Source organism: Rutidosis leptorrhynchoides, chromosome 3 (assembly GCF_046630445.1).
Source record: "Rutidosis leptorrhynchoides isolate AG116_Rl617_1_P2 chromosome 3, CSIRO_AGI_Rlap_v1, whole genome shotgun sequence".
In the NCBI taxonomy this organism is placed as follows: Eukaryota; Viridiplantae; Streptophyta; class Magnoliopsida; order Asterales; family Asteraceae; genus Rutidosis; species Rutidosis leptorrhynchoides.
The window spans coordinates 582,903,922-582,976,010 of NC_092335.1; the positions used below are offsets into that span (position 1 = coordinate 582,903,922).

The window sequence follows — 72,089 nt, forward strand, 5'->3', positions numbered from 1 at the left end:
TAGGCCCAATAGATCTATCTTTAGGATTCGCGTCAATTAGGATGTTTGTTCCCTGATTCTTAGATTACCAGACTTAATAAAAAGGGGAATAATCGATTTCGATAATTCAACCATAGAATGTAGTTTCACGTACTTGTGTCTATTTTGTAAATCATTTATAAAACCTGTATGTATTCTCATCCCAAAAATATTAGATTTTAAAAGTGGGACTATAACTCACCTTCACAGATTTTTACTTCGTCGGGAAGTAAGACTTGGCCACTGGTTGATTCACGAACCTATAACAATATATATATATATATATATATATATATATATATATATATATATATATATATATATATATATATATATATATATATATATATATATATATATCAAAGTATGTTTAAAATATATTTACAACACTTTTAATATATTTTGATGTTTTAAGTTTATTAAGTCATCTGTCCTCGTTAGTAACCTACAACTAGTTGTCCACAGTTAGATGTACAGAAATAAATCGATAATATTATCTTGAATCAATCCACAACCCAGTGTATACGTATCTCAGTATTGATCACAACTCAAACTATATATATTTTGGAATCAACCTCAACCCTGTATAGCTAACTCCAACATTCACATATAGAGTGTCTATGGTTGTTCCGAAATATATATAGATGTGTCGACATGATAGGTCGAAACATTGTATACGTGTCTATGGTATCTCAATATTACATAATATACAATACAAGTTGATTAAGCTATGGTTGGAATAGATTTGTTACCAATTTTCACGTAGCTAAAATGAGAAAAATTATCCAATCTTGTTTTACCCATAACTTCTTCATTTTAAATCCGTTTTGAGTGAATCAAATTGCTATGGTTTCATATTGAACTCTATTTTATGAATCTAAACAGAAAAATTATAGGTTTATAGTCGGAAAAATAAGTTACAAGTCGTTTTTGTAAAGGTAGTCATTTCAGTCGAAAGAACGACGTCTAGATGACCATTTTAGAAAACATACTTCCACTTTGAGTTTAACCATAATTTTTGGATATAGTTTCATGTTCATAATAAAAATCATTTTCTCATAATAAAAACTTTTAAATCAAAGTTTATCATAGTTTTTAATTAACTAACCCAAAACAGCCCGCGGTGTTACTACGACGGCGTAAATCCGGTTTTACGGTGTTTTTCGCGTTTCCAGGTTTTAAATCATTAAGTTAGCATATCATATAGATATAGAACATGTGTGTAGTTAATTTTAAAAGTCAAGTTAGAAGGATTAACTTTTGTTTGCGAACAAGTTTAGAATTAACTAAACTATGTTCTAGTGATTACGAGTTTAAACCTTCGAATAAGATAGTTTTATATATATGAATCGAATGATGTTATGAACATCATTACTACCTCAAGTTTAGTAGGTAAACCTACTGGAAGTGACAAGAAATGATCTAGCTTCAAAGGATCTTGGATGGCTTGAAAGTTCTTGAAGTAGGATCATGACACAAAAACAAGTTCAAGTAAGATTTTTACTCGAATTAAGATAGTTTATAGTTATAGAAATTGAATCAAAGTTTGAATATGAATATTACCTTGAATAAGAAAGATAACCTACTGTATATAACAAAGGTTTCTTGATCTTAGATGATTACTTGGAATGGATTAGAAAGCTTGGAAGTAAATTAGTAAACTTGAAGGGATTTTTGAAGTGTTCTTGAAGTGTTCTTCCTATGATGATTATAGCTTGATTCTTGAAGTGATTTTTGATGAAGATGATGATTAACTACTGGAAAAATACGTTCATAATAGTGTGTGTGTGTTGAGAGAGAATTAGAAAGAGAATTGGAAGTGAAATGGAGTAAATGATGAGTGGTAATTGGTGAGTGGTGAGTGGGGTTAAAAGGAGTTCTAGTTAGTTGACTAGCTCATGGTAGAAGTTAAAATTGATTAGTAATACATGACATAATCAATAGTGGAATCCCATGCTAGTTCCTATTGGTATATACTCATAGTAAGTACGTTTTGAAGCTGTGTATAATACGGGTAAGAATACGACTAGAATTCTTGATGAAAGAAAAGAATGGAAAAGTAACTGTAACCATTTTCGTTAAGTATGAGTGTTTTGATATATGTCTTGAAGTCTTCCAAAAGTATTTTAATACATCTAAATACACTACATGTATATACATTTTAACTGAGTCGTTAAGTCATCGTTAGTCGTTACATGTAAGTGTTGTTTTGAAACCTTTAAGTTAACGATCTCAATTAATGTTGTTAACCCATTGTTTATTATATCTAATGAGATGTTAAATTATTATATTATCATGATATTATGATATATTAATATATCTTAATATGATATATATACATTTAAATGTCGTTACAACGATAATCGTTACATATATGTCTCGTTTCGAAATCCTTAAGTTAGTAGTCTTGTTTATATGTATATAACTCATTGTTAATACACTTATGGAGATACTTACTTATCATAATCTCATGTTAACCATATGTATATCCATATATATATCGTCATGTCATTTTTACAAGTTTTAACGTTCGTGAATCGCCGGTCAACTTGGGTGGTCAATTGTCTATATGAAACATATTTCAATTAATCAAGTCTTAACAAGTTTGATTGCTTAACATGTTGGAAACATTTAATCATGTAAATATCAATCTCAATTAATATATATAAACATGGAAAAGTTCGGGTCACTACAATGAACACCGATGGAAAATTCGAAGTACCATTCCCTTGTGTGTTGGTTAACCTTAATTATGTGTTGTATTGTAGTATATTATATCATTCGGGTTATATATATGCTATTGTGGTGCTAGCTTGTGATCTTGAAGGGTTTAGAGTTATACTTGCGATGGTATGCTATGTAAATTGCTAGCGTGTATGAGGTAATTGTGTAAGTGCTTGCAAGTAGGTGTATTATATATGTATATGTATAATTATTGCATTCACTAAGCGTTAGCTTACCCTCTCGTTGTTTACCTTTTTAGGATCCGGCTTGGTTAAAGGAAAAGGTATTCGCTTGGACTAGTGGCGCCTCGGGGGTTTTAGCTTTTTGGAAGTTCGACCAAGATTTGGGTAGTTTAACCCCAAACACCATGCTCTAGTGATGTTTGGCAATTAAACTTTTTGTGGTCGAAACTCATATTTCGTACTTAATGGCATTTTGGGCATATGTGGGCCCCGCAATGTAAAACTCGTTTTATCATTGATTCGTGCTTGTTTTACTTATACTAATATGATGTGAAAAGCATTTCGCCTAAAAATGATGGGAAGTGTTAGATCTTTTTACGAAAACGGAACATTTTGGACAGCGGGCTGCCAGGCCCTGTGCGCGCCGCGCACAAGTAGGGGTGCGCGCCGCGCACCCAGCCTAGGCAGGCCTGCTTCGAATATTTTTTTTTTATTTCGCAGTTTTGGTTGGTTAACGGGTTGGGTCGTTACAAGTGGTATCAGAGCATGGTCTAAGGGATTTAGGTAACTTGAGATAGACGCCTAGACTTAGACTTTTGTGTTGTGGAATTATATGCGGGACTTGTAGGACTACGGGTCAGTGCGGGGTTTGGCTAGTTCTTTGATGCATAAGTGGACAACTATGCTATGTTATGATGTTACTAATCGTGTGATATCGTTTTGAACATCGAGCAAGATGATTGTGATACATTTGAGCACGGCACAACATGTGAGCGTAATAGTGAGTCGCGACCACTATTACGGTTGCAAGTCAAGTCAAGCAAGGATGCGCGACAAGTATCGAGCTAGATGTGGTGTGTGCGCGGTCATATGCATAGGTATATATGTGTATTAAATTGTTGGTGATGTCTAATCCGTTTTTAATCTTTAGAATGAAGACGAGAAAAGGAACGAATACGAATGGCAATGGTGGTCCCTCTCATGTAGAGGAAGATGAGATGACTACCAAGATCGAGACCGCTTTAGAAAACTATGTTTCGGTTTTCTCACGAAGGGTTAAACAAATATTCGAAGAGTCGGTTTCGGAACAAATTGTTGATATGATTCAAGAACGGATGACTAATGCCGTTAAAGAAGAAGTTGAAAAGAGGTTTCCTAGACCTCAAAATGTGGGCGAGTTGGAGTTTAGCTATAAGAACTTCTTGGCGACTAAGCCTCCTCTTTTTCACGGGGATCCCGACCCCATGAAAAGTGCGGCTTGGATCTCCGATGTTGAAGGTTGTTTTTGCACGACCGAGTGCCCACCCGAGAAGAAGACTAAACTTGCTACTAGTTTTTTGAGGGGTCATGCTAAATATTGGCTCGATGGTAAAATTGATATGGTGGGTGATGCGGCTTTTGTAGGGTTATCTTGGGCGGATTTCAAGAAAGAGTTTTTCCTTGAATATCGTACGCAAGCGGATCTTTCCAAATTGCGCAACGAGTTAAGGAACATGCGTCAAGGGTCTTTGGACCTAAACACTCTCAAAACCAACTTTCTCGCAAAGGCGCGTTTTTGCCCCGAGTATGTGGGGAATGATCAATTGTTAATGGAAGACTTTCATGCGACCCTTAGAGACGATTTGAAGGGTAAAATTAGTATTGGTCAAGTTGAGACTTTTGCTAAGCTTTTGGCGGTGGCGAAGGGGTTTGAAGCGCAAGCTCCGAGTCCGGTTAGTTATGCGCCAAGTAAAAGAAAGTTTAAAGCTTCTAGTTTTTTGAACAAGAAGAGTAAAGGAGTATCCGAAAGTGTTGGTAGTGTGAAGAAGGGTGCTCCTAGTGTTCACGTGACTACATGTTACAATTGTGGGCAAAAAGGTCACTACTCTCGTGATTGCCCAAAACCGCGTACTAATGTGATCACATGTTTTAATTGTCAACAAGAAGGGCACCGAAAGTCGGAGTGTCCCGAACTCCGAAATGATCAAGTTAAAAGAATGGAGAAGGCGGCGGGGTCGGCTAGGGGATGTAATTATTTGATGACCAATGACGAAGCCAAGCAATCCAATGAAGTCGTTTCAGGTACTTTCATGGTTAACTCTAATCCGGTAAGGATTCTATTTGATAGCGGTGCAAATTTATCGTTTGTGTCTCCAAAATTTGTGCCTAAACTTAATAAACCGTTAGCTAAGTTAAGTCGTCCAGTAGAAGTCGAAATAGCGGATGGCAAGACGGTGCTAGTGGTTGATGTATGTAAGAATTGTAATGTTGTATTTGGTTCCGAGAACTTTAATATTGATCTCATTCCGATGACTTTGGGTGATTTTGATATCGTGGTTGGTATGGATTGGCTCGATCATAATAGAGCCGATATTTCGTGCCATGAAAAATCTATTCGTGTAAAGACCCCAAGCGGGGGAGAGTTAATTATTCATGGCGATAAGCGTAGAAGACTTGTGCCGATATGCACTTTTGCACGGGCACGTCGTTTCCTTGTTAATGGTGGCATGGCTTTTCTTGCCCATGTTGTCGATACTCGTGATGAGCCACCACCCATTCGTGAAATTCCGGTGGTAAGTGAATTTGAAGATGTTTTTCCGGACGAATTACCGGGTGTTCCGGTGGAAAGACAAGTCGAATTTCGCATTGAGTTGGTTCTGGGAGCTACTCCCATTGCTAAAACTCCTTATCATTTAGCACCAACGGAAATGCAGGAATTGTTGAATCAAATTCAAGAGTTACTTGAGAAGGGTTTTATTCGACCGAGTGCTTCGCCATGGGGTGCTCCGGTCTTGTTCGTGAAGAAGAAAGATGGTAGTATGCGTATGTGCATCGACTATCGGGAGTTAAATAAAGTGACGATAAAAAATCGTTATCCGTTGCCTAGGATTGACGATTTATTTGACCAACTTCAAGGCGCTACGTACTTCTCAAAAATTGACCTACGGTCCGGCTATCATCAAATGCGAGTCCGTGAGGAAGATATCGAGAAAACGGCCTTTCGTACTCGTTATGGGCATTTCGAATTTGTGGTTATGCCTTTCGGTCTTACGAATGCACCGGCGGCGTTCATGGATCTTATGAACCGAGTGTGCCAACCTATGTTGGACAAGTCGGTAATTGTGTTCATTGACGATATTCTTGTCTATTCTAAGAGCATGACGGAGCATGAACACCACTTGCGTGAAGTATTGAAGACGTTGAGAATACTCTATCATCCGGGCAAAGCGAATGTGGTCGCGGATGCGTTAAGCCGAAAGAGTCACCACCCGGCGTTACGATTGGGATTGTTACGTATGGTTATTACTAACGATTTTCTCGAAAAGCTTGGTGAAGTTCAAATAGAGGCTTACGTTCACAACAAGCATGCGGAACGAATCGTAGGGCAATCGGAATCCATTACTATGGGTTCGCGCGGGTCGTTGTCTTTTCAAGAAAGAGTATGGGTGCCAAAGATGGGTGACTTCCGAAAGGTGCTTCTTGATGAAACGCATAAGTCTAAATATTCTATTTATCCGGGTGCGACGAAAACGTATCTTGATTTGAAGAAAGATTATTGGTGGCCGGGCATGAAACGCGACGTTGTTAAGTATGTTGAGCAATGCGTCACGTGTTTGCAAGTTAAAGCCGAACACCAAAAGCCGTATGGTAAGTTGCAACCGCTAGAAATTCCAATGTGGAAGTGGGAGCATTTACCATGGATTTTATTACCAAGTTGCCGAAAACGGCAAGAACCCAATTTGACACTATTTGGGTGATTGTCGATAGATTGACGAAGAGTGCGTTGTTTCTTCCTATTAAAGAAGCAATATCGTAGGAGGCACTCGCGAAGATGTTCATTAAAGAGGTGATATCGAGACATGGCGTTCCCGCGTCTATTGTTTCGGATCGGGACACGCGTTTTACTTCTCGATTTTGGAAGAAGTTTCATGAAGACATGGGCACGAGGGTGAATATGAGTACGGCGTGTCATCCTCAAACGGATGGTCAAACCGAACGTACGAATCAAACATTGGAGGATATGTTACGTGCGTGTATTATTGATTTTGGCGGTAGTTGGGACGAACATTTACCATTGGTGGAATTCTCGTACAATAATAGTTTTCACTCTATTATTGGAATGCCACCATATGAGATGTTATACGGTAGGAGGTGTTGAACCCTGATTTGTTAAGGCGAAGTGGGTCAAAAGGAAGTCGGGAGCACCGACTTGGTATTGGAGACAAATAGCAAAATCGATATGATTCGGGCTCGTTTAAAGGCGGCGCAAGATAGACAAAAGTCTTACGTCGATAAACGTAGGCGACCGATCGAATTTGAAGAAGGCGATATGGTGATGCTTAAGGTTTCACCATGGAAGGGTATTATTCGGTTTCGAAAACGGGGAAAGTTAGCTCCTCGGTTTATTGGGCCATTTAAGGTTTTAGCTGGTGTTGGTGAAGTTGCGTATCGTTTGGAATTACCCGAAGAGCTTGCGGGGATCCATAATACATTTCATGTTTCCCATCTTCGTAAGTGTCTTGCGGATGATTCATCATGGATGCCATTAGATGAGATCGAATTAAACAACAAGTTAGAGTATGTTGAGGAGCCGATAGCTATAATTGATGAGAAGGTGAAAATGTTGCGTAACAAAGAGGTTGAAATGTCCCGTTCTTATTGATTAAAAACGTTCCATATTAATTGATTTCGTTGCGAGGTTTTGACCTCTATATGAGACGTTTTTCAAAGACTGCATTCATTTTAAAACAAACCATAACCTTTATTTCATCAATAAAGGTTTAAAAAGCTTTACGTAGATTATCAAATAATGATAATCTAAAATATCCTGTTTACACACGACCATTACATAATGGTTTACAATACAAATATGTTACAACAAAATAAGTTTCTTGAATGCAGTTTTTACACAATATCATACAAGCATGGACTCCAAATCTCGTCCTTATTTAAGTATGCGACAGCGGAAGCTCTTAATAATCACCTGAGAATAAACATGCTTAAAACGTCAACAAAAATGTTGGTGAGTTATAGGTTTAACCTATATATATCAAATCATAATAATAGACCACAAGATTTCATATTTCAATACACATCCCATACATAGAGATAAAAATCATTCATATGGTGAACACCTGGTAACCGACATTAACAAGATGCATATATAAGAATATCCCCATCATTCCGGGACACCCTTCGAATATGATATAAATTTCGAAGTACTAAAGCATCCGGTACTTTGGATGGGGCTTGTTGGGCCCGATAGATCTATCTTTAGGATTCGCGTCAATTAGGGTGTCTGTTCCCTAATTCTTAGATTACCAGACTTAATAACAAGGGGCATATTCGATTTCGATAATTCAACCATAGAATGTAGTTTCACGTACTTGTGTCTATTTTGTAAATCATTTATAAAACCTGCATGTATTCTCATCCCAAAAATATTAGATTTTTAAAGTGGGACTATAACTCACTTTCACAGATTTTTACTTCGTCGGGAAGTAAGACTTGGCCACTGGTTGATTCACGAACCTATAACAATATATACATATATATCAAAGTATGTTCAAAATATATTTGCAACACTTTTAATATATTTTGATGTTTTAAGTTTATTAAGTCAGCTATCCTCGTTAGTAACCTACAACTAGTTGTCCACAGTTAGATGTACAGAAATAAATCAATAAATATTATCTTGAATCAATCCACGACCCAGTGTATACGTATCTCAGTATTGATCACAACTCAAACTATATATATTTTGGAATCAACCTCAACCCTGTATAGCTAACTCCAACATTCACATATAGAGTGTCTATGGTTGTTCCGAAATATATATAGATGTGTCGACATGATAGGTCGAAACATTGTATACGTGTCTATGGTATCTCAAGATTACATAATATACAATACAAGTTGATTAAGTTATGGTTGGAATAGATTTGTTACCAATTTTCACGTAGCTAAAATGAGAAAAATTATCCAATCTTGTTTTACCCATAACTTCTTCATTTTAAATCCGTTTTGAGTGAATAAAATTGCTATGGTTTCATATTGAACTCTATTTTATGAATCTAAACAGAAAAAGTATAGGTTTATAGTCGGAAAAATAAGTTACAAGTCGTTTTTGTAAAGGTAGTCATTTCAGTCGAAAGAACGACGTCTAGATGACCATTTTAGAAAACATACTTCCACTTTGAGTTTAACCATAATTTTTGGATATAGTTTCATGTTCATAATAAAAATCATTTTATCAGAATAACAACTTTTAAATCAAAGTTTATCATAGTTTTTAATTAACTAACCCAAAACAGCCCGCGGTGTTACTACGACGGCGTAAATCCGGTTTTACGGTGTTTTTCGTGTTTCCAGGTTTTAAATCATTAAGTTAGCATATCATATAGATATAGAACATGTGTTTAGTTGATTTTAAAAGTCAAGTTAGAAGGATTAACTTTTATTTGCGAACAAGTTTAGAATTAACTAAACTATGTTCTAGTGATTACAAGTTTAAACCTTCGAATAAGATAGCTTTATATGTATGAATCGAATGATGTTATGAACATCATTACTACCTTAAGTTCCTTGGATAAACCTACTGGAAAAGAGAAAAATGGATCTAGCTTCAATGGATCCTTGGATGGCTCGAAGTTCTTGAAGCAGAATCATGACACGAAAACAAGTTCAAGTAAGATCATCACTTAAAATAAGATTGTTATAGTTATAGAAATTGAACCAAAGTTTGAATATGATTATTACCTTGTATTAGAATGATAACCTACTGTAAGAAACAAAGATTTCTTGAGGTTGGATGATCACCTTACAAGATTGGAAGTGAGCTAGCAAACTTGAAAGTATTCTTGATTTTATGAAACTAGAACTTTTGAAATTTATGAAGAACACTTAGAACTTGAAGATAGAACTTGAGAGAGATCAATTAGATGAAGAAAATTGAAGAATGAAAGTGTTTGTAGGTGTTTTTGGTCGTTGGTGTATGGATTAGATATAAAGGATATGTTATTTTGTTTTCATGTAAATAAGTCATGAATGATTATTCATATTTTTGTAATTTTATGAGATATTTCATGCTAGTTGCCAAATGATGGTTCCCACATGTGTTAGGTGACTCACATGGGCTGCTAAGAGCTGATCATTGGAGTGTATATACCAATAGTACATACATCTAAAAGCTGTGTATTGTACGAGTACGAATACGGGTGCATACGAGTAGAATTGTTGATGAAACTGAACGAGGATGTAATTGTAAGCATTTTTGTTAAGTAGAAGTATTTTGATAAGTGTATTGAAGTCTTTAAAAAGTGTATAAATACATAATAAAACACTACATGTATATACATTTTAACTGAGTCGTTAAGTCATCGTTAGTCGTTACATGTAAATGTTGTTTTGAAACCTTTAGGTTAACGATCTTGTTGAATGTTGTTAACCCATTGTTTATTATAACAAATGAGATGTTAAATTATTATATTATCATGATATTATGATATATAATATATCTTAGTATGATGTATATACAGTTAAATGTCGTTACAACGATAATCGTTACATATATGTCTCGTTTCGAAATCATTAAGTTAGTAGTCTTATTTTTACATATGTATTTCATTGTTAATACACTTAATAATATATTTACTTATCATTTAACATAATTAACCAAGTGTATCAATATCTTAATATGATTCATATGTACCTAGTAAGACGTTGTTATAACGATAATCGTTATATATATCGTTTTCGAGTTTCTTAAATTAATAGTCTCATTTTTATGTATATAACTCATTGTTAAAATACCTAATGAGATACATACTTATAATAAAAACATGTTAACTATATATATAACCATATATATGTCAGTGTATAGTTTTTACAAGTTTTAACGTTCGTGAATCACCGGTCAACTTGGGTGGTCAATTGTCTATATGAAACATATTTCAATTAATCAAGTCTTAACAAGTTTGATTGCTTAACATGTTGGAAACATTTAATCATGTAAATATCAATCTCAATTAATATATATAAACATGGAAAAGTTCGGGTCACTACAGTACCTACCCGTTAAATAAATTTCGTCCCGAAATTTTAAGCTGTTGATGGTGTTGACGAATCTTCTGGAAATAGATGCGGGTATTTCTTCTTCATCTGATCTTCACGCTCCCAGGTGAACTCGGGTCCTCTACGAGCATTCCATCGAACCTTAACAATTGGTATCTTGTTTTGCTTAAGTCTTTTAACCTCACGATCCATTATTTCGACGGGTTCTTCGATGAATTGAAGTTTTTCGTTGATTTGGATTTCATCTAACGGAATAGTGAGATCTTCTTTAGCAAAACATTTCTTCAAATTCGAGACGTGGAAAGTGTTATGTACAGCCGCGAGTTGTTGAGGTAACTCAAGTCGGTAAGCTACTGGTCCGACACGATCAATAATCTTGAATGGTCCAATATACCTTGGATTTAATTTCCCTCGTTTACCAAATCGAACAACGCCTTTCCAAGGTGCAACTTTAAGCATGACCATCTCTCCAATTTCAAATTCTATATCTTTTCTTTTAATGTCAGCGTAGCTCTTTTGTCGACTTTGGGCGGTTTTCAACCGTTGTTGAATTTGGATGATCTTCTCGGTAGTTTCTTGTATAATCTCCGGACCCGTAATCTGTCTATCCCCCAATTCACTCCAACAAATCGGAGACCTGCACTTTCTACCATAAAGTGCTTCAAACGTCGCCATCTCAATGCTTGAATGGTAGCTGTTGTTGTAGGAAAATTCTGCTAACGGTAGATGTCGATCCCAACTGTTTCCGAAATCAATAACACATGCTCGTAGCATGTCTTCAAGCGTTTGTATCATCCTTTCGCTCTGCCCATCAGTTTGTGGATGATAGGCAGTACTCATGTCTAGACGAGTTCCTAATGCTTGCTGTAATGTCTGCCAGAATCTTGAAATAAATCTGCCATCCCTATCAGAGATAATAGAGATTGGTATTCCATGTCTAGAGACGACTTCCTTCAAATACAATCGTGCTAACTTCTCCATCTTGTCATCTTCTCTTATTGGCAGGAAGTGTGCTGATTTGGTGAGACGATCAACTATTACCCAAATAGTATCAAAACCACTTGCAGTCCTTGGCAATTTAGTGATGAAATCCATGGTAATGTTTTCCCATTTCCATTCCGGGATTTCGGGTTGTTGAAGTAGACCTGATGGTTTCTGATGCTCAGCTTTGACCTTAGAACACGTCAAACATTCTCCTACGTATTTAGCAACATCGGCTTTCATACCCGGCCACCAAAAATGTTTCTTGAGATCCTTGTACATCTTCCCCGTTCCAGGATGTATTGAGTATCTGGTTTTATGAGCTTCTCTAAGTACCATTTCTCTCATATCTCCAAATTTTGGTACCCAAATCCTTTCAGCTCTATACCGGGTTCCGTCTTCCCGAATATTAAGATGCTTCTCCGATCCTTTGGGTATTTCATCCTTTAAATTTCCCTCTTTTAAAACTCCTTGTTGCGCCTCCTTTATTTGAGTAGTAAGGTTATTATGAATCATTATATTCATAGATTTTACTCGAATGGGTTCTCTGTCCTTCCTGCTCAAGGCATCGGCTACCACATTTGCCTTCCCCGGGTGGTAACGAATCTCAAAGTCGTAATCATTCAACAATTCAATCCACCTACGCTGCCTCATATTCAGTTGTTTCTGATTAAATATGTGTTGAAGACTTTTGTGGTCGGTATATATAATACTTTTGACCCCATATAAGTACTGCCTCCAAGTCTTTAATGCAAAAACAACTGCGCCTAATTCCAAATCATGCGTCGTATAATTTTGTTCGTGAATCTTCAATTGTCTAGACGCATAAGCAATCACCTTCGTTCGTTCGTTGCCTCCAAGTCTTTGGTGAGGACCTTCAAGGTCCAATGGCGTCGTAGTAAAGGTTCCGAATTTACATGGGAACCCGAAGAATTTGTGTTGGTTTATCTTCCTGCTTGTCATGCAGCTTGGATCGCGAGGACGCGCTCCGATTCAAGTGGGGGAGAGTTGTAATACCCTAGTTATTATCGTACAGAAGTGTATATAGTGTACATAAAGCGAGGGGAACTGTGTGTAATTAAACGTGATCGGAATCTGTTCAGACTATAGTGCGCGCCGCGCACCCTTAAAGGAGCGCGCCGCGCACCACTACTGTAGCCGGGTTCTTTTTCTTTTAATCAGATATTTTGGAAGGGTATTGAGGTAATTTCACTTGAGGACGAGTTAAGGTCACAGATCAGTGGTTTGGGTGAGTCATAACTCCACTTTCAACAACCATTTTCATCCTACTTTAATTCTAGTAAGAGAAACCCAAAATTTAGAGAGAGAAAGCTCAAGTAAAGGAAGAAGGAGCTAGTTTCGGGTCTTAGCTCGGGTTATAAAGTTGTCCATCTCCTCGCTAGCAACAATTTGGTTGTGTTGGTAAGTTCTAATTTTGATTTCCTTGATTTAATTTATTTAAAGGTTAGAACTTGGGTTAGTGATGAACACAAAACCCATTAATGGTGATTTTGGGGGTTTTGGGTAAGATTGAGTCATTAGGACTCAAGGATGACTAACCTAGGGTTTCAAGGTAATAATTGGTGTTATTGAGTCTATAATGGTTAGTTATTCACTAGCTTACTTGTGTTGTTAATAAAATTGGTTCTAGGGTTCATGGTGGACTTGAAATGGGTCAAATGGGTAGGTTTGACCTAGTGGGTTAAATTATGTATGAAAACACCCTATTTATGTGTTGATGGAAGTCTTAGAACCTTAATCGCTAGCTTTTAGTGATTAGTTGGGAGTATTGACCTCTAATGAGTGTTTATAGTGCAAATGGGTCATAAATACACTAGTGGGTCTAGTTGGTGGAAAGTCCAACTTATTATGTGAATTAATTGTGTTAGGTGACTCGCTTTGAAGTTACAAGTGTTATTGGAAATCTCGCCAAGTCGACAAGGTGAGTGGAATGATTATACATGTGTGTATATAATGTATCTATTTGTAGGGCGGGGAAGGGGCCGGGGTATATGTTGTTTATACCACCAAGAGTTAGTGATATATTTCGCTGTACACTAACGATGGATATTTCGTTGTCCAAATTGCCCAAGAGTTAGTGATATATTTCGTTGTACACTAACGATTGCTTGAACGGATATTTCGTTGTCCGTGTCACCTCGGGGTTAGTGATATATTTCGTTGTACACTAACGGTTGTTATGAACACCGATGGGAAATTCGAAGTACCATTCCCTTGTGTGTTGGTTAACCTTAATTATGCGTTGTATTGTAGTATATTATATCATTCGGGTTATATATATGCTATTGTGGTGCTAGCTTGTGATCTTGAAGGGTTTAGAGTTATACTTGCGATGGTATGCTATGTAAATTGCTAGCGTGTATGAGGTAATTGTGTAAGTGCTTGCAAGTAGGTGTATTATATATGTATATGTATAATTATTGCATTCACTAAGCGTTAGCTTACCCTCTCGTTGTTTACCTTTTTAGGATCCGGCATGGTTAAAGGAAAAGGTATTCGCTTGGACTAGTGGCGCCTCAGGGGTTTTAGCTTTTTGGAAGTTCGACCAAGATTTGGGTAGTTTAACCCCAAACACAATGCTCTAGTGACGTTTGGCAATTAAACTTTTTGTGGTCGAAACTCGTATTTCGTACTTAATGGCATTTTGAGCATATGTGGGCCCCGCAATGTAAAACTCGTTTTATCATTGATTCGTGCTTGTTTTACTTATACTAATATGATGTGAAAAGCATTTCGCCTAAAAATGATGGGAAGTGTTAGATCTTTTTACGAAAACGGAACATTTTAGACAGCGGGCTGCCAGGCCCTGTGCGCGCCGCGCACAGGTAGGGGTGCGCGCCGCGCACCCAGCCTGGGCAGGTCTGCTTCGAATATTTTTTTTTATTTCGCAGTTTTGGTTGGTTAACGGGTTGGGTCGTTACAAAACCTATACCTTTTCTGTTTAGTTTCATAAAGTCAAGTTCAATACGAAACCGTGGCCGCTTAAATCACTCAAAACGGATTAGAAACGAAGAAATGGCGAGCAAAACAAAATTGGTAAAAACTACTAGCTACGTGAAAATTGGTAACAAATCTATTCCAACCATAACTTAATCAACTTATATTGTATATTATGTAATCTTGAGATACCATAGACACGTATACAATGTTTCGACCTATCATGTAGACACATTTATATATATTTCGGAACAACCATAGACACTCTATATGTGAATGTTGGAGTTAGCTATACAGGGTTGAGGTTGATTCCAAAATATATATAGTTTGAGTTGTGATCAATACTGAGATACGTATACACTGGGTCATGGATTGATTCAAGATAATATTTATCGATTTATTTCTGTACATCTAACTGTGGACAACTAGTTGTAGGTTACTAACGAGGACAGCTGACTTAATAAACTTAAAACATCAAAATATATTAAAAGTGTTGTAAATATATTTTAAACATACTTTGATATATATGTATATATTGTTATAGGTTCGTGAATCAACCAGTGGCCAAGTCTTGCTTCCCGACGAAGTAAAAATCTGTAAAAGTGAGTTATAGTCCCACTTTTAAAATCTAATATTTTTGGGATGAGAATACATGCAGGTTTTATAAATGATTTACAAAATAGACACAAGTACGTGAAACTACATTCTATGGTTGAATTATTGAAATCGAATATGCCCCCTTTTTATTAAGTCTGGTAATCTAAGAATTAGGGAACAGACACCCTAATTGACGCGAATCCTAAAGATAGATCTATTGGGCCTAACAAACCCCATCCAAAGTACCGGATGCTTTAGTACTTCGAAATTTATATCATATCCGAAGGGTGTCCCGGAATGATGGGGATATTCTTAAATATGCATCTTGTTAATGTCGGTTATCAGGTGTTCACCATATGAATGATTTTTATCTCTATGTATGGGATGTGCATTGAAATATAAAATCTTGTGGTCTATTATTATGATTTGATAATATATAGGTTAAACCTATAACTCACCAACATTTTTGTTGACGTTTTAAGCATGTTTATTCTCAGGTGATTATTAAGAGCTTCCGCTGTCGCATACTTAAATAAGGACGAGATTTGGAGTCCATGCTTGTATGATATTGTGTAAAAACTGCATTCAAGAAACTTATTTCGTTATAACATATTTGTAATGTAAACCATATATGTAATGGTCGCGTGTAAACATGATATTTTAGATTATCATTATTTGATAATCTACGTAAAGCTTTTTAAACCTTTATTGATGAAATAAAGGTTATGGTTTGTTTTAAAATGAATGCAGTCTTTGAAAAACGTCTCATATAGAGGTCAAAACCTCGCAACGAAATCAATTAATATGGAACGTTTTTAATCAATAAGAACGGGACATTTCAGATGACACCATTTTTATGGGCGAATGGAGTAGATCGAATGCGCGTAGTCTACAAAATCTCCTTACGTGTTTCGAACTTGCTTTCGGGTTAAAGGTGAAATTTCATAAAAGTTGTTTGTATAGAATTGGAGTGAGTAGTGATGAGATGCTTGGGTAGCTAATCAATTTGGTTGCAAAGTAGGTTCATTCACGTTCACTTGTCTTGGGTTGCCGATTGGTTGTAGGATGATAAAACTAAGAGATTGGAACCCGGTTATTGAAAAAAAAAATCAAAAGTCGGCTTTCAAGTTGGAAAATGAGATCGATGTCATACGGTGGAAGATTAGTGCTTATTAAATCGGTTCTTTCGAGTCTCCCGTTGTACTATTTCTCACTTTATCGTGCCCCGCAATGTGTGATAAAATAAATTGAGAGTATGAGGCGTATATTTTTTTGGGCTGGTCGGATTCGGGTTCTAAAATCTCGTTGGTCAAATGAGATAACATCTTAACAACATTTGGGAATGAGGGGGTTAAACATCGGGTTTCTTAAGGGTAAAAACTTAGCCCTTTTTGCAAAGTGGCGGTGGAGGTTTAAAATCGAAATCATCTCACTTTGGGTTAGAGTTATACGTAGCATTTATGGTTCGTGTGGTGGCTTGGGGTCGGGTGGTGACTTACGTTATAGCCCAACCTTGGGTACATGGTCTAACATCATTGATGCAGGTAATACATTGGAAGACTTAGGTATTCCTTTCAAGAATTTCTTCAGTAAATCTGTTGGGAATGGTTCGTTTACATCATTTTGGAATGAAGTGTGGATAGGGAATAACAAACTCAACTCCCTATTCCCGCGTAACTACCGATTAGAAACTGAGAAAGATGCTGCTTTTTGTGACCAGATCCAGCGAATTGGGCCTGCGAACAGTTTTAGCTGGGCATGGGCCCGTCAACCAATGGGTCGTCCACGTGGCGAGTTTGATGCAATGATGCCGCTATTGTCCGAGGTTCATCTAACCGAACAAATGGACGATTGGAAATGGAATTTAAATGACGATAAACCTTTTACTGTCGAAAATTTATCCAGAATATGTGACGAAAAAATTATGTCATTGGGTAACAACATGTCAGATACTTTGTGAAACAATCTTGTTCTGAAAAAATTGAAAATTTCATGTGGCGGTTAATGAGGAAACGACTACCGGTGCAGATCGAGTTGAATAAAAGGGGAATTGATTTGCATAGTGTTAGATGCCCTCTTTGTGATGACGACTTGGTAATTACGAATCATACTTTGGTCTTTTGTTCTCATGCTTTTGATGTTTGGAATCGGGTTTATAGTTGGTGGGGTTCGGGGTCCTTTCGAATCTTGGTTTCTACGAAATTCTTAGAGGCAACTCTGGAACCCCGCTGTCTACATTTGGGAAGAAAATTTGGCAAGCTATCGAATGGATCAGTGCGTACTATATTTGACAAAATTGTATTAATAAAGTATTTCGTGGAAGTTCATGGAATGCCCCGGTTACTCTAAATGGAATTCAAGTTAAGTCTTTCGAATGGATTTCACTTAGATCGAGAGGAAAGAAGTTTGATTGGCTTACGTTGGTTGAGTAACCCACATACATACCTTTCGTGTTAGATTAGGAGGTTTTGGTTGCACCCTTCACATCCTTAACTATCGAATTGTAATCTTGGATAATTATTTGTGTTTTGTATGTGCCTATATTATGTTGTGATTAATAAAATTCCTTGCTTTTAAAGAAAAAAAAATGGGTTCCCGATAATAAGTTAGGGAGGGAGTGAGTGAGTACATGTAAACCAGATGTAAACCAGATCATAGATGTGCCACAGGCATCTTGCCTCAGTGGTAGCAGGTTTACCTGCTTGTGAGAGAGACCCGGGTTCGAGTCTCGATTGCGGCGGGGGTTTTCCCTGAATTCCTGACCTGACTCCGCATGGAAGGGTCAAGGGTCGTGGTTTCCTCCGAGTGCATGCATGTGCGACTAACCTCTAACCTGCCATTCAAAAAAAAAAAAAAAAAAAAAAAAAAAAAAAAGATCATAGATGTAGGACCTGAGAGTGTGGACTCTCCTCACCTTCAATTGGCTATTCTACTACTCCGTATTACGTATATTTTATATTTTATATTTAACAGCCACTTGCTTAAATCCAAGTCATCCACTTCCGAATCACAACTTTTTATAAATATTGTTCTGTTTCAGTTACCATCTCATTTTCCCCCTATAATCCCCGCCTACTGCAATGGTTGTGGAACGTTATCTAGGCGATGAATTTCATGTTGCGCCCAAACGTCCGTCAGAAGAAGCACTCAGGAATTGGCGAAAAGCGGTGTGGCTCGTTAAAAATCACCGTCGCAGATTTCGACATGTTGCTAACCTTGATAGCCGATCTATTCACAAAGATAGATGTCTCCAAATCAAGGTTTCATTACTCTTCCTTTAAATTTTGAACTTAATTCTAGTAATTTAATTTAATCGATGATGTATGTTTGTTAGGCTTTAGATCTGTGTGTGAAATAAAATAAGAAATTATCTGTTGAGTTTGTTGGTGAACATGACTGGCCCTACAGCCACTTTAAAATAATCGACGGGTATTGAAATTTAGTAATTTACCAGATTTTATAATAGAGCGTGTTGAAAATGTGGCCTACAAAAGTTTTAATATAGATTTTTCTTCTTGTTTTTATATGTACAAAAACAAAAACTTTTCGTATGACTTTTATTTTTTAATTTTAAATGTATTACTATTGCTCTTATATACTAATCGCAAACACATCACTATCACCCAGTTCAATTTCTGACTATGTCAAATTATTTAAAAAGATAGTATGACTAAAGGGTGCGCATAAGACTGATTATAATGGGGCATCAAAAAAATCCGTCAAATGACATGGAATCCATTGTGTCACTAGTTTGACGCCTCTAACGGGGCGTCAGTCGAAAATTTGACGGAAGAGAGAAGATGTGTCAAATATTTTTCAGCCAATCAGATTTCACCATTTATTTTCATATATTATTATTTAACATATTTTATCCAACTATTAACAATATTTTATCACATCACCCACCACACAATTTAACACTCAAATTTGACATTTCCCTTTATAATACTTCACTTGACATTGCCACATCATCAAAAAGTACAATACTTGCCTTTGACATCATAGTCAGGGTTAGAAACAGTCTAATGCACAATTCATCCGGTACCAGGTCTCGCGCTCAGAAGGCTTGATTACCCGAGGTTTTACCTTCTATGAGGAGGCAATGCGCTCGTTCATAGAGGGTTTCCTCGCTTACAAAAAAAAACTCATTATATTATATTATATGTACAATACAATAGACAACCTTAATTTTTTACTTTAATAAGTACATTAATAATAAATTAATGAATCATCATTATCATCATTATATATTATTTTAAATATAATAATAATAATTTATAATTTTATAGTATATTATCTAATCTAATATATATATATATATATATATATATATATATATATATATATATATATATATATATATATATATATATATATATATATATATATTAAAGACAATATAAATATATAAATGACTAGATCTGTGAACACTTTTTTTTTAGTTTTAGTTTTGTTACAATTGTTATTTTGCTTTCAAATAATGGTAATCTATCTGGGAGATGATATTTTTAACATGGATTTTAATAAATTCACTTAAACTTACTAACTTACCCTTTAATGATCTTTTACTAGTATCTATCTGAATGGTATTTTAAGAACATTGCACATAATAATTGTGGATCTATCAAAATAGGAAATAGAAGTATCACCTCCCAATCTATCTCATTTCTTAAGAAAATAGATAGATTATTGAAACACCACAAGTCATGCATTAGTGATGTATAATGTACAAATCAACTCGAATAAATCTTTCTATATTTCATGTTATATGGCGTTTAAGTCCGATGATCAACGAGTCAAAATATTGTTCATCTAATGAGTTTTTTTTTATTAGCGAGGAAATTTCCTATGAATGAGTACATTGACACCCCCATAGAGGGTAAACCTCGGATAATCAAGCCTCTTGAGCGCGAGACCAGGTACCGGGTGAATTACGCACAAGGCGCACCCTCTGATCACACTCCCTTTTTGAACGAAATGACTTTACCAAGATTTGAACCCGGGTGGTGTGCTTTATCGGGTAACTCAATGGCCGCTCAGGCAAGCTTGCGTGGTTTGTACATCTAATGAGTTCAGGTTGAATAAAACGTATATTATCTTCAGTAATGATTTGTGTCGTCTATCTTCTAACGCACCCATAATTTTGATGAATGTTTTACAAATATAGAGATATGGTCAAATTTTGTGAGTTTAATACATATATATTATCCAATTTGATGTTCTTAGTCACTATCACATAATTAAATTATATCCCATTGTAGTTGTTCAATTCAAGCCTTGATTTAGAAGTTGTTGGTCCAATTAAGTTATTATCAACTTGGTTGTTTGGTACGGTTAGTCTAACATGTAATGTTTAGACTGCTTCTAACCGTGTCTGTGATATTACGTCCAGTTTATGCATTTTTTGATCAAAAAGTGCAAACTGACCGTGATTAGGGAGTGTCAGTATCTGACATTCTATAACTATTGTGTCACCTTTATGTGTCATATATTGGTTCGGTTGATGTGGTAAAATCTGATTGAAAATTGGTTGGGAAAATAAATTAATTATAAAAAAATCTATTTATTAAATCAGGAATCATGTGATTGGTTGAAGGCAAAAGTGACATTTTTTGCGTCAATGGCCCAACTGACTCCCCGTTAAAATCCGTCAGTTTTGACACATAGACTGACGGAAGGTAACTAACGGACGGTTAGGAGCAGTCTTATAAGAACATGGAGTCATGGGTCTGCGATGGAGTCGGTCACCGATTACGTCGGGATCGATCCGTCCGCTGACTCCGCTCCAGCGTCGAGGTCTCAAAGTCTGGAATTCAACTTTGGATTTGTGACTGTTGCGAGCGTTTTTTTCAATATATATTCATTGAAACGGATTTATATATCAAATAGATATATATTTTTAAATTAAATATATATAATTATTGATACAGATGATCGTTTGTTTAACAAAACACTACTATCTATTTTCGCACCCTTTAATCTAGGCCTAAACTAAAATCATAAAATCAAAATACATTGTACAAATACTCTAATAAATACATAACACAAATTGTGTCTCATTCTTAGTGTGAGACTTTTCACTATTTTGTGAATTGTCTTTATTTATCTTAATTCCTGTTTTTTGTCAAAAAAAAAAAAAAAATAATAATAAAAATAAAATAAAAATAACTAACTAACAATAATGAGCAAGAAGTGGTCCCTAATTAATTAAAGAAACTTGACTCTCCACGCATTCACATCCAACAACCAGCTGAAAAGTCGATGTCTATAACACACAGACTATCTAATTTGTGTGTATATACACCAACAAAATAGTTTCTTCGTCCCAATTTTAATACTCATAGTTCTTAATAAAAATGCACAGTTTAAAAATCATTACACTTTATTTTTTTACTTTACTATTTTACCCCTTACTTTTAACTAATTTTTTTTTTTGTTTTATTTACATAAGATATGAGTATAAAATAACTTTATGTCATTATTGTTATCAATTTATGAAAGTGAACTATTAATTTAAAACAACTCAAAAAAGAATATTGAACTATTAAATTGTGATGGATGGAATATTTAATTTGGGATTGGAGGGATTAGTAAAGATACATTATCAATGTATCACCATAACGATTGTAAAGATTGTACATGTATGTGGTGGTTTTCCGTGATCCCAATACTTTTACTTTTTTATACAACTTATTCTTCAAATTGTATAAGGCATTAATAAATTTAACTACTAAACCGCATGTTAAACTTAAAGTTATAAGGTTTTCCTTATTTGGATTACCCACGAGAGCGAGTAATCCAACTTCATACTCTAATGTACGCAGCTCATCAGAATTACTCTTTGTCTGTTTCCAACGCTTCCTTAATCATCACAAGAGTCTTGTCAAACAGACGACAAATAAGTCGTTGGGTCTTGTTAAAGAAACGGGTATGTTAGATCTTATGATCTATTTGTAAGGATACTAAATACTAATGATGAAATGACCTTTTGTTTTACTAAAAATATTAAAGGAATTTCAGAAGTAGTGCTTTGGATGGAAATACAGTCTTTTCTGTTTTACCAAAATATAAAATGAAATTCAGCCATTTATTTATTATGTAACTTTTTTGGTAAGGATACTAATGATAATTTCCCTCTCACTACAATATTCTTGCTTAGCGTGTACTTTTGATTGTTTTCTGATTTAAAGAGACTAACAACTAATGACGCGCATAAAATACGCTAACATTTCACGCGAGCTTATGACTGTAGCTGCGCATTCAATCATCTCTAAGGGCCAGTGACGCGCAATATATGGCGCAACTCAGCTGATGCCATCGCGCGTTATGCATCAAGCTATCGGGATGATACGTGAATGATTGCGAAAGCTGAATAAGACAAGAGATAGTACAAGACATTAAGGACGGGATCTTCATGGTCGTACGAGTAGCAGGACGTGAAAGAACAGCATGATATGGAGGGGACCACGTGAGTGCACGATTCATGCGACAATATAGTACTATTCTGTACCATCCTGTCCCCTCCCCTTTTTCTTCCGCCTATGTGGCAAGAAAAGGACAACCACTCTCACCTATAAATACTCACAACGGACCTCATAAAAAGATGACATACAAGATAGGGAGAGAGAAAAATATCACTTGTTCTAGTGCTCTATCTGCGCAATCATAAATATGGTTCTCATGTAACGCTCTTTGAACATCAAATCCTAACACCGTCCACGAGCCATCAACTCCGGTTAACCCGAATGATGGTGGGTCACGTTTAAACACCCAATTTGAGATCGTCATCTCGTATGAGGGTTATTCACGGTACTCCGGACCAGCGAGTTAAACTTAAGAAACCCTTAAATCCCCCTTTATTGTTGATCTTGCATGAACCGAACCCCCTTGAACTAATTTATGCTTGATCAAATGGCGCCATCCGTGGGACAACAAAGTTAAAAGGTTTAAATATATCTTTTCCCTTTATTGTTCTTAACTTTTTCTCAGTTTTTTCTTCTCAGTTCTCACTGCGCTATCTATAACAAGCGGTCGTAAGAGAGGCATATGCAAATATGACTACTATCTCCTCGCGCAGGGGTGGAAAGCGCAAAGCTGACCAGATAGGTGAAGAGGTTACGGGAATCTCTTTTCCTGCTATCCGGTTGAATAACATTTCATGCGCACCTATAGTGGTTTAGGGGTATCTACATGAATCTGGATTCAAGATAAGACGTTTGCATATGGATACCGGTAGCAGTGTGGATATAATGTATGGGCAATGTTTAAGACAATTGCTAGAGTCTGTAAAGCAAGCCATCCGACCTTCGACTATGGCGTTCAGGGCGGACCTACATGGTTTCGACCGGTAGCACGTGCAACCACTCAAATACGCGGTCTAGTGGAAAAAAAATTCGAGTTTTAACTAGTGCCACCAGTGGTGAGGGCCGATCTTGGTACCGGGCCACATGGGCGATGGCCCAGGGCATCAATATACAAAGAGCATCAAATTTAAGTTCAAGGTGTATATAGAGAAAAAAGCTTGCTTGTATTTTAATGGTGGAAAAATTGGGGGTTGATGGAGGTGACTGGTGAAGTGGTGAGAGAAATGGATGGTTGCAAAAGATGATGATCACGTGACTTACTGACTTTACAATTACTTCGTACTAAATATTTACTATTTTAACCCTTACTATTACTTGAATTCCCTTTTGTATCTTACATAGTTCTGTAAATTAGTTAGTTTTAAAAGTAACTTTTTTATTTAAAGTATCATTTGTTTTATTGAAGTTAAGCTATTCATATTCTAAAATTTTAAACTTGATTTTGATACTAACGCCTTTTAGACTAAAATCGACATATATTTTAAGTTGAATATTGAAACATTTTTAATAATTTATAATCAAAATACAAATATACAATAAATTGAACATATAAATTTATATTGAGTGTAATAACATAATGGTTTACAGATATATAATTTTGTGATAAAAACGGTCCCACCCACCCAGGCGACTCAAGGCGATCTTCATATCGTGCTCGATTCTTCTTCGTTTTCTTTGATTTTTCCTGGTGAGTTCGATTTTCTTGCTATCTTTTGGTTATTATCTGGTTCCCGTTGTTGGTTTTTCTGGTCATGGGTAAATCATCGGGTGGGAAGAAGAAAAAACAGGTTCAATTGGCTCCTAGGGTTTTGAGGAATCGCAAAATTGGTGTTACTGACGTCGATAATCAACCCGGAAATAGTCAAAACGAAACATTGGTGCCACCGGAAAACTCTCAGGTTAATAACCTTGATGCGAATTTTGACGATCAAGGGGTGAAGGATAATAGAAGTGTGTATACGGCTTCGGATTCGTCTGAAGATGAATCTACTTCACAACAGGCTGATTATAATGTTGAGTCACCTAGGGTTAATCATGTTTCTGGTAGTGACAATCGTTGTGATCAATCTCCTAGGGTTTCCACTACAGCGACAGAAAAGGGGGCGTATTTTACCCTGGGAACTGAACATGTCACAGGTAAGGAGTTTAAGACTACTTCTGTGAATTTGAATATGAATGATGATACTAATGTCCAGACAGCAAAAACGGATCCTTTGATGTCTTATTTGCATGCTGCTTCCAGTTCTGTTAAGAAACCAAAGATAAACTTTCGTCTTTTGGAATCGAATACTAAGTTGGAAGAGGGGATAGATGTGGAACTGCCATTATCTTCAGTTATGGAGGCTTCTGCGAGGTATTCTAATACGTTGTACGGATATTTTCTTGGCAAGAGACTTGCTTTTCCAGTGGTGCAACATTATGTTTTGAATGCATGGAAGAAGTTTGGGATTGAGAAAGCAATGATGAACGCCAAGGGTTTTTACTTCTTTAAGTTCTCCTCTGAATCTGGTATGATTGACGTGTTAGAGCATGGTCCATGGATGATTCGAACGGTCCCTATTATTCTTAATAAATGGTCGCCTAATGTGTCGTTGACGAAAGAAGATTTGACTAAGATTCCCGTATGGTTAAAACTGTATGATGTTCCTTTAGCTGGGTTCACTGAAGATGGTCTAAGTGTCATTGCCTCTAAGATTGGAAGACCTATGTTGCTAGACTCTTATACGAGCACAATGTGTGCGGAATCATGGGGAAGGCCGAACTATGCTCGTGCCATGGTGGAAGTGGATGCCAAATCTGAGTTAAAGGAAAAGCTAACTGTGGCTACTCCGAACATTGAGGGAAAAGGTAAAACTATTGATGTGGTTACGGTTGAATATGAGTGGATACCTCCACGATGTTCGTGTTGTAAGGTATTCGGTCATAAAGATGTTCAATGCCCGAAGTCGGTCCAGGTAAAGGAAGTGGAAGCGCCTAAGACTGATGATGGTTTCAAGCTGTTCTATAAGCGTAAATCTAAAGGTATAAATGTTGGGAACCCTAAACAGCCACCTGTTGAAGGATTTGCAGTGGGTAAACAAAAACAAAAGGTGATCTATAGGGTCAAACAACCTGATGCAATTAAGAAAATGGATACAAATAAATCGGGTGAACCGAGTGGGCTGAAAAACAAAGATGAAACGGGTTCAAAAGAGATTCACTTGGAAAATGCCTTTGATGCCCTTAATAATATTGATGAGAATCTTCCCGCGACTAAGACAATCGAGTTGAATCTTATTGATGAAGAAAGCGATGTTGATCCAGATTTGAATGATACTGCTCAATTTATGGCTCATGGATTATCTGAGGGGGCAAGCACTCCCGATGTCACAGGTATCCAATGATTAGTTTCGCTTCGTGGAATATTAGGGGTTTGAACCGCATCCCAAAACAAAATGAGGTTCATGAAGTGGTTACGGGTAATAATCTTTGCATTTGTGCTATTTTGGAATCCCATGTTGTTAGTAAGAAGTTAAACAATATTTGTTCGACTGTGTTTCCTCATTGGAGCTGGAGTTCTAATAGTAGCTCATGTGAGCGAGGCACTAGGATAATCTTGGGGTGGGATCCTGATATTGTTCAAGTGATGATTCTTGCTTCTTCTGATCAGGTTATTCATTGCCAAGTCAGGATGTTACAAGATAACAGAGATATGTTTGTTTCTGTTATCTATGCTTCAAATAATCACATGCATCGTAGGAGTCTTTGGCGGGATCTGTCAATGCATAATCGATTCGTTGGTCCTTATCCATGGGTTCTCTTGGGGGATTTTAATGCTTCCTTATATATTGATGACTCTTCTTCTGGTTCTTCTCGAATGACAATTGCTATGAGGGAATTCAAAGAGTGCGTCGATGATATTTGTGTGACTGATGTCAATCCCACTGGATTGCATTTTACATGGAATCAGAGGCCTAATTCCAACTCGGGCATTCTTAAAAAGATTGATCGTATAATGGCGAACGAAGCTTTCATGACCGAGTTTACCAACGCCTATGCCATTTTTCAACCGTACAGGATCTCTGATCACTGCCCATCGGTGTTGAAGTTTCCTAGTGTGATTTCTAATCGTCCAAAACCTTTTCGCTTCAGCAACTATTTAGTGTTTAAAGAGGAATTCAAGCAAATCGTGACTGATGGTTGGGGAGCGACTATTGATGGTCACAATATGTTCAAGGTGGTCAAAAAGTTAAGAAGTTTAAAGAAGCCCCTTAGAAAACTCATGTGGTCAAAAGGTGATTTGCACGATAATGTTATTCGTTGTAGAAAGGAGCTTGATGAAGCTCAGATTGCCCTGGATGCCAATCCTGCGGATGTGGTTTCTCGTGAGAATGCTAGTCGTGCTCTTAAACATTTTACAGAAGCAAGCTTAGAGGAAGAGAGGTTTTTAAAACAAAAATCTAAGATTGAATGGCTAAGAGTCGGTGACTGTAACTCTGGTTACTTTCACAAGGTGATCAAAGGTAGAACACACCGTAGTCGAATTCAGGCGCTGATAGATGGTGACGGTTGTATCATTGAGGGTCTAGCTGTCCCGAATAAAATTGTTGCTCACTTTGAGAATTTTCTTGGTACGGCTAATGTTTGCTCTCCTATATCACAACCTGCTTCCCTATTTACCAATCGGTTATCTGCTGATGTGGCTAACCATATGGTTCGTTCAGTAACGGCTACTGAGATCAAGGATGCGATATTTGATATTGGAGAAATTAAATCCCCGGGTCCTGATGGCTACACTTCTGCTTTCTTTAAGAACTCGTGGGAGATTGTTGGTTCTGATGTAGTTGCTGCGGTTGCGGACTTCTTTAATAATGGTCAGCTACTTACTGAATTAAATCATACTATTATTGCCTTATTGCCGAAAGTTGCAACCCCGGCGAAGGTTACAGATTACAGGCCGATCTCCTGCTGTAACGTTATTTATAAATGTATCAGTAAAATTATCACTAACCGCATTAAATCGAGTCTAGATATGTTGATAAGTGATAACCAGTCAGCTTTTATTCCGGGTCGGCGAATATCAGATAATATTTTGCTTACCCAAGAGCTCATGAAGAATTATCATCTTGATAGAGGTATTCCGCGTTGTGCCTTTAAAGTTGACATTCAGAAAGCATATGATACTGTCGACTGGAATTTCTTAGAGTCGATTCTGCATTGCTTCGGATTTCATAATACTATGGTGAAATGGATCATGAAGTGTGTGTCGACGACTTCCTTCTCTATTAATATCAATGGGGAGCTCCACGGTTTTTTCAAAAGTAAACGGGGTTTGAGACAAGGAGACCCGATTTCTCCTTATCTTTTTACTCTTGTTATGGAGGTGCTCTCGTTGATGCTAAAACGGAATATTAGCCGGGCAGGTGACTTTCAGTACCATCCTAAATGTAGTAAGCAACACATTGTAAATCTATGCTTTGCTGATGACTTGTTCTTATTCTCGCATGCTGATATCGACTCTGTTCGTATTATTTCCGATGCCCTTGAGGAATTTAAATCTTGTTCGGGGTTGGTGCCTAGTCTTCCTAAGAGCACCGCATTTTTTGCTAACGTTAGCCAGCTTGTAAAGCATCAGATTCTGGATTTACTCCCTTTTGAAGAGGGATCTCTCCCGGTTCGTTACCTTGGGGTTCCTCTTGTTTCTTCTCGCTTATTACATCGAGACTGTAAAGTTCTTATTGAGAGAGTGAAGCACAAGATAGATGATTGGAAAAATAAATCTTTATCTTTTGCTGGGCGTGTGCAACTTATCATCTCAGTGCTTTATTCTATGCAGGTTTATTGGTCGGGTGTTTTTATTTTGCCTGCATCCGTGATCAAAGACATCGAAAAACTGTTAAGGGGTTTCTTGTGGTGCCAAGGGGATATGAAAAAAGGGAAGGCCAAGGTAAAATGGTCTGATTTGTGTCTTCCGAAATCTGAAGGAGGTCTTGGGTTTAAGAGCCTTAAAATGTGGAATGTTGCTCTCATGTCTTACCATATTTGGAGTCTTATTGCAAATAAGCAATCCCTTTGGGTTAAGTGGGTGCATTCTTACCATTTAGTGGGGCGCCATTTTTGGGAGGTTGATGTTAAATCTACCTCTTGTTGGAGCTGGCGAAAACTTCTTAGCATTCGAGGTATCATTCGGCCGTTTATTAGACATATTATCGGGAATGGCCAATCAACTTCTGCTTGGTTCGATTGGTGGTGCGAACATGGCCCGTTGGATCTTAAGATTTCTAGACGCCAAATTTTTAACGCGGGTTTTGATCACAATACTCGAGTGTGCAGTTTGGTTAATGACACAGGGTGGACATGGCCATCGGAATGGGGTCAGATTATTCCTTTCGATACTTCTATCTCATTGTCTCATGATCATGATTTTATGAAGTGGATCGATTCGGATGGTGTTGCTCATCAGTTTTCGGTTGGATCTGTCTGGCATTCGATTAGGCCAAAAGCTCCTGTTGTCCCATGGTTTAATCTTGTTTGGTCCCCTCATTGCATTCCCCGTCACGCGTTTCTGTTATGGCTAGTCATGGGTCAGAAACTGAAAACTCAGGATAGGCTTCGCTCGTGGGATTTACAACATCATAGGGGGGCTGTGGTGTGCTCGTTATGCAACATGGTTATGGATTCTCATGATCATTTATTTTTTGAGTGTGCTTTCTCGTCGCAGGTTTGGTCCAAAGTGCAGCCTTTAATTCCGATTCCTATTAATTCTTCTAGCTGGAAGTTGGCTCGTGATGTGTTATCGCCAGTTGCTCACAAAAAAGTGGCCCGTGTTGTCGTTTCCAAGCTTTTGTATGCTGCTGCTATATATTTTCTGTGGCAAGAGCGAAACAATCGGATTTTCAAAAGACCCAAACGTTCAAGTGATCAAGTCTTTGATGTCATTTTTTCCACTGTTCGTTTAAAGTTGCTTTCGATCAAGTTTAAAGATTCTCTTCAATCGCAGCTTTTAAAGGATACATGGAAGATCCCATAAGCTGCGCTAGTTTGTGCTTGCTAGTGTTCTAGCTGTTTATTAGGCCGTGTCTGGTTGTTTGTTTGGTTTGCTCGAGCCTGCGTGCTTGTTGTTTTGGTTTTGCGTTTGCTGGTCTTTTATGGTGGTTTTGAGGCTTGTCTCTTAACCTCTAACTTATTTTGTTTCATTCTTTATTCTTTTATAAAATTCACCGGGTATAACCCTTTACCCAAAAAAAAAAAATATATAATTTGTGATTAAAAATATATGTTTTTATACTCAAATACACTCATAAAAGTTGATGTTAACATTGAGTATGATAATGCCCCTTAAGCGTATATATAATTTATACTCCCTATGTCCCACATTAATCGCCATTATTCTATTTTGAAATGTCTCAGTTTAATTTATTTCAATATTTAAGTTTTCGTTTTACAATATATTAAGCCCTCCTAAACTCTAATTCATAGCTGCGCCTCTGGAAATAAGTCGTTCAGTGAAAAAAAAATTTAGTTGAACTAGTGACACCACTGACTATAATACCTAGATCCGTCACTGATGGCGCTCTCTGGATTCTCAGGTGAATCGGCATGGCCCATAGGCACTCTGGATCTGAAACTGGAACTAAGAGACGATAAGGATAAGTTTAAGACGCGCACTGAAGATGTCGAATTCTGTGTAATGCGCGCACACTCCACGTATAACGCCATACTAGGTAGAATATCCCTACAAAGGTTTGGAGCAATACCATCCACGGTTCATGGATTAGTAAAGTTTCCGACAAAGCAAGGAGTTGCTACTCTCGAGTCGAACCCACTTGAAGCACTATGTGCTTCAGTAACGGTAAAAGAGAAAGAAAATCAGTGGGTCAGACATCGTCAGGGTGCCTCATCGTAATAAACCCCACTTACCCGGACCAGAAAGTGAAAATAGGGGTGGGTTTGACGAAGGAAACACAAGCCAAGTTGCGCAACATCCTAATGACAAACTTAAATGTGTTTGCTGGCGCGACGCATATATGACAGGCATTCAGCGGGATATCGTGCAACATCACCTTAACGCTGATGTGAATGTGACACCTGTCCGGTAGAAGAAGAGGCCTATGGCGCCCGACAGGAGTGAATGGCTGCGCGGAGAAGTGAACAAGCTGGTTAAGGCAAACATTCTGCGCAAAGTTAACTATCAAACGTGGGTGGCTAATCCGGTCCTGGTTCCTAAGGCCGACGGATCATGGCGTTTGTGTGTCGACTTCAAGGACATCAACAAAGTTTGCCCGAAGGATAACTACCCTCTACCCAAAATCGACTGGAAAGTCGAATCTCTCGCTGGGTTCAAGTTTAAATGTTTCTTAGACGCATACGAAGGTTATCACCAGATCCCAATGGCGCAGGAAGATGAAGTAAAGACGATGTTTCATACGAACCACGTCATATACTGTTATACAAAAATGCCGTTAGGACTTAAAAACGCTGGTGCCACATATCAGATCGACACCACTTTTGCTAAACAGATTGGTCGTAACATGGAAACATATGTCGATGACCTGGTCATCAAAAGGAACAGCGAGGAACAACTGCTAGCAGATATCCTCGAAACTTTTGATACACTGTGCAGCGTTAACATGAAACTCAAACCATCAAAGTGCGGTTTTGGAGAAGAAGAAAGATCATTTTTGGGACACGTAATCACCGCTAGGGGAATCAAAGCTAACCCGAAAACGATTGAAGCTATTGAACGCATGTCGTCTCCAAAAACCAAAAAACAGGTTCAAAGTCTAAATGGAAAACTTTCTGCGTTGACTAGATTCTTGTCAAGAGCCGCTGAAAGATCTCTCCCATTCTTCAGCACACTTAAGAATTGCGCGAAAAAGTCTGACTTCAAATGGACAGAGGAGGCAGAAAAGGCATTTCAAGAAATGAAAGCGCTGCTTAAAAACCTCCCCAACTTAACCGCGCCAATTGCCGGGGAAACCCACATCTTGTATTTAGAATTGCGCGGGAAGCTGTTAGTTCGGTTCTGATCGCTGAAAGGGACGAGGTGCAGACACCTCTATATTTTGTTAGTAAAGCGCTGACTGGGAGTAAGCTGAACTATCGCCCAATCGAAAAGTTCGTATAAGCGCTTGAGATTACTACGCGACGCTGCGGCGATACTTCCAAGCTCACCCCATAGTGGTACTGACAGATCAGCCTATCCGACAAATCCTGTATAAGCCAGAAACGTTGGGACGATTAACGAAGTGGGCAATCGAGTTGGGAGAATACGAGATTAACTTCTGTGCCAGATGCGCGGTAAAAGGGCAAATACTAGCAGACTACTTAGCAGAAACCACTTCCGATATGCCGATTGCGCCTGATTTGGAGGGTGATAGAACACTGGCACCAGAGCTCTGGGAGTTGTATACCGATGGCGCGAGTGGTCCGGAAGGAGCTGGCACATGTTTATTGCTTACCGGTCCCAATAAGGAGGAGCACACCTATAGGCTAAGATTTAATTTCAAGGCGACAAACAATGAAGCAGAATACGAAGCCCTACTGGAAGGAATAAGGCTAGCCAAGGAAATTGGAGTCAAGAAACTCCAAGCATACGTTGATTCCCAGTTAGTCGCTAACCAGATTAACGGTACTTTTGATGCTCACGACGAAGGAATGCAGGCATACCTAGCCTTGGCGCGTTCCCTGATCAACGAATATGACGATTATCAGATAAGTCAGATACCTCGAAGTCAGAATAAAAACACAGATGTGTTAAGTAAACTGGCAGCGCTGACTTTTAATCATCTTGAAAAGAAAATTCTGGTTGAGCAAGTTTTTAAGAAATCCATCGAACCTAATTAACTAGCCGCTGTCGTAGAAGAAGCTGAGCATTGCTGGATGACCAACATAATTGAATTCCTGAAGACGAGCTCGCTGCCCGAAGATGATAAAGAAGCAAAAGAGATAAGAGTCAAAGCTCCGATGTATGCACTACGCGATGATGTTCTATACAGAAAATCGTACCTCGGACCAAGCTTTAGTTGCGTTGGACCCAAGCAAGCCGAGAAAATTATAGACGAAGTCCACGCGGGAGCCTGCACTTTGCACTGTGGTTTCAGGACGGTGGCGGAAAAAATTAAAAGAATGGGTTATTACTTGCCAGGCATGTACAACGATGCAGCGGAAAGAATAAGGGTATGCCAAGAATGCCAGCTACACGCGCCCATCAGCAAAGCTCCGCGCCACCCAATGATCCCCATAACGTCACCATGGCCTTTCTGCAAATGGGCTATTGACATAGTGGGACCGTTCCTTACTGGATCAGGAACCGTTGATTACTTGGTAATTGCGGTTGACTTCTTCACCAAATGGGTAGATGCAAAGCCGCTAAACAAAATCACAAGTAAGAAGGTAAGGGATTTTTTTCTGGTAAAGTATTGTTTGCAGGTTTGGGATCCCAAATGAAATAGTGAGCGATAATGGGACGCAATTCGAGGGAGAACCTTTTCGCAGTTTGTGTCAAGGGCTGAACATAAAGCGAAGCTTTACGTCCGTCGCGTATCCTCAAGCCAATGGGCAATGCGATGTTACCAATAGAGACATAGTCCACACAATTAAGGCAAGGTTAGGAAAACAATAGAGAGGATGGGTGGATCAGCTTCCTAAAGTCCTTTGGGCACATCACACGACACCAAAAAAACAGCATTGGAGAAACACCATTCAGTCTGGTATATGGCTCGAAAGCAGTCTTGCCTGCAGAGATAGCCATCCCTACAGAGTGAATGTTGTCATTTAATTAGAACCAGAACTCTAAGGATATGCGCACTAATTTAGATTTGCTAGAAGAGCGTAGGGAAATGGCGGCTGCTCGCAAGGCCATCGACAAACAACGAATCGCAAGGTACTATGACAAGAGAGTTAGGCTCATTACATACGCGGTTGGTGACCTTGTTTGGCATGACAATCAAGCGAGCAGAATCGAAGACACCGGGAAACTGGGACCCAATTGGGAGGGTCCCTACAGGGTTATTGGAATTAGTAAAACTGGAACCTACAAACTACCGGAGCTAAATGGTAAGGCGATTAAACACACTTAGCACGCTACCGCGATGAAACGATGTTATATGTAATAAAGAAAGTAGGGGAATTGATCACTCCGTTAATTTGTCTTGATTTACATATAGCGATAGTGTTGTTATTCGTAAAAGTAGGTTAGTAGTAAAATTCACTATCGAACAATGTCTTTACAATTGTACTTTTCATACATCAAGTCATTTCCAGTCTACAATTTCATGTACCTAGAATAGCTACTTGCTTAAACTGTCCGCGCACGAAAAAAATGCATGTGTTGCCGCACTTAGAAGACTCCTGAACACGCGCGACGAGTGTTGTGTCACTATGTGTGTTGTGTGCACAACAATATGCGTGGAAACCAATACTGATACGCCTCGAGTATAAAAACGGGATACTTTAACAAGCCCATGGCGCAAAACGCGAAAAACACATTAACGCAATATCATGCAACGAGTAAAATAATTAACGTAGCTTCAGTTCACACACATTAAATGATACCAATAATATGAATGATGGTGGGAAGGCTTATAATCATCATAAGTTCATTAATTACATCAGAAGGGCGAAGCTACATATACAATTAAAGAATGAAAAATTCTTAAAGTCTATACATGCGCAAGTTACAACTCTGCATTTATCAAATCATGCGCAGTCATTCTCGGGTCGCACGAATACCTCTTTAAACGAATAATTTCAATATTCTCTAAAGATTTTGCCACCTCTTTGGCAATCACTTCGGCGTGAGGAGTGAAACGAGCCTCGATAGCAGCAGGGGGAGGATCGGGAACAGGCATGTGCTTCTTGATAAAGTTCCAAAATCGAACGCGCTCTCGATCTTGAACACCCTTCACCAGCGAGTTATATGCATAGTTGACCGCCTCACAATTAAGCGCATTATTAACAATATGAGAAAGTCCGGCCTTTAAGCGCTTAAACTTGCGCTCTGACTTTTTCGCCTCTTGGGCAAGGGCGTAATGGCAGTCCATTAACCTGCTCATGTCAGCCTCAATTTGAGTCTTCTCTGAAAGAGTAACCCCTAACTTGAGTTGCAAGTCATCTCTTTCAGAATTTGATTTTTCCAACACTTCACGAAGGCGTTGATTTTCTTCTCGCAGCGCCTGCACCTCATCCACTGCATCTATGCCCGCATCGTCACCTGAATTTCCACTGGCTTGACGATCGCCCTGAGGGTAGTGTCAGCAGAATTCGATGAGGCTGTCTCCTCATCATCAACATCTGTCAATGACAAAGTATATTAGATAAGTAAACCACGATAAGGAAACCAGATGCGCAATCAAAATTTTACCAGGTATTCCGCGCTTTGGAGACGATGAGGGATTATAAATAAAATGGGGAACGAATGGCGCAAACATGTCATTGAATTGCTTGGGTTTCAGTTTTCGCTTACCAACGTAAAAAGGGTGACAATTAGATGACCCCGCTTCGGCAGATTCGCGCGTGCGTAAAGAACTGCATGATACACCAGACGAGCGAGTACGCCCGAAAGTATTGCGCACTGGAGCGTAAGAGGCAGCTACGTACGCCAGCCTCTCCGTTTTGAGATATGTCGCAAGCGATATCTCTAAAAAGAAGAAAAACACAAGGCGCGACGTTGTGTCAGCACATGCCGCGCAATGAACAAACAGATTTTAAGAAACTCACTAACCTTTAAGGTGTTGCGCGAAGCAGAGATGAAAACCAGGGCGAGGCCAATGTTTAGATCCCACCAGCGTATAGGGCAATGTTTTGATACAATATGCATGTACAAAGATTGCCCCACACACTTATCAAACATAGCGCGCTCCGCTGAACTCAATGGAGGCGTACAGTTTAAATCAGAGTTGAAACCATATTGCCATTGACCTATGTTGGCGCATGAGGAAGGAATAAAGGTGTTGTCGACAAAAAAGAAATTCTCTCTCCAGTTGGGCGGAATTCTCCACTTGATCTCACGCGTGAACTCTCGATTATTCTTAAAGCAATACCAGCCCTGGTCGAGTCGCTCGTAGCTGAAAATATTCTTAAAAAGGTTAACTGTAGGCGTGAAATCGTGCGCATGGCACCACATCTGAAACAACGAGACTCTACAAGCGTTGTTCGGGTCCAACTGCCCCACACCGATGTTAAAATGAGATAGCACGTGCATGAAAAAATTGGTGGGAGGAATGCGTATGTTACCTATCACCTATCTCCATCACCAAATCGTAAATCGTAACCTTACCATGTGGAGGACGATTGACGCGCTTGCGAAAACTTGGAATGGACGGATTAAATTCTTTAATATGAGGGTACCACGTAATCAGTTTCTCTATGAACTCCGGGCTAACATCAGACATGATAGACCCTACATTCGAAAAGTCGACGCTCGCGCTACTTGCAGCCATTATATGATGTATGTGTGGGATGAAAGAAGATAGAAGTGAAGAATAAAATGAGAAGATTGAGAGTATTTATAGGGGAGAAAAAGGAGGAAAGAGAATACGGAACGAATCTGAAACGTACACGTGTTAGATTAGATCTGACAGCGAATTAAAGAATTCAATGAGCTGACTGCGAAAGCGATAGTTACGAAACCCAATAATGGTTGCGTCAGAACTGTCACATCACAATCAAATACGAAATGACGATAATTCTACGCCATGCGCGAATGAACTGTGCATACCATAAAAACTGGGGGGACTTAATGACGCGCATAAAATACGCTAACATTTCGCTCAAGCTTATGACTGTAGCTGCGCATTCAATCATCTCTAAGGGCCAATGACGCGCAATATATGGCCCAATTCAGCTGATGCCATGGCGCGTTATGCATTACGTTATCAGGAGGATACGTGAATGATTGCGAAGGCTGAATAAGCCAAGAAATAGTACAGGACATTAAGGATGGAATCTTCATGGTCGTACGAGTAGCAAGACGTGGCAGAATAGCATGATATGGAGGGGACCACGTGAGTGCACAATTCATGCGATATTATAGTACTATTCTGTACCATCCTGTCCCCTCCCCTTTTTCTTGTCGCCTACGTGGCAAGAAAAGGACAACCACTCTCACCTATAAATACTCACAATGATCCTCATAAAAGAGGACACACAAGATAGAGAGAGAAAAATATCACTTGTTCTAGTGCTCTATCTGCGCAATCATAAATAGAGTTCTCAGGTAACGTTCTTTGAATATCAAATCCTAACACCGTCCACGAGCCATCAACTCAGGTTAACCCGAATGATGGTGGGTCACGTTTGACCACCCTTTCTGAGATCATCATCTCGTATGAGGGTTATTCACGGTACTCCGGACCGGAGAGTTAAACTTAAGAAACCCTTAAATCCCCCTTTATTGTTGATCTTGCATGAACCGTACCCCTTGGACTAATTTATGCTTGATCAATGTTAAGATACGTCAGCAGATGTATTAGAATACAGTCGGTAGATACGCATTTAATGTTAGTCTGTGCATTTAATATATTGTTGGTAGACGTTATGCATTTAGTGTGGTTAGTTGGCATTGATGTGAGTAGTTGGCTTTGTATCTATATATGCACTCGTGTAAGCACATTAGAGGATATATAGAAGTGATAACAATGTAGTCGTTTGAGTTTTCCAGTGTTCTTTTCTTTTCTCTTCCGTTCTTCATTCATTTAGTTTACGATTCTTATTTCCGTTCACATAGTATCTTTCGTTTATCTTAGTTTACTTGGTATCAGAGCTATACCTGTGAGAGCAGAGCAGAGCACCCTTGTGAGTGGGCACCCTTGTGAGTGGTCTGTGAAGGTTTCAGAGAGTTTCGTTTATACCCTGTTAGTATAAACCGTCATCACCACCACTGCTGCCATTTTGAAATCACCCAAGAGAGTGATTTTTGGTTCCCGCTAAAGGTGGTACCTCAGTTTTGGGTATAAAGAAGGTACCTAGAGAGTACCTCCATCGGATTTCAGAGCACCCAAGAGAGTGCTTATTCTGTGATAAAAGAAGCATCCATATAGAGTGAGAATTCTCACCACTCCCGCCAATCGACTAAGAACAGCGCGAATTGCAAAAGCTAAAAATTAATTAAATTTCTGACAACCGAAACCATCGCCACCGCTGCCTTCTATAGCCGGCGCCGACCACCGCTGCCGGAGAACCACTCGCCGGCGCGTGTGGGCGCGTGTCCTGCATTACGTCGTCGATTTTTCTTCCGGTGGACTCGTCTTGAATTTCAGACCAAAAACCCGGTGAGTATTGGTCTATTTGGGTACTTTGATTTGAGTTCGTTGGTAACAACATTTGCAAGAATCAGTGTTTCAGTTTTGAGATAATTCTGATTTGTTGGGTTTTCTTTTGTATTGGATGAGAGTTTAATCTTTATGGTTTTCTTTTGAATGATCATGCATCCGCAGAATGAAAAAGAAAAAAAAGTAGCAACCTTTGTAGTGAGGTTTGTCCATTTTCATAAAATAAATGTACATATTCATTTTGATGGGATTACTTTCGGTGAAGAAAAGATTGTGGAGGGGCCAATATTTATAATTTAAGGGAGGGGTATGTTTTGGCGGAAAGTGGAAACAGATAATTACTACCACCACAAATGAGTTTAAAGACTAAACTTTTTCAATTAATTGGTGTTATTGTAAAACTGAAAGTTAATTAGTCATCCTTGATTATTTGATCGTTTCTGGTAAGACAAGTTTGGTGGTCTTTGGTATTTTGTTCATCCCGATGCTCCTGGTAAGCAAATTCAGTTGTTTCTTTGTCCCTGGTGCGACGAAATTAGTTGTTCATGTCTTTCAGTTTATAAGTCACCACCATCATTAGTCTACAAGTCATCACTACCAAGTCTCTAGTGAAGAAATTTCAATTGTTAGTTCATCCGTGGAGAGATGAATTATATTTTCCGGAGAGGCAAGTTTGGTTAATTAGTCATTCAGTTCAGTTATCTTCCGTTGGTTATTCGGCCGCCTGTTAAATAGTCATCCCTGGTGAAGCAAAATCAGTCATCTTTCATTGGTCATTCGATTGCCCCTGGTAAGGCAAGAATGTTAATTAGTCATCCTCCGTTATTTATTCTTCCCCGGCGAGATGAATATTGTTGCTCCTGTGAAGCAATTTCAGTTATTTGGTCGTCCCAGTGAGACGAGTTGAGTTGCCCACGGTGAGGCAAGTTTGGTTATTTGTTCATCCCTAGTGAGATGATATTTGTTTGTCCCCGGTCAGGCGAGTTTGGTTGCCCGTTGTGAGACACATTTGGTTATTTAGTCATCAAGTTTTGTTATCTTCCATTGGTTATTCGATCCTCCCTGATGAGGTGAGTATGTTAATTAGTCATCCAAGATTATTTGTTCGTCCCTGATCACACGAGTTTGGTTGCCCCAGGTGAGGCGAGTTTGGTAATTTGATTGTCCCTAGTGAGACGAGTTCGGTTATTTGTTCATCCCTGGTGAGATGAATCTTTGTCATCCATGGTTATTAGTCATCTATTGAATTTTCGACTACAGGAAAACCACTCACGCGCCGCCTTCCTAGTCATCCATGGTTATTAGTCATCCTTGGCGAGATGATGTTTGTTCATCCCTGTGAGACGAGTGTGATTGCCCCCCCGGTGAGGCATATTTAGTTCGATCCCTGGTGAGATCGATTGGGTTAATTGTTCGTCTCTGGATAGGCTAGTTTGGTTATTTGGTAGCCCTTTGTGAGGCTAATTCGGTTCTTGAGATGTCATTTGAAGTCATCACTGCTGCAGTCCTTTGAAGCCACCACCGCCGCCGTTTGAGTTTACTTGATCCCTTGCGAGATCAATTATGAGGTCGGTCCCTGGTGAGATCGATTCAGCTATTTATTCGTCCATGTGAGACGAATTTGGTTACTCGCGTCCTTCATCGTTGTCATGCCCTCCACGTATGCCACCGTTGTCATATCCTCCATTTACACCGTCGTTGTATTCTCCCGGCCACAGTCATCAATTATATTGTCCATTTCGGTTACTTTGATTAGATCCCAAGTGAGATCTATTGAGACATGATTTGGTTGCTTCGTTTTTTTTTTTATCCCAAGTGAGATCGATTATCTTTGCGATTAGTGAAGTCTTGGATTAGGGATTCAAAGAAGATTATGAAAGAGGTGGATTATTTCTTGGTTGTTTAGTTTTGTAACAAGCTGGAGCTTGAGGGGGAGTGTTGAGGAGCTGTCATATCATTATCCTGAAGTTATCTCTGTCGGTTTCGTGTCAAGCGGAGCTGTCATATCATTACCCTGAAGTTATCTCTGTCGATTTCGTGTCAAGTTGGGCATGATCAAAATCTATGCTCCAGCTTGAGGGGGAGTGTTAAGATACGTCAGCAGATGTATTAGAATACAGTCGGTAGATACGCATTTAATGTTAGTCTGTGCATTTAATATATTGTTGGTAGACGTTATGCATTTAGTGTGGTTAGTTGGCATTGATGTGAGTAGTTGGCTTTGTATCTATATATGCACTCTTGTAAGCACATTAGAGGATATATAGAAGTGATAACAATGTAGTCGTTTGAGTTTTCCAGTGTTCTTTTCTTTTCTCTTCCGTTCTTCATTCATTTAGTTTACGATTCATTTAGTTTACGATTCTTATTTCCGTTCACATAGTATCTTTCGTTTATCTTAGTTTACAATCAACAACTTAGCTTTTTTTCTTTGAGAACTCTAATTTAGTACTATTATTAGTCTAATATAACTACCAAATATAAATGATTATGGTTACTTTCATATACTTGTAAGTAATAATGTTCTAATCTCTTTCATGTTTCCCCTTTTTCAGGAGAATTTGCGGGTTGGCTTTCTAACAGTGAGAGCAGCAATTCGGTTTTTGGATGGTATGTAATTATGCACATATAGATCTTTTTTATAGTTGCATGAAAACAGGAATTAGGTTCTATCATAAGTCCGTAACTCATCAGTTATTTTGTAATAATCTTAATGCATCAAATCAACTTTATCTTTCCCCTATTGCACATAAACGAGTAAACGGATAAGGTTTTCCATGTTCGAGTTACCGGAGGAAGATAAGTATTTTTAGTCAGACGTACGGACCTAACCAGATATCCGTGACCGTCCGTTTCCGACCCTTTGTCTGGCCTCCCCTAGTTATGCTGCTAGCGGGGTTTGAAGGTCAGACCTTTTGTGAGGATATCAGACTCTAACCACCCGGCTATCTTGGGATTATTCTATTAGACATTCAAATTTATATTACTAACAAATAATAGATTTGATCAACAGGCATTATTCATTTCGGAAATCATCATTCAGAAGACGCTATAGTTTCTGACTTCCACAATAATCCCGGAAAACTTGCTTCCATGGTCCAAAAATATCACGTGAAGACCTTACGATCCATTGATGGAGTTAACGGAGTTGCAAAAGCAGTACAAGTCTCGTTAGACGAAGGCGTCAAATCAACTGATTTGTCTACTAGACAAGACACTTATGGAGTCAACAAATATACCGAAAAACCATCGAAAAGCTTTTTTATGTTCGTATGGGAAGCTCTTCATGATTTAACGCTAATCATCCTTATAATTTGTTCAATTGTATCAATAGGCGTTGGGCTCGCAACCGAAGGTTTTCCAGACGGTATATACGACGGTTTAGGAATACTACTTAGTATTTTACTGGTAGTTACAGTTACTGCTGTTAGTGATTACAAACAATCTTTACAATTTAAAGATTTAGATAAAGAGAAAAAAAAGATTTTATGTCATGTAACAAGAGACGGTTTACGAAAAAAGGTCTCGATTTATGAGTTAGTTGTAGGTGATGTTGTACATTTGTCGATCGGTGATCAAGTTCCTGCTGACGGGATATTTATATCGGGATACAGTTTGTTAATCGATGAATCGAGCTTAACAGGTGAAACAAAAGCTGTGCATATAAACGAAGAAAAACCGTTTCTTCTTGGTGGGTCCAAAGTGCAAGATGGGTCGGGTAAAATGCTGGTTGCAGCAGTTGGTATGAGAACCGAATGGGGAAAGTTAATGGAAACGTTAAGTGAAGAAGGAGAAAACGAGACCCCGTTGCAAGTGAAGTTAAATGGTGTTGCTACAATTATTGGTAAAATCGGGTTAGTTTTTGCTGTGTTGACTTTTCTTGTGTTGACTATTCGGTTTCTCGTTGAAAAAGGTTTGAGAAATGAGCTTTCGAAGTGGAGCTCGGTTGATGCGTTGAGTATGTTAGATTATTTTGCGACAGCTGTAACGATTATCGTCGTTGCGGTCCCCGAAGGATTACCGTTAGCTGTTACGTTAAGTCTTGCGTTCGCAATGAAAAAATTAATGGACGATAAAGCCCTTGTTCGACATTTATCTGCTTGCGAAACGATGGGTTCATCTACTTGTATATGTACCGATAAAACCGGGACGTTAACAACCAATCATATGGTTGTTGACAAAATTTGGGTATCTGGTAAAACGAAAAACGCCAAAGAATCTTCGAATTTACCCGAAAACGTATCGAAAGTTCTGTTACAGTGTATATTCGAATGTACAGGCTCTGAGGTAGTCAAAGAAACAAACGGTAAAACGTCTATTTTAGGTACTCCAACCGAATCAGCAATATTGGAATACGGTCTACTTTTGGGGGGTGATTTTGGTGTTGTTCGTAGCGAGATTGAGCTACTAAAAATGGAGCCGTTTAACTCAAAAAAAAAGATGATGTCAGTGATTACTGCTCTCCCCGGGGGTCAAAAACGCGCGTTTTGTAAAGGTGCGTCGGAAATAGTATTGGGAAAGTGCGACAAGATTATCGATGATGGCGGGGAAATTATAACAATGACGGAAGAAAAAAGAAGATTAATTACGAAAGTTATTAATGAGTTTGCGGATAATGCTTTACGAACGCTTTGTTTGGCTTATATTGACGTAGAAGGTGAGTTTGAGATGCAAAAACCGATACCTGCAGATGGGTATACGTTGATTGCGGTTGTTGGTATTAAGGATCCACTTAGACCAGGAGTTAAAGAAGCGGTTGAAACATGTTTGGCAGCTGGTGTAACTGTGCGTATGGTTACGGGTGATAATATTAATACTGCGAAAGCGATTGCTAAAGAATGTGGTATACTTACTGATAATGGTTTGGCTATTGAAGGGCCGGATTTTAGAAGTAAAACTATGGCTGAAAAGAGAGAATTAGCACCACAAATACAGGTACAAATCAGTTGCATTTCACAAAAATCATATAAGTATTTGTTTTATCTTTAGGAAATATAAATACTGAAGTGGTTATCGGTGAGTACAGGTTATGGCAAGATCATCACCAACAGATAAGTTGGAGCTCGTAAAGCATTTGAGGGGTTGGTCTGAAGTTGTTGCAGTTACGGGTGATGGGACGAATGATGCTCCAGCTTTGCATGAATCAGATATTGGATTTGCCATGGGTATAGCAGGAACAGAGGTGAGCGTTTTGTTTTTTTTGTTGGCAAACATTATTTCGTTTCCGTTAGCTATTAAAAAAGGTCAAACGGATCAACTGTCACCTAAATTGTTTGCAAGTCAACATGACGGGGCCCATTTCTATTCATACTAAACCAGCTAACGTTTTTTTCGTTTTGGAAATGTACCCAATGCCAACCCGCCCATTTATCCACCTTCATCCGAAAGGCTTTTGACTTGTTTTTATGTAGGAGGTGTATATGTTCATGTTTCTGTATGTCTATGTATACAAAGCAAACAACAGCAAATTAAAGTTATTGTTTTCTTTTCTTTTCATTTTTATTTTTTTTGCTGTCATTTGCTTGGTGCGACATCTCGAACATGCCACTCAACCATATTGTATATTCACAGGTTGCTAAAGAGCAAGCTGATGTCATCGTCATGGATGATGATTTCGCAACAATCGTTAAAGTAGCCAAATGGGGACGTGCAGTTTACATAAATATTCAAAAGTTTGTTCAGTTCCAGTTGACAGTTAATATTGTTGCTCTGATGATCAACTTTGTTTCTGCATGCATCACAGGTGAGTTATATTCAGTGGTATATTGCAACTATATTCATATGCAATTAGTTTATCATTATAACCTAGAGGTCACAAGTTTAATTTAACAACAACTAGACCAAGTCAAAGTTTTCAAAAGGTGATAATTTTGACCCAGTTGACCTATAATTTGGTCAATTTGGGTCCCAAGTGATATATCATGCAATAATTGTGATGATAATAATTGGTGTCTTCAGGGTCTGCTCCCCTTACTGCTGTGCAATTGCTATGGGTCAACTTGATCATGGACACGTTGGGTGCATTGGCGTTAGCCACAGAACCACCGAATGACGGACTAATGAACCGAAAACCTGTTAAGCGGACCGAAAGTTTCATTACGAAAACCATGTGGAGGAACATCATTGGCCAAAGTGTGTACCAAATGGCCGTCCTTTTTGTCTTAAACTTTGCCGGGAAACACATTTTGAATTTACACGGCCATAACGGAACTGCCGCCCTTAATACTTTCATATTCAACACCTTCGTCTTCTGTCAGGTCGGATTCTAATTCTAACTCACTTTAATTTGCCTAACATTTCTAAATTACCCAAATTGCCCACAACCCACCCATTTTGTCACCACAAATCAGCAATTTATCTTCTAATGCTTCATCCTTTTGTAGGTTTTCAATGAAATAAACAGTCGGGACATCGATAACATCAACATATTCCGTGGCATGCTGAGTAGTTGGATATTCATAGCAGTCATGTTATCAACAGTTATCTTTCAGGTTATCATTGTTGAGTTCCTGGGTACATTCGCAAGTACCGTTCCCTTAAATTGGGAACTTTGGTTACTCAGTATTGCAATAGGGTTTGTAAGCATGCCAATTGCAGTTGTTTTGAAGTGTATTCCTGTTGAAAATTCGATCAAGCAACAACACCATGATGGTTATGAGATCCTCCCTGATGGCCCAGAAAGTGTTTGATGAAATGCCAAGGAGAACACATATATACTTTTGATGAACGAGCATAGCATATCATTGTAGAAAAACTGTAGAATATCACGTGCTTTTACAACATTGATTACAGTTCTTATCTTTTGTAGAACGTGCAATATATGTTGTATATTGTTTTTTAATTTTTTACCATTTGAGATTGAAAGTTTGTGTTCTCTTTATATGATGCTTGTAGTTATGTGGTCCAAAAAACAATAACAGAAAATAAAAAGAAAGAGATTAATTGAATAAGTTTTCTCCTCTCCAGAGATATATTGATCCTTCTATTTTCGTTGTTCGTCTTGTTTACTTCGTTTGGTTTCGAGCCTTTTATTTTCGTGTAGTTTTCGGGTTTGTTTGGATAGTTTGTTTTTTAGGTTTTTTTTGGGTAATTAGAGATGCTCGTTTATAGATAGTTTTTGTTTAGATGGTTGTTTTTTAGGTGCGAACTTCCCCGTTTCTCAAGTCTTTTTGTAATCCCTGTTAACGGCGTTTTCCTTTGAAAAACGACCTCGATTCTCTATGAATTCATTAATTTCGCCAAAAAAAAAGAATATATATTGATCAACAGCACATCGACCAACGCAGCTTCATCATAGTTGTGTCTTATAGGAAAAAAAGTCACCACGGTAAACATAAGTGTGGAAATAAATCTTTGTTCAACAACATATTCTCGAGAATGGGAGTTCTTGATCTTTTAATTTTGAATCTCTCGCAAGCTCTTTCTCTTCTTTCAAATGGCTGTACACTTATCTATTAGACTCCTGTTAAAGCTGCGTTAGATGGGTGCGGTAGTTGAGCTGGATTTCAAGTGACGAAAGTAATGAATTTAACATAGTGTGAGTCATAAGCGTTAGTCACATATGTGACTATTAGGGGTGTTTGGATTTGCGTTTTGAAAATTGATTATGCGTTTTAGATAATCATAATCAAATAATCTGCGCTAGCAAAACGTGGTGTAGATGAGTGGTGTTTGGATTAGATTATGCAGTTTGATATCGCAATAATCAGATAATCAGTCTTCAAGTGTTTGGAAAAATTAAATTATCCCAAATATATTTGGTAAAATGACTAAAATGGACATTTAATTTTATTGTTAAAATTAGGTTATCATAAAATTAGTGTGTATATTTTACTACTTGTATTTTTATTTAGCATATGATATATACTAGAACTATAATAGAAGGTGTAATTTAATCAAAAAGTTACGGTGATTAATCGGTTAAAACTAAAAACTCAAACTCAAACTTTACCAAAAAAAATTAGGATGATTAATGATATAATATATAGTAAATAAATTAAAATAAATTATAGTAAATAATAGATAAACATGAATATAACAATATAATATAAATAGCACACGTTGAATTAGGGAGGCATTATTTGTATTTACGTATGTGAACGAGATTTAAGGACAGTTCGGTAATATCATGAGCTCATACTAGTAAATTCAATACTGCGTTTTGGTGCAGTAACTCATGGCTCACTTCTCCAAAATTGCGTTTTCAAGTTAACATATCGCAAATAATTGATTTTGAAATTCGCTTTGCCAAACACCATTATGTAATTATTTACAACTTCAAAACGTGATAATCAAATAATCTCTTTCAAATCGCATTGTCAAACACCCTCTAAATGTCAGGGTGACAAAAATTACCAACCAATCATGATTTAAGATTAATATATTTTTGTTATTAATTTATTTTTACCCACTAAATTGCAAATTAGATTTTATCACATCAATTAATATTCATTTTATTACTAATAATTATTAATTAAATTAATTTATTTGTATTTACTTATAAGTGTTCACTATTAACTTTTCAAAATCTTTTTTATCAACTTTGATTTTAAATATTTTGATATGTGTTAAATAATATTCAGTTAAAAGTATATGAATGAATAGAGTTTTTAAATGTATTTTCATTTGTATAACTTTCATTAAGTTATTATAACGCACAAATAAAAAAAAAAATTACGGTCAAAATTGACAAAAAAGATTTTCAAAAGTTAATATTCAATAATAGACACTTATAATGGGACGGAGAGAATAACAACTATCAATTATGTGAAAGTAGTTTTTAATTAAATTATCAAATTAATAGTTGAACTTTAAGATAATGGTTTATCAATAGTTAAGATGGAGAGACAAATACAGTATGATTTTATCATCTAAATCAATGAAAATTTAAAGTAATCAATCCATGTAAAAGTTGAAATTCTATTTAAAAAAGATAACTTAATTAACTTATATATATAAGAAGAAATAGCTTTCTATTTATATATAAGAAAAAAGAAGAAAAATGCTCTAACGATACAAGATTAACTGTTGAAAAATAACTTTCTATTTATATATAAGAAGAAAGACCCCCTTGATATTAGTGAGATTTGAATTCGTGAATTTTCGTGTAATAAATTGTTTATAATACAAAACTAGTTAAAGACCCGCGATTTTGCGGGGTTTTTGAATGATTAAATCATTAATTAATACCATATTATATTGTATTTGTTATTTTGCTTTCAATTTGGTTATCCAAACAATCTAACCATTGAAGATGATCAATATGAAGTTGATGTTTCCATAAGAATATTATTTTTAAAATATTTATATTGGCAATTTTTTTTAATATACAGAAGAATAAGATTATACAAACATAAGATCATACATTTTAGTTGTTTAGTTGCAACTCGTGTTTAATGATAAAATCTGTAGCATATCAAAATTACCATCATTCATCGATTGGCATATCTAGCTTCGAACTATTGAATTAAAAGACTAAATAATTTTTTTTAATTACAGTTTATTTTTTAATTACAGTTTATTTTTTTATTACATTCATTAGCAACAATTTTAAATCTTTCGAAAGTTAATAAATACGAATTCTCGTTAAACTTAGAATTAAATAACGAAAAATACTTTTCATTGAAATTGAAATGGCTGCGTACCCAGGTATGTTCGCCTGGTACATGAAAGACAACTTGTCGGTCGTGGAGATCATTGTTGGCTGTGGAGGTTGGTTTTCTTCATTCATTTACTCTATATCAGATTCAGGAGCCAATTCTTTATCACTTTGATGTCCCAAGTAAATTAAACCTGAACTGCTGTCATTTTCATTATTTTCATCATTAGCGATATGATTATTCTGATACTGGTAATGGACATCAATGTTGGTTTGGCCAGTGTGATCACTCGGACTTCCCAAAAAAGAAACATGTATAGTAATATTAACATTAACATAATATTGAACGAAACATTGTAATTAGATATGATGTGTGTAGGCAAAGGAAAATATCAGTTGATGCATATCAGTATCCGTAATGTGTTTTGATGCAAGATGGAAAACGCATGTGTTGTGCCATTGTAAGTCGTTTAAGGTGGGTTGATGTATTATTGGTATGTGTTACTTCATCTTCAAACTTGGTCAAGCACATTTCTTCATCATAAATCATTAAATACCAATAAGCTTGTTGTTACAGTTGATACATGCATTCATCTTTTTCAAGGTGTTCTTAAAATGTTCACGGAAAGTTGTTGTAGATTAATCATTCAACAAAATAACGTTGATCAATATGTAAACTTTGAAGTTGAAGTACTATAAACAAATGTATTAAGTGATAATTGTATTAAGTTTAGAGAAATACCAATTGTTCTTTTTCTGTGTGAACGATATGAACAATTAAACATGATAGAGGGGCGACAGTTTAGACCATATTGTCAAATTAATTGTGATTGGATCAATTGGGTTATGTTTATCTAATATGGGTTGATTGGAGAAGTTATAATCTTAAATTAGTTTAATGGGTCAATTGGAACATACGGGTAAAAAATGGGAATCAAATGGGTCAAAAGATAACCCACAAACATATCTAGCTCCCTAAACACTAAACCTTAAACCTAAACCCTAAATCTAAACCTTAAACATACTAAACCCTAAACTCTAATCAATAAACCCTTAAACCTAAACCCTATAACCTAAATACTAAAATGTAAACCCCAAACCCTAACCTGTAAACAATAAACCTCAAACACTAAATCATAAACACTATACACTAAACTCTAAACCCTAAACCCTATATCTAAACCCTAAACTCTAGAACCTAAACCAACCCTAAACCCTAAACCACCAACGCTACACCCTACACACTAAACCCTAAACCCTAAACCTTAAACCTTAAACCCTAAACCTTAAATTCTAAACCCTAAACCCTAAACTATAAACTCTAAACCCTAAACCACATACCATAAACCCTATACACTGAACCATAAACCCTAAACCTAAACCCTAAATCCTATACACTAAACCCTAAACCCTATATCTATACTCTAAACCATAAATTGTAAAAATAAAACCCCAAACCTGAAACCCTATATCCTAAACATTAAATCATAAATTCTAAAATCTAAACCTTAAACCTTAAAGTCTAAACCATAAACTCTAAACACTAAACCCTAAATCCTATACACTAAACTCTAAACCCTAAACCCAATATCTAAACCCAATATCTAAACCCTAAACCGTCAACCCTTAAACTTACACACTAAACCCTAAACCTTAAACCTTAAACCCCAATCCCTTTTAGAAAAAGGTGTCTTAACTAACGAAAGAAAAATTGAACCAGATACATTTAAACTTTAAACCTTAAACCCTAAACCATAAATCATATACCCTAAACCCTATACACTAAATCATAAACCCTAAACCTAAACCCTAAATTCTATACACTAAACCATAAACCCTAAACACTATATTTATACTCTAAACCATATATTGTATAAATAAAACCCTAAGCCCTAAACCCTATATCCTAAACCTTAAACCATAAATTCTAAAATATAAACCTTAAAGTCTAAAGCATAAACCCTAAACACTAAACCATAAACCCTATACACTAAACTCTAAACCCTAAACTCTATATCTAAACCTTAAACCCTAAACCCTATAAACCCTAAACCTAAATCCTAAATCCTATACACTAAACCCTAAACCATAAACACTATATTTATACTCTAGATCATAAATTGTATAAACAAAACCCTAAACCCTATATCCTAAACCTTAAACCATAAATTCTAAAATGTAAACCCTTAACCCTAAACCATAAACCCTAAACACTAAACCCTAAACCCTATACACTAAACTCTAAAATCAAAACCCTATATCTAAACCCTAAACCCTAAACGTTAAATCAACCCTAAATCATTAACCACCAACCCTTAACCTTACACACTAAACCCTAAACCTTAAACTCCAAACCTTAAACACTATATCCTAAACCCTAAACTATAAATTCTAAAATCTAAACCCTAAACCCTAAACTTTAAAACATATACCACCATGATATGTAACAATGAACATTAGTAAACAATTTATAGATATAATAGTGTAACACATATACAAATATCTAAATGATTGTAATCACACATATGTTCTTATAAAATTCAAGACCAGATGACTACATATGACAAAAAGGACTCGGGACTATGGGAGAGTCCTAAATAGAAATGATGTTTGGCGTCATGTGCAAGATACTAATCCTCAAATTGACCAATACTATGTACATTAGTCAAACTAAGTGCGATTAAATAATAACCATAAATTGCACAATGCACGATTCTGACCCAATCTTTCTTCCCAAGCGCCTTAATATTCTTCTTTACCTTCCACCAAAGTTTCCAATCTATAAATATCACCCAAAATATCCAAAACCAAGCAAATTAGTTTATGTGTTGACTTGAAAAGGTCAAACATTTCATATTGTAACCACATGTCAACTCGAAACATTTCACAAGCTTCCTGTAAATATATTCAAGAACAATTTGTCAAGACATTCAAATCACGACCTTAAACAAAAATTACAAGCATTAGGAATTGGACATATGTATTTTCTGAATGACAAATAATATTGTATGACCATTAGGAATAGTAAGATGTCCCTGAAAGAAACTATTAATGAAATGTATTAACAAAGTGGATATAGGAATTACCAGCAGTTATATATAATCGTAAGAGTCAGAAAATGATTTAACAAAATTATCAGTTACCTTTTCATTAGGAAACATGTTTGCTAAGATGTACATTCTAACATTTACGAAACTAAATCAAATGTGTCAACATTAAACTTATACCATATGCTTCCTAAGCCTCGACCCCCACATAGTAGCATATTGACTTCATTTCTAAGAATTATCTTACGCTTCTGTCTAGATGGGGCAACTCAAAAGTCTTTGTTTGAAATGCTAAATGCATTATTATGAAATGATAATATTTTAAGACAATTTCAACCATGATAACACAAATAAACAATATAACATTTCAAAAATTCAAATGTGTAAAAATATAAATAAAAAAATCTTATTCAAAATAAAGTAACGGACTTAAATTCATTAGTAATCAACATTAAATACATTAGGAGGTGCATTCATTTTTTTTAACAATCATGCGGGATCACCCGGGAAGACTTAACCACTCACGCGTTCATCTAGCACATCACCCAGGGAGACTTAACCAATCTGAAGGCATGAGCGGTAAAACCCCTCCAACACTGCCCCCGCAACTTGATATGCATAAGGTACCCTTGCTCTTTTTCCAGAATTATCCATGTAGATACATTTTGGTTCTTTTGCAACTCCATTCCAGCTCTGAGAAAATCGATGGACTTAAAAGCTAGCTTCTTAAACTCTAACTTATACCGATTATCTTCGTATGTCCCTAGTAACGCACATATCATAATCCAGAAAACACTTGATCCATAAATACACCAGATTATTTATGTAATAATTTTAAAGTTGTCATGTTTTTTTTTTTTTTTTTTTTTTTTTTTTTTTTTTTTTTTTTTGAAAAGCAATATAATTTTATTGATAAGGAAATGATACAACGAGGATTACAACATGAGTAACACTAATATGAGCGAAACTCGAGGACCTATACTAGATATAAAGTAAGAGACTAACAAGATGTAGAATACCCTGATTTCGGAGCAGTATTACCAAACTTAACATCAATCACCATTACCCTCATCATCTACTAGTACATAAAAAGGATTGTTTGTTTCAATTCTATCTTTGGAATATGTCTTATTATTACCTTCACCATCGATGTCCTTCCCTTTATCTCTTTTCCTTAAAACATTCTGATTTCGATTTTTCTGGGACTCCACATTCCAATTTGTTTCCTCCACAACAATATTATCTTTAATACCATGATTATTCTTAACTCCATTTTGCTTGATACCTTTTGCTTCTGTTGACTGCCATTGACTTTTATTATTATCAAAATTCAACTTATGAAATACCCTTCCTTTCTTACTAACATCTTTAGAGCCGTCCTCGACACACTGGTTAATTAAATCAACTGTTTCACCATCATTGTTGTTTTTCAAAGCGTCTTTTAACACTTGTGCTGAAACTTCATCTTCTGTTTTAGGCCTAATTTTACAAGTATTGAAAGAGTGCCCAAACACTTTGCAATGAGTGCATAAAGGCGGTTTCCATTGATAAGTCACCTCAAGTTTACCCACTTTGGCTGGAAAAGAACCAATCGCAGGATAGGAAAATTCGACAACGCTAGGAAGGTCATCAGCTGCATTGACTTCAGTCAAAACTCTAGCAAAACCTAGTCTTCCACTTTTACTTAAACATCTCTCTGAAGTAACTTTGTCCATCAACATAGGCCTACCAATACCACTAACAAGTTTACCTATACTTCTACCACTCCATAGTTCAATGGGTATATTGTGAATGCAAATCCAAATTGGAACTTTTTCAGGTTCAATTTTTTCTAGCCAAACCCCAGGTTCCCACTGATTCACGAAAAAAGGAACATTATTAACTAACCATGGACCACTCTCAAGAACCTCCTTCATACCCTTTTCATTATTAAATTTGCATAAATAAAATCCTGCAGCTGTTTTGACGATTTCTTTAAGGTCATACCTTCGCCACATTCTCCTTAGATGGGCGTTAACAACCCTATATTCCATTGAAGTTCCAATAAAATACCCATATAATTGAAGAGAAAAAGCACTACCGCCCTTCTTAACCTCCTCAGCGGAGAAAACTACTCTCTTTTGACCATTAGACATTAAAAGTGGAGGAATGAACTCCATTTTTAATTCTTCTTCATCTTTGTTTTGTTTTAAGAAGTCAGCAAAAGTGATGTTTGGATTTACCCATGCTCTTGGGGTTTTAGTATTTGTATTGTCTTGCCCATCACTAGTCTCAACCCCTTCCATTTTTGTAGAATTAATCCCAGATACAACATTATCTTTATCACCGCTATTATTATCCCGCGTATTCATTAAATTTACATTGTCACCCAATGTAAATTGGGAGAAATCATCCGGAACAACAATTGACTCTCTAATACCATCATTCTTAAATAATTTAGCAGCATTCTCAGCAGCAGCAAGTAGGTTTACATCAACCGCATTATAATTACCATCTTTAGAACTTTTAAAGAATACCACAGGACTAGCCGGTTTAGCAACAGCAATAGTTTCACCAATAGATTTAGCAATAATATCATCGTTACTAGCAACAATATCATCAATAGAATGATCAGTTACAACAGAATTCTTACCATACCCACCTTTCTTCCTGTTACCCTTGCGTTTTTTAATTACTTCTGGGAGAATTTTTTCATTAGCAGGAATAGAAGAATCACCAACATAAGGAACAAATTGAGCACTCTTCTTTTCCTTTGACGGACCTTCACCAACTTCAATCAGCTGGTTCACTATACCCTTCCTCTTTCTAGAACTATAGGTTTTCAGAATCTTCCTTTCTGAATCACGATTATCCTTCCCAGGTTGATCAATTGGCACATCTCCGTCGTTCTTATTTGGCTGATCAACTTCATCTACCATCAGATTGGAACGTACGACATCATCCATAATCGGAGATGAACGATCCCCATCAGAATCAGATGAAAACGTTTCTCCACTTTTAGAAGTCGCATCCGATGTTCCACGACTAACCGATGGGTTTCGCAAAACCCAAGTAGCACTCTCCATTAAATCTTGGTGCTTTTTCTTCTTCTTGGACACCATGATACTCAACAGAAAGCAATAACAGAAATAGCAGGTTTCTTAAAACTATAACACAAATTTGAAAGCAACAAATCAGACCTATATTCAACTGGGTTTTGGTCGGAAATCCAAGATAGTCTTACTGGAAGAAAACGGCAGCGAACGGCGGTGGATAGGAGGTTCACGCGCCGGCGCGTGTAATTCCGGCAGCCGGAGGAGGCGGCGCGTGGGATGGCGGTGCTGGTCGGATCTGAATGAAAATTTCAGGGTTTGCAATTCGAGTTTGTATGAATCGATTGGTGGGGGTGGTGAGATGTAAAAATCAAAAGAAAAAAACTAAAAATTCGAGGGTGGAAGGCAGTGAACAGTGCCAGATCGCCTTTTAGGAGAGAGAACACATATGAACCCAAGAAAAAATTAAAGTTGTCATGTGACCCGAACCCAGATGAAGAACCTACTCACTTTGTTACCCTACCAGCATCGCATCAAGTTAAGGCCCATACTATCAACCTATGATACACACACAATTTAAATCGAATGGTATGGGTATGTTATAAATTGAATAGTAGTGGTAAGCTATAGTAGTAAACGTAACATACCAGAAGTAAATTGTTGAGGTAGTGGTAAGTTATAATTCTGAGTTAAGTCCTTTTAAGAGGCAAGTGTAATAGTAACATTGTAAGCCTGAGAAGACTTGGTGTTATAATAAGAAGTAGATGAACTGCTCGGTCCTTTTTTGAATCCAACTCTACTCACATGTTTCATTTTGAGACCGGAAATTCAAAGACCGGCCATTCTAAATAGTTCGTTTCTAAATGACTGAATTTAGAAATTGAGTATTAGTCAAAAACACTCGCAAAAACTACTACAGGAAGTAAAAATACGGCATCTAGCAGAACCTATGTTTTTAGGGTACAACTATTTTGAATCTTGTAACTTAAATTAGCATCCAATTTAACATATATACCCGAACAGCCGAACTATTCACTAAATCAAAAATCATATAAAGATTTCATAAATCATGAACTGACTGAAAAAACTTAAACAAGATCTTAAACCATTTATGTCAGGAAAAATTTATTAAAAAACATGAACTAATTAAATCTAACACTAAAATACACATTTCTATACATATTTTGAGACCTAACATACCATGTCTTAGTGCAATAACAATATGTTGAACACATCCAAACCATCTCTACTTCTTTCTCTATGGATCGGTAATCCCTCACTTCTTTCTTTATGGATCGTTAATGTGTGCAAATCAAGAAATGCTTCAGGGCAAGTGGGTGATACTATTTATTGACCTGGACAAATACAAGAGTATTAGTAAACAATTAAAAGCATCAATGAGTAGTAAAAATGTATACCTCACAAATAGTGATGTAGTTTCCATCTGATTTTGACATTTTTTGCATCATTTGCAGTGACAAAACCATTTACAATGCCATCCTGGTCATTTAGGACCCCATGGATCGTCCCAACTGATTTCCCCTGACTTTGGTCAATTTTTAATCTCGGATGGCTAAGATATAAAATTGACGCATTGGTTGAAAGTCACCCAAAGTGTATTTGTTGTGCATAAATCATTACAACCTCCTAAACCATTTTCTTGAAAAAGAATGTAAGGAGATGCCAAAAGAGAATTGATAAACGGGTCTTTTAATATTTCAAAGGTGTGATCGCCTTACACGTAGACAAATTTTATATAAACACATTGTCTATATAACATTGTCTATATAAACACACGTTCTTCTAAAAGTTATCCTCTATTTATGAAGAAATAACATGATATTTTTAGTAAAGTGTATTTAGACCAGAAAACACAAAAGCTGATTGTCAACACTGACAATTTTTGAAGATTTATTTCAAGATGTCACAAACCATGGTCAGCGATTTCCAAATCGCGCAACTGAAACATAACAAAATTGGTAACAGCAGTTACTATATTAGTCAAGGTTATACTAAAGATAGTCAAACCCGTTTAGGTTTCTAATCAATGAAAGCAACCTGCTCCGATCATTTCATGCTCTTCCAATCAACAATTTTATCAATTCCAATCCTTTTCAAACGCATGCGTTAGACTCTGCCGCTGACAAATGACCATCATCAGAATTAAACATCAAGTGCATCAAAATTTCCACACTTACATTGCAAATATTATACCAAATGTTACCAACATGATCCTCAATGTTCGACACCAATTTAAAAAGGGCTGAAGCAACATAAAATAAGAAATCTATTAGATCATATTTGCAAAGATAGCTTCGTCTAAATCTCATTTCACTAATACGTAACCCAGATAATGATGAATTGAGTTATTTTCTTTTTCGTGATTTTGTTAAGAGTCTACTGGTGAGCTAATGCATTGAATCAAAGCCTTAATGATTTTCTTAGAGATTCTTTACCTAGAAATCCGAACAAAAATAAAATAAAAAATATAAGTATATAAAACGCATTCATACAATTTACATAATGATGCATAACACATATTAACAGTTAATAGTATGAATATTGTCAGAGAATCAGATTCCATCAACTATTTTTAATAACATCAATAAAAACAAAAACAGCTTACCATCAATATCCACCGGATGATTACTCCGTGGCACACTATTAACCCAAACAACTTCAACATTTATATATAATTAGAAAAATTTATATTAGGATAAACTAATTGAAGAACAAAATAAGTGTAAAAACATCAATGTAAATAAATAAAGGATCACCAGTTACTAAAAAAAATAAGTGTAAAAACATCTGAACGAACCATCACCGTTGATTAAGCGTTCTAGTGATGAGCAAGTACATAAAGGAGTTTGCATCATATAATATAAAGCAAGATTATATGTGATTTTGCCAGGAACCTGAGTGAGAAACCAACATAAATATACATAACAAAAAAAAAAAAAAAAAAAAAAACATTAAAAGGCGTCCCAAATAAAAGTAAAGACACTGATTATCCCGATGTCTTATAATACTTTCTTTTGTACTTCCTATAATTACCCATTATCCAACCCACCCGTCTTGCCACCTCATAATGCTAATGACCTGTATGTTGACGACAAATAAGAATTCAGGGATACCATGTGCTGCGTATTTTTGAAAAATTCCAGGTATATTATATTATATTAATTTTGAGTTACTTGAAACCGGGTTAACTGAAATTAAGGTTTCTTAATTCATAAAAATTTAGCTTCTGGCTTATAATTTGAAAGTTCCAGTCTAAACATTAATTGCAAAATAAATGTACTGTATCAATTTGATTGAGAAACTAACCAACTACTATTATCTCTATGCATAAAATGCCTCCCACTTTAAGGCCATCTAAATCTAAATAGAGATCATTTGGCCATGTTATTCTATAATCCGAAAATGGGATGCCCTGAAATACCAAAACATAAAGATTTAAATTTACAATTTAGAAATCAAAAGTTAAACCAACGAAGCCATAATTCACAGATTAAAACAAACAATTCCATTCACATTTCCGGGCGAATAAGATGAACAAAGGGCTTCAAAACAAAGACCCGTTTTTAAAAACCGACAATTAATTCCACAAGTCGTCAAAAAGTTGCACAATGTACAACATTACCACAGTAGTAGGATTCCTATGACGCCAAACCTTAAACCCAAATCTTAAAAATGAAATGGTGATACTTTGCTATGGACTACCAAAAGTTCAATATCTTTCTAACCAAAAATATCCACTAAAAAGTGAACACAAAATAATAAGAATTTTTATCAGATAAAAGCTTAAAGGGAATGTGCTTAATAAACTCAATTCTAAGGTGCAAGCTCAATTAGCACCTCAAATTTATAGGTATCTTTTTTTCACTGTTTCAGTTGTTTAAAACATAGTTTCGATTGTTTAATACTCTGTATGAAATACATCACATAATCCTACTCCAAATAACAAATCAAAATCAAAAATTAATATAGTAAAATTGTAGCTCAAATTACCTTTCGAGCATAATGTATCATATGTATGATGTTATACATCTCTAGCACACAGTTTTCAAAATCAGCATCTGCTACCGATTCGTTCGCACTTTGAGGTCTCAATTTCACTGTAAGATCTAACCAAGCAATCTATATTCTATATAGACCAATGAAAAATCTACAATAGCAAGTATGGTAAATCAAAATCTTCAGTTCTTTCTAATGGAGAATACATATATAACTAACCTTGCAACAACAAAACCCACATAAAAAGAACAGCATCACCCGAGATATGCAACATCGAAAACTAAACCTTGATAATTTAACTCTTAATCATCAACTGTCATTACACCAATTTCACCAAAGAGTGCTAAAGGTGACTATCATTCGAAGACTATTAATGAAATTGGGCCCAAAAACACTTTAAAAATATATTTCAATCTAGAATCCATAATAATTAGCACTATACCAATCTAGGGTAATTCAAGTTACATAATAATTAGCACTACTCCAAACAATCTAGGGTTTATGTGAAGAAGACGAAGAAGAACGACGAAATTAAACATATGAAGAAATCTTACATGATAAAAGAGTCTGGATGAAGATTCAACTCTCTCGATGATGAAGATTTTTCCTGGAGAAGATTTCGTCTGCTTTCGGTCGTCACGGGAAGATTGTGGTAGTTTAGGTCCATTGATAAGAGACTTTTAAATTCATACTCATTTACAGATTTGATGTACTTGAGATTAAGTGATTAACTATGAAATTACGAGTTTTACCTAATGTTTGGCTTGTTACAATAAAACTGGAAAACCAAATGCAAAACTAATATTACCATTCTTCATATACATAAACAAATTAAAGGACTAAACAAACAAAAAGGCAAACAACATATGCAAATCTTGATTTAAATTTTTTTCTTTTTTGCAAACCTTACTTGTTCAAAGTATATGCCAGGCAAGATCAGTTGTTAACAAAAGTACTATATGTTAGCATCTTTAATAAATAAATAAAACTCGGTAATACAGATATCCAACAACATTGATCATGCTGGTGATATAAATTTATTTATATCAAAATTACAATTAAAAACATTGATGACATTAAAAGAGTGATCGTTTGCTTACCTGTTGGAAAAATCGGTATGCTTCCGTTTCCGGTTACTTCTGCAACCTCCGCCGTGGATTTAGAAGTCTGGGTTTTTTTTTTTATATAGCGAATGAATAAATGATTTTGTGAAACCCTATTTCAATGTTCTCTACCCGTGTGTTTTAGGATTATTAGTAGGGGTGTTCATTTTCGGATATTCGAAATTCGGATATCCGAATTTTCGGATATCCGAATTTTCGGATATCCGAAATTTCGGATAGTGAAAAACCCCATCCGAAATCCGAATCCGAAATTTCGGATATCCGATTTTCGGATATCCGAAATTTCGGATTCGGATATCGGATTATCCGAATATTCGAATATCCGATATTTTTGAAAAACTTCGAATATTTTCGGATAATTTTCCGGATATTCGGATAATTTTCGGATATTTCGGATATTTTTCGGATATTTCGGATTTTTTTCGGATTTTTTCGGATTTTTTAGAAATTTTCGGATATTCGGATATCCGAATATCCGAAAATTTTAAAAACTCCATCCGATATCCGAATCCGAAAAATCGGATATCCGATTTTCGGATATCCGAATTTTCGGATATCCGATTTTTCGGATATTTTCGGATTCGGAATTCGGATAATTCGGATTCGGATTTCGGATTCGGATATTTTGAACACCCCTAATTATTAGGGGTATTATTGTAGTACCCATCAGAATCCCATTCTAACTGAATATTAACTCCTGGTCTCACAGTTTAGCGGTCACGCCCTCTATATCAGACGTTTCTGAAAAGTATTTGCATTAATAATGAAAACAAGTCATTTATTTAAGAAAATGTAACTGGAAACATTTGACATCAATGACTAAGATATATGAACCTAAAACATCAGAAATGCAAATATTTGTTCTTGAAATAAAAATAGAAATCATGCTGGACGCCGTCCAGTTCTAGCAGCAAACAGCACATAACTTCAAATAAAGCGGAAGCACTATCTCTATGTACCTGAGATGAAACACGAAAAACATCAACGAAAAACGTTGAGTGAAACTATAGGTTTAGTAAATCATTTCGAAAGTTAAGCCACAAGGTTTTCTTGGAAAACATCATAGGAAAAGTATACATTATCATGAACACTTGATTATAAAACTTTAACCTTTGCGTAGGCCGAGCCCACGTCTTTCGTTTACCCTATACTGGCGATACACCGATCAAGTGTACGTGTAACAACTACATAAGCACCTGTTTAACATTGCGGTGAGGTTTGTCAAACCTAACGGTACCGTCCCTATAAGTAGAGCTTACAAAGTAACTAATATAATCAAGCTAAGGGATTTTTGATCTGAACTCATATGTATAATCTTAGTAAGTTACTTGTGCCAAACACGTAAAACATTTGTAAAAAGCATGCATCTCATCCCTGTAAAAATGTAGTTGGGACTGTAGACTCACCTTAGCAAAAATACTCGTAAAGATCTTAGCAAACTGTACTGTAGTCGAACACTCTCGACTGAACAACGCAACCTAAATAAGTAAATCATCTTAAGTATACACTAATAGGTCAAACTTAGTCAACCCATAGTGTACGTAAAGTCCTAGTGCTCAGACTGACTCAACAAACATGTAAAAGTCAACTAATCCAAGCAAGTCAACGAAAGTCAACCAAAGTCAAACCAAAAGTCAACTCTGCCAAATACGTCAACTAAAGTCAAACATCTCAGTAAGTCATGCAAACATAGTCAACGAATCATACTTAAGTCATATAACATGTTATCGCTCGTAATTTAGTAAATCGCATTCTCCACATCTTAAAGTAAACCTTCGAAAATCATACGTCGTAAAGAAATACACTCATAGTGCATAGCACATAATTCTTAAAATTATGATCAACTCCAGATCTTAACTAGACTTAAAATCTATTCCAAAAATTCCAGCCAAGGCCTCATACGATAAATAAAAGTCCAATATCAGAAAGGCTCAAGTTCAGGTTCATTACAGAAAATTCTGCTCGCGCGTCAGTTTTTAAATATTTTTCATAAAATATAGAAAATATATTTTAACGAACGGCCAATTGGTTTCGTCTCAAGACATCTCAAAATTTAAGTGATAAAATAATCAGAAGCATTGCTTTAGCCAATTCGTACAGATTTGCAAAACATTACAGACTCATCAGTTTTTAATCATCAAACAGACATATCAAAAAGATTAGCATATAACTCATGGAAAATCACTTTCTCACAAGTTCTCATACAAATGAAACATGTCAAGGAACATCTAAAGTAACATATTACAGAAGCTCAAAGTCTAAAACAATTCCCAGTTCATTCTAGAAATTTTTATGTAAACTTAAAAACAGATTCAGCATACTTTACGATCCAAAACTTCGTTCAATCATATCGGAAGCATTACATAACCTTTTAACGCAAATCTTTAATCTAAATTGCATAAATTTTCATAAGGAATACAGTAGCACAACTTTCATAAGCTAAAACACATAGCATGTGACTCAGAAAATTCGGATTTCATGCAAAACCCTAACGTAAACTTCGATTACGCATATCTTGAGCATACGATAACGAAATCACGCAAAATCGGAGTCTAAAATTAATAACTTTTCGATATCTTTCTAATTAAACATATTAAAAAGTCAGATATCATATCAATTTAATCAGATCATCAATAAAGAAATTCGTTTTTCAATCATACAACGTCAATTTCGCAATCAATCAACAATTAGCAATACTAGACACCATTAATTGAGCACTAGACTCTAATACACCATGTAATTGATCAAAAAACTGAATTAATGAAATTAGGGTTAACAATTATACCTCAAACAATCAAATTGAGCACACTAACGCGTAGGGAACGACACAAGGAACAACGTTCGTGTACGAGGTTTCTTCAAAAATCAACTTGTGATGGTGGTTGTGGGGTGGTGATGGCCGACGGCCAAGAGAGGGGAGGGAGAGGAGATGTCGACTAGCTTTAGGGGAATTATGAGAGTTTCTAGTTTAGGATTTCCATTTATAGTCTAGGTTAGGGCCTAATTTAATCCCTAATTAAACATAAGCCCAAAGTTTAGTCCATAAGGGGTATGTGGGGGAGGGTTCGGACGAATGGCCCACCTAGGGGTGTCCTGGGCTCGTTTTGCTTACTTACTTGTACGCGCGTGGTTCGTTTCGAGTGCCGTTAACCGTACCGGGCCTCCGGAACTTTAACTAGTCGTTGAAACGCAATCACTGAGTTTAATTCATTAAATAAATAATAAATTAAAAATAATTTTCTTAAAGTCAATAATTATCGAAAATAATTATTGTGTTGTTTTTCTGAGATCCGTAAACTGAAAAGTCTTCTAGACGATAAACTTAATCGTAACATTTTCTAGTTCTTTCACTATCTGAAATAAATCGTAAATTAATATAACATATTAATTCAAACACTTCTCTGTTAAGTATGTATTTAATTTAATTAAACACACAAGTCTAAGTAACTACCGTTAAATACTTAACGGATAACTAACGATAGTAAAAGGAAAAAGTCGGGTTGTTACAATTATTGGGTAATTAAGGTAAATAATTGATTTATTAGCTAATATTTTTAGTGAATGATTAATGATCGTTGGATTAAGAGGTATTGTAATGTAATTTTTTAATCTAACGGTGATTAAGGGGGTTTTGAAAACATTTATTAGCTAATCGAGACTCTCTTTTAATGTATATAGTGATAGTGAAGTGATTTACGAACATTTACTATTTTGTTCATATTTTATACAATTTGTTGAAATGGTTGACTATATACATTAAACAAAAAAATTAAATAGTAGTAGTAATAATAATAATAATAATAATAATAATAATAATAATAATAATAATAATAATAATAATAATAATAATAATAATAATAATAATCTCTTTATATTATACCATCAAAATCAAAAATAGATCATCTAAAATTCTAACTATTAATCATAGCCTTTCATTTTCATTAATATCCATGATCTAAACTATCGAAATTTTATAATCAAGATTATGACCTTATAATCACCTTCAATAATTGTCTGATGACTAAATTACCCTTTGTAAGTAACTAGAGAGGGGGGGAGGGTGAATGGTTACTTAATACCTTTTTACCACTTTTTCGATTGATCACCAAATTCGATTAATTATGATCAACCGATTCAACTCAAACTTGATGTGTGTAGTGTATATGTTCAAAATGATGAATAAAGTAATGTAAAGAACATAGACACAAAGATTTATAGTAGTTCGAGTGGATGTTAACTAATCCACCTTAATCCACTCCCCGATTACACTAATCGGAATTTGTTGCTTCACTAAGCACTTTTCTCCAAACCCGGTGGAGATCCGATTTACAAGTCTTCAACTTCTTTGGTAGATAACAAACCTAATCTTTTCTATCCCTTTGAAATATCAACTCCAACCTAGATTAACTTGTCTTTACCTTGGACAAGTATTAATCTTTAAATAAGATTAATCAACTTTCTAAGTCCCTTTAAGGAAGTAGATCACTAAACTAGCCTATGCTTCCACTAATTGAAGTTACAAGACTTATACCCTTTGCAATGATGATCCTAAGACAATACTAGGACATACATTACACTAAGTAAACTCACAAGATTAATGATTTTGATTATTAAGTTTACAACAACCAAATTCTATATCTATAAGATTATAGAATCTTCTCTTACTTGATCACATTTGAGTAGTAATTAGAGCCCTTGTGATCTCTGAAAATAAGCCTTTGAAATATGCAAGAGGGTCAACTTCAAATGCTCTTTAATGTTTGCCTTTTATAGTGGGATTTAAAAAATAGCCGTTGACGGTTTCCAGCACGGTCGACCGTGCGTGCTCCAGTCCAAATTTGGTATCCATTGTATAGCCGTTTGACTCAAATTTGAACACCACATTTTGGCACCTTTACTCCTTCTAGCACCTGCAAAAGAAACCAAACATCCCATGCAAGTACTATATGCATTAAGTGTGTGAGATTTGGTCTTATTGTGTGAAAGTGACTTAACATTCCAAAAGTGAGAAACCCAACATTCTTGGAGAAGTGTCATGATGGATATTTTGGGAAATCTCAGTTTGGTCAAGACTTAGTTAGTCACATTAATGCCTTTGGTTCAATTATAAAGACTAGTCACTATGTCATTAATTTCCTAGTTTCAATTAATCACAAGTCATGTTCCATTTGAGTTTAGGTGGAGATTAATTGAATGATGTCTTTCTAAGATAATCATTAAGTATGTAGAGACATCAAAGTTAAGTCATACTTGAATAAGCAATCACACTTAGTTACTTAGACTAGACCAAATAGACAATTGACTATAATTTCATTGTGAACCATTTTACACTTAATTTATTGGAGTAGGTTAGTTACTTGAATCCTAACTAGTAAGCACATAGCAAACATATTAATCAAGTTGACAAATTTATGAGTATTAAGCATATTGGCAAGTAGCAAGTAATACTCACACATAGCAAGAGATGGTTATTCTAGGATCAATCATATAGATATTTGCACAACTTGTAATTTAAGCTTTTAGCAAGCTTACTTGCAATATAACATATTGCACGATTAATGTGTAAGCATACATTAATGTTGTAAGACCCCGAGTATTTGTAGTGTATATAAGTGTAATGTTCGATACTTGAAACGGGGTTTTGGTTATAGATTTAAAAATAAGAAAGAAGCTGAACTGGAGGTGTCGCGCGCCGCGCGGCCTGATGGCGCGCCGCGCCATCTGTCTGCGACAGATTCTCCTCTTCTTTTAAAATAGATATTTTGAGGGCATTTTGGTCAAAACACATTGGAGCCCGAATTTAATGCCTTGGATCAGTTTTGGAGCTTTATTCACTCCATTCCCAACAACCTTATCTTCTCCAATTAAACTCTAGAGAGAGAGAGTGCAATCCTTGAGAGAGAAAGCTCCATTAAAGGGTGAAAGAGGTTGAATCGGGTCTTGGTGCAAATTATAAAGTCGTTCATCTAGTCGATAGCTACGTGGTGATTGTGTTGGTAAGTTATAAAACCCGATTTCTTACTTTAATTGCTTTAAGGGTTAGGGTTTGGGCTAGTGATGAACCAAAGACCCATTTTGTTAGTATTTTGGGGATTTTGGGTGAATATGGGTTATGAAGGCTCATTGATGACTAACCTAGGGTTTGAATGTGTTAATTGGACTTTTGAGTCTTAAATTTGGTTAGTTAGTTGCTAGAACACTTTAATAATATGTAAATGGGTGTTATTGGGTATGGATGACCCAAATGGGTGTGTTGACCTTGAAATGGGTCAAATGAGTCTTTAATGACCTAAGTGGCCTAGCAAGTATGAAAATGAGTTAGCCTTGCAACCTAAATGTGTTTTAAACCCATCTTGACGAATGATTAGGGTTTTGGTGTGTGTTGACCCAATTTAGGGTTAAGGGTGCAAATGGGTTGAAATTGCACCTTGGGTCAAAATGGCTTAGAATGGTGAAAAGGGTTTGGTTGACCGACTTGAGTTTGCGTTTGATGATGTGTATTATATGATAGGTACGTTACTTTGAGGTCTTGCAAGCTCGGGTATCTTTTCACAAGATTTTGAGGTGAGTGGAATAATTATATGCGTATGTATATAATGTGTCTATTTGTTGTAGCGTGAAATGTGTAGTGTCGAGGTGCTAAGACACCATGTTTCACGTGAAGAGTTTAGCATCGAGGTGTTAAGATGCCACTCGGGTGTAGCATCGAGGTGTTAAGATGCCACCTAGGAGTGTAGTGTCGAGGTGTTAAGACACCACTCCATAAATTAATGAGTGATGCATCGAGGTGTTAAGATGCCACTCGGGGTGATGTGCTGAGGTGTTAAGGTGCCACCCTAGGGGTTAGTGGTGCGAGGTGTTAAGTGCCCTAACGGATGTTATGAACACCGATGGCGTTTTTGCGAGCGCCGTTCCCTTGTACTATTGGTTAACCATGGTTATTTGTTCTGTAAGCATATTATATTATTCGAGTTATATTCATATGCGGTTATTATGCTAGCTTGTGGTATTGGAGATTTATAGCTTGTTATTGTGACGATAAGCTAAATGTGTATGCTAGCGTGTTTGCAGTTTGGTGTGTAAGTGTATGCAAGTAGGTATAATTATATATGTATTCGTGTAATTATTGCATTCACTAAGCTTTGCTTACCCTCTCGTTGTTTACCATTTTATAGGTTCGGTTTTGGACAAGGGTAAGGGCATCGTTTTGGACTAGAGATCCCGCTTGATGCTAGGGGACGCTTTTGGCTTTAGTAGCTCTTGGAGTTTGACCGATAGTTGGGTAGTTTAATCCCAAACACCATGCTTATTGCGTAGTTTGGAACTTAAACTTTTTGGTGGTCAAAACTCTTAACTTGTACTAAACTTGTAATTTGGGTCGTGTGGGCCCCGCTTGTAAAATATTGATTTTATGTTTGAAACAGGTTAGTTTTACATATTTGGATGTATGGTAAAAAGCGTTTTATCTAAAAGAGTCGGGAATTAGTCAATCTTTTTCGCATTTACAAACTTTCCGGACAGTCCACTTTGGCGCGCCGCGCCGGTATGCTGCACAGAAATATTTTTTTTTTATTTTTATTTTGTATTCTCGCGTGGTTTGGTCGAGGGTTGGTTTGAGTTGTTACAAGTGGTATCAGAGCATGGTCTAAGGGATTTAGGTGACTTGAGATAGGCGCCTAGACTTAGACTTTTTGTGTGTGCGCTATGCGGGACTTGTAGGACCTTGGGTCGGATCGGGATTAGTTTGTGCATAGGTTTATGTAAACTAATCATGCGCTATTTGTTAAGTATGTTTAGCGAGCATCGAGCGAGATGGACGTTGTACTAGCAAGTTAATGCGACGTGCTCGCGTAACAATGATTAGCTACCATTGTTACGGGCGCAAATCGTGTCAAACAAGTAATGTACGATGATTGTTGAGCGAGATAGAGTAGTGTGGCGTATGTGTATGTATATATATATATATAATTTGTCCTTCCGTTTGGTGGTTTAACCTAATTCGTTTTATAGAATGAAGACGAGAAACGGTCCCGAACATGATAACGGAAGTACAAGCGGGGACGCCGAGTTCTCAACCAAGGTCGAGGCCATCTTTAAGAAGTTAAAAGCGGATTTTCTTGCGGACGTTCGAAAGGTCTTTCAAGATTCGGTTGATGAGCAAATAACCGATCTAATTAATGAACGAATGAAGGCCACTATCGAAGAGGCCCTTGACGCTAGGAATATCTATCCTCGCGGTGAAGGAGGTGAAGGAAGGCGGGACTTCTACTACAAGAACTTCAAGGATGCTCAACCCCCGATGTTTAATGGGGTGCGGGATCCTTTAAAAAGTACATGTTGGATCTCCTATATTGAGGGAGCTTTCCGTACCGCGAAATGTCCTCCCGAAAAGAATACGAGGTATGGTTCTAGCATGTTACGCGAAGAAGCTAAGTTGTGGTGGGACGATAAAATCAACTTGTATGGTGAAGAACAATGTATGGGCTTGACATGGGAGGAGTTCAAGAAATAATTTTTTAGAGAATACCGAACTTCATCCGATCTCGATAGAATCCGGGACGAGTTGTACCATTTGCAACAAGGGTCAATGGACTTGGTTACACTCAAGTCTACATTCTTGGCAAAGACTCGTTTTTGCCCGGAATATGTGGGTGATGATCATAAGCTCATGAAGGATTTCTACCGTACTTTGAATGATGAGTACAAGGGGAAGATTAGTCGGGGTATGGCTAAGTCTTTTGATGAATTGTTCGAGTTGGCTCGGGGTTTTGAGCCGGAGGTTCCAAGAAAGAGTGATTTCATGTTTTCCAAAAGAAAATTTGAAGGTTTTAGTTACTCTAACGCCTCAAGCAAGAAGAGCAAGAGCAAGAGGGGGGCTGAAAGTGTCAATAGTGCAAAGAAGGGCACTACCGGCGGGTTTTCTTATACGTGCTACAATTGTGGGCAACCGGGTCATATGGCTCGTGAGTGTCCGAAACCATCTTCCGGAAACAAAGTCACTTGTTTTAATTGCGGCAAAGAGGGGCATAAGAAGCCGGCGTGTCCCAATTTGCGAAATGATAATGTGAAGCGGTTAGAGAAGGCGGCGGGTACGGCTAGGGGTCGCAACTACTTGATGACTAATGATGAAGCCAAACAATCGAACGAAGTTGTCTCAGGTACTTTCATGGTTAATTCTAATCCGGCGAGGATTCTTTTTGATAGCGGTGCAAATTTGTGGTTTGTGTCTCCTAGATTTGTGCCTAAACTTGATAGACCGTTATCTAAGTTAAGTCGTCTGGTAGAAGTCGAAATAGCGAACGGCAAGACGGTGCTAGTGGTCGATGTGTGTGAAAATTGTGATGTTGTTTTTGGTGCCGAAACCTTTAAAATTGATCTTATTCCAATGACCTTGGGCGACTTTGATATTGTCGTTGGTATGGATTGGCTCGATCGTTTTAGAGCCGATATTGCATGCCATGATAAGTTTATTCGTGTGAAGACCCCAAGTGGGGGAGAGTTGATTATTCATGGTGATAAGCGAAGGAGACCGGTGCCGATATGCACTTTTGCACGGGCACGTCGTCTCGTTGTTACCGGTGGCATGGCTTTCCTTGCTCATGTTGTTGATAGTCGTAATGAGCCACCGCCCATTCATGAAATTCCGGTGGTTAGTGAATTTAAAGACGTTTTTCTGGATGAATTACCGAGTGTTCCGGCTGAAAGACAAGTTGAATTTCGCATTGAGTTGGTTCCGGGGGCTACCCCCATTGCTAAAACTCCTTACCGTTTAGCACCAACGGAAATGCAAGAGTTGTTAAATCAAACCCAAGAGTTGCTTGAGAAGGGTTTTATCCGACCGAGTGCTTCGCCGTGGGGCGCTCCGGTGTTATTTGTGAAGAAGAAAGATGGTAGTATGCGTATGTGCATTGATTACCGTGAGTTGAATAAAGTGACGATCAAGAATCGTTATCCATTACCTAGGATTGACGATTTATTTGATCAACTTCAAGGTGCAACGTATTTCTCTAAGATCGACCTACGGTCCGGCTATCACCAAATGCGGGTCCGTGAGGAAGACATTGAGAAAACGGCTTTTAGAACGCGGTATGGGCATTTTGAGTTTGTGGTGATGCCTTTTGGTCTTACGAATGCACCGGCGGCATTCATGGATCTTATGAACCGAGTGTGCCAACCTATGTTGGACAAGTCGGTAATAGTGTTCATCGACGACATACTAGTCTATTCGAAAAGTATGAACGAACATGAACGTCATTTGCGTGAAGTATTGAAGACCTTACGAAAGGAGAAGTTGTATGCTAAGTTCTCCAAATGTGAATTTTGGCTAAGGGAAGTCCAATTCCTTGGTCATATTGTGAACAAATACGGTATTCAAGTAGATCCGGGGAAGATAGAGACGGTGAAGAGTTGGGGACGACCGACTACGCCTACGGAAATCCGAAGTTTCCTCGGATTGGCCGGTTATTATCGTCGGTTTATCCAAGACTTTTCTAAGATTGCTTCTCCATTAACGAAGTTGACGAGAAAGAATGCTAAGTTTAATTGGGAGAACGAGCAAGAAATTGCTTTTCAATTGTTAAAAGAGAAGTTGTGTCAAGCTCTGGTGTTAGTATTACCGGAAGGTGTGGAAGATATGACGGTTTATTGTGATGCTTCGCTAAATGGGCTCGGGTGTGTTCTGATGCAAAGAGGTAAAGTCATCGCTTATGCCTCTCGACAATTTAAGGAACACGAAACGAGATATCCGACTCATGATCTTGAGTTGGCGGCGGTTGTGCTTGCGTTGAAAATTTGGCGCCATTACTTGTATGGTGTCAAGTGTATGATTTATTCAGATCATAAGAGTTTGAAACATCTCTTTAATCAACGAGATTTGAATTATCGCCAACGTAGGTGGATGGATGTGGTGAAAGACTATGATTTTGAAATACTTTATCATCCGGGTAAGGCGAATGTTGTCGCGGATGCGTTGAGTCGAAAGAGTCAACATCCGGCGATAAAAGTGGGGTCGTTACGTTTGATTATTTCCAACGATTTTCTTGAGAAGCTTGGCGAGATTCAAATAGAGGCTTACGTTCACAATAAGCATGTGGAACGAATCGTGGGCCAATCGGAGTTCATTACTATGGGCCCGCGTGGTTTGTTGTCTTTTCAAGGAAGGGTGTGGGTGCCTAAGATGGGTGATTACCGACGGGTGCTACTTGATGAAGCACATAAGTCAAAATATTCCATTCATCCGGGCGCGACAAAAATGTATCATGACTTGAAGAAAGATTATTGGTGGCCGGGCATGAAACGTGATGTTGTGAAGCATGTTGAGCAATGTGTCACGTGTTTACAAGTAAAAGCCGAACACCAAAAGCTGTATGGTAAGTTGCAACCGTTAGAAATCCCGAAGTGGAAATGGGAACACATTACCATGGATTTCATTACAAAGTTACCTAAAACGGCGAGAACCCAATTCGATTCGATTTGGGTTATAGTTGACCGATTGACAAAAAGCGCTTTGTTTCTTCCCATTAAAGAAGCGATATCGTTGGAGGCCTTGGCTAAGTTGTTTATCAAGGAAGTGGTCTCGCGACATGGGGTTCCTATATCTATTATTTCGGATCGAGATACCCGTTTTACATCTCGGTTTTGGGAAAAGTTTCATGAAGATATGGGTACGCAATTGAAGTTGAGTACGGCGTATCATCCTCAAACGGACGGTCAAACTGAACGTACGAATCAAACTTTGGAAGATATGTTACGGGCGTGCATCATTGACTTCGGTGGTAGTTGGGATGAGCATTTGCCTTTGGTGGAATTCTCGTACAATAATAGTTATCATACTAGTATCGGGATGCCACCTTACGAAATGCTTTATGGGCGTAGGTGTCGAACTCTCGTTTGTTGGGGAGAAGTGGGTCAAAGAGAGATCGGGAGTACCGATTTGGTTTTAGAGACCAATAGCAAGATCGATTTGATTCGGGAACATTTGAAGAAGGCTCAAGATAGGCAAAAGTCGTATGCTGATAGACGTAGGCGATTGATTGAGTTCCAAGAAGGCGATATGGTGATGCTTAAGGTTTCGCCATGGAAGGGTATTATTCGATTTCGAAAACGGGGAAAGTTAGCTCCTCAGTTTATTGGGCCGTTCAAGGTTTTAGCTCGTGTTGGTGAAGTTGCATATCGATTGGAATTACTCGAAGAGCTTGCGGGGATCCATAATACATTTCATGTTTCCCACCTCAGTAAGTGTCTTGCGGATGATTCCTCATGGATGCCTTTAGACGAGATCGAGCTAAACAATAAGTTAGAATATGTAGAGGAACCGATTGCTATCCTTGACGAGAAGGTGAAAATGTTGAGGAATAAAGAGGTGAGAACTTTCAAGGTTCAATGGCAGCGAAGTAAAGGTTCCGAGTTCACTTGGGAGCCCGAAGAGTTCGTGTTAGTTTATCTTCCCTCGTGTCATGCGGCTTGGATTGCGAGGACGCAATCCGAATAAGTGGGGGAGAGTTGTAAGACCCGAGTATTTGTAGTGTATATAAGTGTAATGTTCGATACTTGAACCGGGGTTTTGGTTATAGATTTAAAAGCAAGAAAGAAGCTGAACTGGAGGTGTCGCGCGCCACGTGGCCTGATGGCGCGCCGCGCCATCTGTCTGCGACAGATTCTCCTCTTCTTTTAAAATAGATATTTTGAGGGCATTTTGGTCAAAACACATTGAAGCCCGAATTTAATGCCTTGGATCAGTTTTGGAGCTTCATTCACTCCATTACCAACAACCTTATCTTCTCCAATTAAACTCTAGAGAGAGAGAGTAAAATCCTTGAGAGAGAAAGCTCCATTAAAGGGTGAAAGAGGTTGAATCGGGTCTTGGTGCAAATTATAAAGTCGTTCATCTAGTCGATAGCTACGTGGTGATTGTGTTGGTAAGTTATAAAGCCCGATTTCTTACTTTAATTGCTTTAAGGGTTAGGGTTTGGGCTAGTGATGAACCAAAGACCCATTTTGTTAGTATTTTGGGGATTTTGGGTGAATATGGGTTATGAAGGCTCATTGATGACTAACCTAGGGTTTGAATGTGTTAATTGGACTTTTGAGTCTTAAATTTGGTTAGTTAGTTGCTAGAACACTTTAATAATATGTAAATGGGTGT

At 37.1% G+C, this 72,089-nt stretch overlaps 1 protein-coding gene across 1 annotated transcript; it reads left to right on the plus strand.

The window, feature by feature from the left end:
• Nucleotides 1-18,564: 18,564 nt before the first annotated feature.
• Nucleotides 18,565-44,881, plus strand: LOC139902928 (putative calcium-transporting ATPase 11, plasma membrane-type). The gene is made up of 7 exons (XM_071885623.1): nucleotides 18,565-18,772; nucleotides 40,683-40,737; nucleotides 41,141-43,062; nucleotides 43,154-43,309; nucleotides 43,699-43,870; nucleotides 44,086-44,384; nucleotides 44,511-44,881. The coding sequence occupies exons 1-7, from the start codon at nucleotides 18,593-18,595 to the stop codon at nucleotides 44,814-44,816; spliced, it is 3,090 nt and encodes a 1,029-aa protein (XP_071741724.1). The 5' UTR covers nucleotides 18,565-18,592; the 3' UTR covers nucleotides 44,817-44,881.
• Nucleotides 44,882-72,089: the final 27,208 nt, after the last annotated feature.

What these genes read in the sequence shown, in the direction of transcription:
- LOC139902928 (XM_071885623.1), top strand. Translation starts at nt 18,593, where the DNA reads ATGGTTGTGGAACGTTATCTAGGCGATGAATTTCATGTTGCGCCCAAA. An exon ending in ATAGATGTCTCCAAATCAAG is followed by an intron (nt 18,773 to 40,682) that starts GTTTCATTACTC and finishes CCCCTTTTTCAG; the next exon opens with GAGAATTTGCGGGTTGGCTT. An exon ending in AGCAATTCGGTTTTTGGATG is followed by an intron (nt 40,738 to 41,140) that starts GTATGTAATTAT and finishes TTTGATCAACAG; the next exon opens with GCATTATTCATTTCGGAAAT.